This window comes from Dermacentor variabilis, chromosome 5 (genome assembly GCF_050947875.1).
Source record: "Dermacentor variabilis isolate Ectoservices chromosome 5, ASM5094787v1, whole genome shotgun sequence".
In the NCBI taxonomy this organism is placed as follows: Eukaryota; Metazoa; Arthropoda; class Arachnida; order Ixodida; family Ixodidae; genus Dermacentor; species Dermacentor variabilis.
The window spans coordinates 73,628,063-73,693,620 of NC_134572.1; the positions used below are offsets into that span (position 1 = coordinate 73,628,063).

Genomic DNA, 65,558 nt, shown 5'->3' on the forward strand with positions numbered 1-65,558 from the left:
CCGTTTGCTCCAACGCTTCACAGTGGCCAGTGAAATGCACTGTTCAACGCACACGGCAGCCGTACGGCGACTAGTTTCTTTTCGAGAAACACCTTCAGCTGTCAAAAACCTCACGACACCATGCTGTTCAACTTTAGCAGCTTCCATTAGGAAACGCAACCATATTCAACTCAGTGTATGAGAGCATTAAAGAACATTTATCCTCACACCCGCATGTCACTTTTGTATATGACAGGTACCTAGGTGCTACGCGCACTCCTCGCCTATAATGAACCGAACCATCATTTCGCGGGGTTGGTTGGCTTACTTTCATTTGACTCGCCCTCGTACATTAGAATTGCGAAGATACAATGGAATATACAAATGCCAAGATATAGCTTGATAAAGGGCAAAAAAGTGTCACTGGAAACAATGTTCACTGCACGTATACACAAAAGCTCGCAACAAGATATTTAAGTACACGTATAAGTCTCCAAAAAAATCAACCTAGCTAAGAAAAAGTCACTGTATATAATGCGTCAAGCAAGGCAAACAAATAGCTTGGACAATCACAAAATCACAGATCACAAAATCCTTAGGCCCGCCCCCCCTCCCCCCGCCCTGCACTCCCCCCAATGTATCGCGCGCAACGGAAGGCGGTGCGCTTCCTCCCCGCTTTTCTCCCTTGCGCCCACAAGACTAAGCCACCATCGTCGGCTCGCCCAAGCCCCCCCCCCCCTCCTACGCTTTCACTCGCACATGCAACATGCGGCGCACGATCATGACGTTATCGCCCTTGGACTTCGTACGGAACATGACGGCGACGGCGACTGCTGGAATGCGCCTGGAGCGTCCATATAATTGCTATCGCAATAATATATTAAGAGTATTCGGAAACTGAAGCATCATGTGGTCCTTTTCTTTCCGCAAAAGAAGTAACGAAATCAAACTTTCACCATGCGGCAATTCGCTGCGCCACAACAATGTCTTTTTTTTTTTCCTCTGGGAGGCGGGGGCACCGAAATGTAATAAGCGCAAAGGAAAGCATGTTGACCACAATAGAACGCCTACTTTGAGCACCTAATGTGGCTACCGAAGGAATATCGAGGAAAACGTGAGACGCTTGGTCCACAGAGAACCATACGCATGCTGCACGGTATCGTACACCGGCGAAACAAGACTTTTCGGCGAGGTTGCGCTCAAGCGAACGCGTTGCAATACGTCGAGTACCCACAGTGATGGCGGCGAGCCACCATTGTTTCTTTTTCTCATCTGCTAGCCAGAGAAAAACGAACGCGCACCGAAGTGCGCCACGCGGTGGTGGGCGCAACACGATAAAAACGCATGCGTTCTGGCTGGCTCTGGCAGCACGCGGGTAGTGACAACAAGAAAATTGAAGAGGTTCAATGTGTCCGTGTCCGCGCGAATAAAATTCAAAGTAGAAAAATAAATCAGAACCTAGTTATCTTTGCTTGCTTCAGTGTCTTGACATGGATGCTTTGGCGTAGGTGAAAAAAATGTTGATATTGTTTTCTGTGGCACGAAGGCACAAATGAACCACTATAACGCTTCGTCTCATCTGACCTCGCAGGGTGCTTTGTCAACTTATATGATAGTGTGTTGATTTGGCTTGCCTCGTTGTATGGTGCGATGTAGACTTTAGAAAAGTTATTGCACCTTTGGCGTCAAATGCTTTAACAACATTAAACCTAAACGTCACAATACCTGGCATCACGAAAAAAGCTGATCTATCATCACCAGCCCTTAAACAGCTCACGCTACTATATTTGTACAAAAACGACCATGACTCTAGGCATATTTACAATGATGTATCTGTCTTTCCAAACAGCTTCGCGGTGGCAATCGTCATACCAGCGAAAGTTACAACAATCCAATTTAAGACGACCCACGCGACAACATCGACGGTAGCAGAGCTCGCAGCGCTCTTTACTGCCCTTCATCACTTTGGTAATGAACCGCCACACAAATGAACGATATTCTGCGATTCGAAGGCGGCACTGCAGTCTCTACAGTCACCTTTGCGACGCGGAACCCACGAACAACTAATATTTGATATTACAGAGACGTTACACCATATAGCTGATGCAGGCCATGAAATAACCTTCCAGTGGTTTCCAAGTCACTGCGGGATTATCGGCGATGAACGGGTGGATCAAGCGGCACGCTCAGCCCATACTGAGGAGCACCACGTCCCAATTCCTGTTTCTAGAACTGACGCAGCCCGGAAGCTCCGCCTATTTGCTCGACAGTGCACCTCGTGGCAATGGAATGAGCCACATTTAAGAAATACGCGACTGTACTCACTTGATCCCACATTAAGTCTTCGAGCGCCATCACAGCTTCGCCGTCGAGACGCCACGCTTTTATATCGACTGTGGTTGGGCGTTGCCTTTACCAAAGTCTATGCATTCCGCATAAGGATGACTGACACCGCAACCTGTGACCACTGCGGCAATGAAAAATCGATTGACCATATTTTGTGCACCTGCCCACAGTACGGTCCACAGAGGAAATGCCTTCGCCAGGAACTTGACCAGCTGGACGACCAACCGTTAACGGAAGAAAAAAGAATTTTACACCATCGAAAGGACCTACCGTCACAGAAGAAGGCCGTGCAAGCACTATTGCGCTTTTTGTGATCTACCGGCCTTTGTAAACGTCTTTAACTGGACCGCCTCTTGTGTGTGTGCCTCTGTGTGTGCGCCTTTTCTCTTTAACGTATTCCTCTCTGTCCTCTTTCTAACCCCTATCTCCCATCCCCAGTGTGGGGTAGCAAACCGGAGACTGATATGTGCTTAACCTTCCTGCTTTTCCTCGTTATCTCTCTCTCTCTAAACCTAAAATGTTCCGGAATGAATAATCTAAACGACGACTTTGGAAATGTCAATGCACCTTTTACATCCATTGTTTATCAGAAATTTATGCCCATAAATTTTCAGAATTGAAATCGATGCGCTGTGTAGATTACGCGGCCTCCGCGAGATGAAGCGGCGAGCCCGCTCGCCATCAAAATTCCTTTGAAACTCTAAGCTCGGATGGGGCTCCTTACGTTATGTGACTCCCAGTGCATGGGCGTTGCTGCGAAATCCAGCCCGAGTTTGTAATGTTCGAGCTGAAATGACTTTCGAATGTGAAAAAGAAATTCTAGACAAAATCCGGAATGGTTTCCGGCACCAGGAGTTGTTTTGGTCAGCGGCGCATGACAGCACGAAAAAATTTCGGGAGGGGGGGGGGAGGGCTGAAGCCCCATACCCCCCCCCCCCTGGGCTACGCCCCTGCCCTTCAGCCATTTTGGGTCCTGGCAAAGCTGTTTCACCAGTATTGATAGCGACCACTCAACGTTGTTATATATTTTCTTTTTTGCTCTGGTTCAAGTAATGCGTCCAGGTAGGTTGCTGTCCAAATGCAGAGTCATGTGACGAGGGCGACATGTAATCCTGGAGCCTGAAAAAGCCTAATTTCTTCTTTTGCAGCCAATGAGATCTTCGTAGGTGTCGAGATCGATCTCTATGGGTCGATCTCGAAAGATCGAGCTCTCCGATCCTGCTTATTTATTATTCAGAGACGTTTTAATTTCACGAGTTCTCTACACGAGTTCACGAGTTTCTCTATAAAGAAAGGTTGCATCTATTTATATATATATATATATATATATAAATCCAAGATATTGTACCACATTGTACAGTGTGAAAACTGGGTCATTTCTTTCTACATTTACCTATAAAGCGCTTAAAAGCCATTCAATCAATGGGATTCCTTTAAACATTAAACTTATAAAAATGACCGTCATGGGACGTGGAAAAGCGATGGTCACGAGAGATGGTTTTAATAATGACAATGATGTATGAGCTCATGCTTTGTTTAATGACAGATGCGGAGCTCTAACTAATCTATCTGTTATAGGGCGAAGTTGACAAAAATCCCCCAATCAGCGTTGAACAAAATGCCCCGTTTCGATCACAACCCAATTAAGGAACAGCACTGTACTGTACACTTTAAACTTTTTCGCGTGTAAGGAGATTGCTGTGAGACATTCTCGAACGCGAATTCACGACAGTACTTAAACAAGATGTCGTCCTTGATTGAGCTTAATTATTAAAGCGTAAATTTGAGCGTTCGTTTAAGCAAACTTCAGATGGACTTTTAAAAAAAATGAAGTTGAATGTATGTATACCTGTTATCTCCACTAAGTTGCGTATACAGATATGTGGGTATATGTGCTCAAGTAATGTAATAAATAAAAGTAAGCGATGGCATCTGCATATAAATCAAATGTCTGATGCGGGCCGCTTCACATGCAGATGCTAAATGTTTCCCTCTGTTTACTTGGTTCCTTTGATTCAGCGTTTCAACGCCAGCCCACATTTCTGACAGCATCAATGAAACCACTAGGGTATTTGCTGCACATGATTGGCTGGCGCAAGATATTTTCTTTGGTCTTTAATTTTGTCATTCTTTCTTCATGCGTAGATATATCAGTGCTGCCAACTAAAGAAAGAAGCGCTCTTCTTTTTGAAGACGTATCCGAACAATTTGCAACTCGTATACGGAACGGCTGTATGCTATTTCTTTACTCATCCCCAACGACATTCTGTCTGTAGGGGAGCCACCTGCGCTGTCATTCTAAATCGAGCAATGATGTGTGCAACCGCACTGGAGATTCACGCAGGAAGATTGAAGTTTAATCGAATTTACCGGTTTCATTGTCTCTCAGGCGATGGGGGTGCATGCGAAGGCATTGCCTGCTTTTTCTTTTCCTCTTTCTTTTTTTCAGGGCATTTTCGCAAGGCGGCTCTGCACTGACTGATATCGCTGTGCGAGCTCACATTACCAAATAGTGTCCTTGCCAAATTTCCCTCGAATCCCCAGAGCGTACAGCGTACCGGTCTCGGCTGCATCGCGTATGGAGACCGTGGCGGAAACGTACATCGCGGAGACGCTGCGTGTGGAGTTCAAGCCGTCTAAAGCGATTTCTGCAATCTTACAATGACATTACTATTGTATGTGATGCAGCTTGGTGGAAATAGAGTGAAATTGAAGTATGCTTTAGCTTAAGTCGTCGAAATCAACGAATATGGTTATAGTATCATATTGCGATGTGTCTTTCCACTATGCGACCCCATTCAGCTTTCGAAATTTCAACATTCCGTTCGCATGTGCAGCCGTGCAACTTGCGAGAGGTAACTCGGCAGCGTGTGGCTCAGATACAGTCGGCGCCGCCAAGCGTAAGCTCATTACAGGGACAATAAAGAGAAACGCTAAATCAACCTAGACTGCTGAAGTATTCTTTCTGAGCATTATCTTTTTCTTTTTTTTTTCTTTTTTGAGGCGGGGGGCATTTTGATGTGAGAGGTTCATTACTGGAAGAGGAAGCGAAGGTGCACCTTCCTTTCATTCAAGTTCGCGCCAAAACGTAAGCGCCGGTATACGTAGGTGTGACGTAATTTATTTCAAGGTATTTTTCTCGTATTGGGTCATTCTGGCCGAGTAAACATTCTCGAAACTTACTATATTCAGTCTTTGGCTTAATTAATATACAGTAGAACCCATATTTAGGGATAAAAAATTAACAATACGCTTATGAAGCCGACCTCATGATCCAGCAAGTGGCGGCGAGCCAGTACGAGAAGTTCAAAGCGTCTTTGCTACACCAGCCTTGCGCTCTTACGCCTTTTCTAGCTTAACAAGCCTCCTCTGAAGTCAAGGCTGGCTCTCTTGCCATTGCAGAAGCGTAATTAACTAATAGCACAGGTCAATTCGTTTTGTTTCTCGTTAGTGTCCCCTTAAGTGCCACCGCATGAGTATGGCTGCTCTAAAAGCAGCGGCACACCCAGATTTTCTGTCAGCTCGCTATACTGAGTGCGCTTTGAATCTGTAGATAGGCCCACTATGTGTCGCCGCCCTTCTTGTGGCCCTCGTGCCATCTGTTCCTCCAGACTTGAGAGCAAAAAGGTCCATCGCATCGGGCCATGGTCACCCTGGCAGAGAAATATCTATAGGTCTCCGTCTGACCTGGAATAAAATCTCTCTCTCTCTCTCTCTCTCTCTCTCTCTGGTTAAAGCCATCATGGGCATTGACATAAAGCTACTGCACGCCTCGTAATTTTGTTCTCGTTTTCGTTTTCGCTGAGCGCCTATCGTGAGCTCGGCATGGTCGTCAAATAGAGTAGTCGTGGGTGCACCAATCTGTGCTCACCAAGCTTGGACGACAATAACTGTGCAGGAAGTGCATGCAAATTTCACACGTGCATAATCTCAGAATGACTTTTACTTTACTGCGTTGGCTCGCTGGCTCGCTCGCTTACTTGCTTAGCTTTGCTTGGCTTGCTTGGCTTCCTTGGCTTGCTTGGCTTGATTCGCTTGGTTTGCTTTGTTCGGCTTGGCTTGCATGTCGCTTGGCATTGCTTGCTTGGCTTGGCTTGACTTGCTTGGTTTGTCTTTGGTTGGCTTGCTTGTTGGGGGGAAATGTATAATTGGGGAGAAGCTGGCGACGTATTGTGCGACCCGCTGTAGAAGCTTAGTGGCTAAGGCGGGAGAGTTTGAGGTCGCGTGTTCTATCCTGGTCGCGGCGGCCACATTTCAATGGTGGCGTATTACAATAAAGGCTCTTGTAAATAGATTTCGGTGCATGTCAAAGAACCCCATGTAATCAAGACTAATCCCTAGTACCTCACTACGGCGTAGCTCAAATAACATCATGTTTCTCGTCCGTAAAACACAATAACTTTATCTATTTATTTATTTATTTATTTATTTATTTATTTATTTATTTATTTATTTGTCACATTGTGCTTGCGCCCAAAGTTTCCGATCTACAAAATAAATCAGTCGCATTAATTTGCTTACAGGTGCCCAGCCCAGAAAACACAGTCAGTTGAAAGAGAAATAGGGCCACACAATTACCCCGCTTTCGTGTAGGCACTGGTGGTAATAATTAACACCAGATCGAATCAAAACAAGAGCGGAGGTTCACACATTTGCAGCATGAAACTGTCTTCCCAATTTGAAATGTTTTCCATCATTATGTTTCCCGGAAGCTGAAGGCATTTCAAGAAATACTACGCGCAATTTGTCAGCACAACACCGTCTTGTATATAGTGTTAAGAACGGCCAGCTGCAGTGCAAGATTTGCCAACCAGCTGCGACTGTGGAAGCAACATTCCGGGAGCGTCGCCGCCAACCTCTAGCCACGGCGTGACTAAGTCGACTTTGTGTCGATAACAATACACGCATCCTCCACTCTGCGTCGCTTCAGCTAGGATGCGTTGTGACTGAAGGAGTTCGACGAATCAGGCTTTGTGCGCAACACGACAACGCGGACCTGATCTCCTACGGGCGGGGGAGCTGCCGCGGGAACGCCGACGGAGGCTCCTTCCCACGCACCGACCAAGACGCAAGACAACTCGCTACCCGGAACGGCTCTGAGTTCTACGAAATTCGTGTGGCGTCGGTTTCGGACCGTGAACACGTGTGTGTGTGTAAACCGTCCAGCGGAGAGGCGGCTAGTTTGCGACGACTAAACGAACGTTCGCGCCACCTTGTATCGCGGGAGGACCGAGTGTTTAAAAACTGCTGTTGTGCGGATGCTCGACACACTTCTCTTAAGCAGTCATGTTGGACTGAGACACTCTCTCTCAAGCAGTCATGTTAGACTGACATAAATACTGTAAATAAACCCATATTCCTCGTTCTCGATGAGAAGCAGTCCTTCCCTTCATCAACGTCCTCAGCGTGGATAAGTTGGACGACGGCATGGGCCACCTACCTTCGAATTCATGCCGGACTCCAATCTTGACAACGGATCACGAGCGATGGGATTGAGCCCCCAATCCTGACAATAGTTGCTGCTCCACTCTACGCCGATAAACTCTTTCTCTTAGGCTTAAAAATTCCCAAGGGAATTTTTGCCTACATATTTATGATAAATTCCGGCAAAATTATCCAAACACATTTATGAGATAATTTTTTTTCAGACACATCTTCTAAAGCCTAGCTTTAGCAATGTTCTACCAGGACTTCGCTTTGCATGCATCTAGTAAAAACATTTTTCTTCTTTAATACTCGTGCATGCCAGTAAATCATGAGTATCGCACTTTTTAGCATATTTTTTAAGGCGATGTACATAGTATAACTACTTTACTGCTAATTCTACCATTACTGGGCAGCCATTGTTACACGTTCCCGCGCCCCTTGGTGGTTATAGTACGCCAAAACTATGAACTCGAAGCAGCCTCGGTGAACGAATGCTGCCATCGGTGAACAGATTGCAGACTACCCTGCCGCTTCTCTGCACACAAAAAAGTTTCTAACTCTTTAGTTCACCACAACTAGTGTCTGCCCTTTGAGACTTTTACGTTTCTTTAGAAATTTGATAACATTTAAAAACAAATACGGTACGCTCACCGATAGCGAATTATTTTCTGAGTCAACAACTCTCTTTTCCTTCTTCATTTCTTTTCCCTTGTTACATACTCGTTGAAGCTTTAACAGAAACAAGAGAGTCTGCAAAACCAACAGTCTACAGGCACCGCATTCGTGGGCAAATACGTTGGAACTGATTGACATAACATTGATCCTCCGTAAGCGCCGTACCGGCGGCTCGCAGCTGCAAACAATCAACCGCTGATCTAGTTCAGATGACAGAAAAAAAAAACATTCTTCGTAGACCCACCCAGTGAAACTTCGTAGCTTTAGTTTTGAACCCTGTTCCATTAGTCTCATGGGAAACCTCGAAGAAAAGTCGTCAATCCTCCTGGGGCCCTCTGCACAGGAAAGGCCGGCAAAAGTTGATCTTGTCTAAAATAAAATCTCTCTAACTGCTTCCTCGGGCGCTTCGTAATATACTCCCTAGCCGAGCACTCTGAACATCACGAATTACAACTTTACCTCGAATGAACTGGCACGCAAAGAAACTCGTGAGGGTCCTTCTACAGCTCAATAGGCGAAAAAAAAACAACCAGAAAAGTTTCCGTCCTGCCCCATCAAAATGTCCTCAAGCAGAGTTGAAATTTCCTGCTGCATTATAGCAGTGTTTACATCCCGACCAATACACTACTATAACGTAGCGAAGACGTTGCGACTAAGGTCTGTCAATACGCCATGGTAATCAAGGCGTGTACCCTCTCGATGTTGCTAACTGAAATGTGTTGAAATTTGGGCGGCATTCTAAAAGGCCATTTTTTGAATAGGCTTCTTATGAAGTTACCCTAGTACACTACGGTGAAGTTTAACGGATACACAAAATGGAAATGTCCAAAATTCTTGGACATGAAAACGACTGGCTGACGCCAGACTTTGACACTTCCCAAAGCCAGCGCCGATGTGAAAGAGTATTAACAAAGACAGTGGCAAGAAGCAGAGGGCTCCATAGAAAAGAGGAGGCAGAAAGAGTCGTGTCTATCTGCTTATCCACCACCAGGGAATGCCACTTCCACAAAGACGACTCAGGCTAGAAGCATCAGTGGCCAGAGCTTTCTTCTTTCTTAAATGAGCTTGCTCGCGTGCACCCGGAAATGTTGACTTACGGAGTTCAGTCAAATTTGCAGTTATATTTGCATCATTTTGCTTTTATAGCGAAGCTGTTAGCCTCTCGGTGGTCGACATTTTCAGTGTCAATCCGCGAACAAAATTACCATCAGCAACAGTGGCCCATACCCCCTTAAGCAAGCAAAAATTGCAATGCTCCATCCCCCTAAGAATTCAGAGGCTACAAACACTCAGAAAAGTGAAGCGAACAGTACACACATTCACTGGAATCAGGCATACAACGTACAGAACAGCCTACGTTGCAATAAAGAACAAGCTCAGAACAAGCATCTGTCATCATCAGAAATGGCTAATACCCCCGTCAGCAAGCAAAAAATGCAATGGCTCATACCGCCTTACGGCTGAGGCTACAAGCGCTCTGCAAAGTGAAGCGAACAATGCATACATTCATTGAAATTACCGATACAACACACAGAACAGCATACGTTTCAATAAATAAGAAGCTTAAAACAAGCTAGAAACAAGCATCCGGACTATCAATAAAGCATTGCATACCCGCCTCAGTAGGTCTAATGAGGGTTTTGCAACAGCTTCGCTGGACATACACTTTCGTAGGGCCGGGATGGCGAGTCACATCTTTGTTTACTTTTCAATTCATGATTTGATTTTTTCGTTACTGCTATTATTGCTATCATTTATTATGTAATTTTACCTTTCAACAGCCTTTACACTGTAGCATGCAGTCCCAAAGGTTTGTTTCTGATTATAACTCAGAATACCCCTTCATTTCTTGACCAATTTTCCACGGTGCTTCTGAGCCACCCATTAGCTGGGCAACAACAACAATAACGAAAATAACAACGATAATGACAACTGCTGCTACCACTGTTACTACTAGTAAAACCGGTACCACGTGAAACAGTGCAAGACTTACTTCACATAACATTGCAAGAAGTAACACTGCTTTGCACTACCATCAAAACTGTAACTTCTCTTCAAATACAGGCAGCCTGACGACAGTTGTTTTGTTGCCTAAAGGACCGCCCTCTTGGCATTGGGTTAAATTGCCATAGCAATTCATATTTTTCGTCAATCATGTAATCATATTATTAAAAAAGCCTCACAAGTGCTATTTTTATTTAAATATTCTGCTTTACCTGCGAACTGACAAAAAAAGTGTCGTTTCTTGCAAGCACTTCATATTTAAGAAGAATTTCCTTTTGTACTAGCCTTACCGATTTTTTAAGAACTCTATCGACCGATATATTTTTTGTAAACACATTGACCGGCTTCCGTTTCTATATTATGTTTGTGTTTAAGAGTCTTCTTATGCAATCTGCAGCACCGACTAAAGGAATGACAAGTATCACGTAATAAATTGTCTGTACGATACTATTTTTGGTCATTTTATTTCTCTCGCTAATTCATCAACGACATTTGACAAAGGCAAAAAAAACCTGTTTCATCTAGTCTATTCTTGTTGTCATTATTCCCCGACGATGGAGTGCGCAAGCCCATAATATGTAAGAACTGAGCACAGCGTGCAGCGAAAAATAACGTGTCACCAGAATTACACAGAACTTGCAAGCATCCTTCGAAGCCGAAGAAGTCTCGTGAGCCAACATATTCAGCAGCTGTCAGGAAAACAGAAATTTAAGCTTTTTGTAACAAAAAGTTGACTGGTTTACAACTCTTTCTACCTTCAAAGGCGCTAATTCTCGTAGTTATCCTAGTAGAACATTCGAGAACCTCTGAAGGCGAACTACCAGTGCCTTTAATAGCAGTAGGCTGAGAACACGAAATGAAACGCCGACCTTCCAGTGAATACCTAATCACACCATCAATGAACTTTCAATTAATGGAGAAAGTACATTCGTCTTCCAGCAAGCATTTCCCCACATACACTTGAGCGATGAACTCATCTTGTTTAGCGCAAAGCTGCACTTCAGGTCTCCTTTACGCCCATCCCCCAATCCCCCTTCTCCGCCTGGTTATATAAAGTAACGCGGGTGTCGGAGTACGGGTTAAATTTGATACAACCACGGCGAAAATTTTCCGATTGATTATAGAAGTGACGATAGCTCGCTTCTAAATTATCTCAGCTGATAGCTGCTTAATTAAGTGCTTAACGGCATTAACGCCTCATCTTGCCTGGACAGTGCTTTATCGTTATACCAATAATGAAGGTGCGATTACGACGGATCCTGCACGCTCGATACATCGTACGCGTAAGTGATTGCGCTTTTGAATTACCGGAGAGCAGCTGCTGGTAACGAATCCAATTTTAAATGCACGTCGCGCCGAAGGCAGAACCAACACAGAGATGACAACGCCTACGTAATGGAAGGCTTAATTTAATGAAAACGTTAAGAAGAGTTCAGAAATATTTATATAGTTGCTTAGTTTCCTCACAGTGTTCCATGCAGAAAATATATTTCTCCATGACTAGGATCTTCATTAATTACAACTAATGGTCACAGAGTTGACAGCATATATCCGAACTTAAGGGAAGTGAGTGCCGAAATAGCATCCGGAAAAGCGTTAAGAAATAGATAAAGAAACAGAAAAATGCTCTTACGTAAGAAAGCTTGCATGAATAAGGGCCCCAAAGACTCCTAGGCGCAAGAAGCTCCTTAAGGTCTTTTTCTTTTGAGCAGTTGTTGGAACAAACACCACTCAGGATAACGATCGGCGTGATAACAAGTCGTTCGGAGCGGTGATCTCATTTTACGGACTACATTTATGTAGTAAACGCTGAGTGAATACGAGCCGATCTGTTATACGAATGGCCACTCAAGGACTATATTTTTTTTTTCAGCTGCTAAATTTTATTTACAGGGAACCCGGATTAGCCTCCTCCCCGTCTTTCTTAAGGCGAAAGCATTAGGTGGCCCGTTGTAATGGCTCATACCCAAAAAAGCGGCGTCTAGTCGAGTGAGGCAAAAACTATCATCATAAAAAATGCCTCATACCCCCTCAAGGCAATGGCTACAAGCTCTCAGAAAAGTGAAGCGAACAGTGCATACATTCATTGAAATCACTTGAATTCATTGAATTCGACCGCGAGTGGTGCTTTCCGCTGCTGAGAGGATGCAAGTTGAAGTCGAAGAGAGACGTCGTTGGTGCGAGTCTTACACCGCTATACGAGTGCCTGAACCCGCAGCAAGTAAACGTCTAAACTGAGCCGAAGAAGCCGAACTGCGAAAGCAGCAACGCGATGATGTGAAGCGGCAACGTATAGAGAGGAGGCCGAAGCTCGCAGACAACGGCTTGGCACACGTGTACTTCACACAGCGGCTCGTTATGTCTTGCAGTAAGCGTGAACCCTTAGATCGTATAACTTAAGGAATAACTAAATGTGAAGCAGGCTTTCGCCTTCACCTATCAGAGGAGTGTAACATGCTGCCGAACTTTTTTTGTTCGTTTATATTATAGTGATTGACAACATACGCTTATTCCTTTGGGTAGACTCATATCAGGAAACCTTCCTGACTTAAGCGGTATAGCCCACGTTCTGGGTTGCCCTTAACGTCATGCAAAAGAACTGTTAAAGAATTTCGGGTGAAGGTGTTGACGCGATGTCACACTTTATCTTCACTACGGCGCTGCCATAGCTTACTACTGGATGCTTGCTACAATCCTAGCATTCTATATCCGGCAAGCCTGACCTTTGTCGAAGTATCGCAACTATGGTCTCGTAAGTTCCATGATCACCTACTACGTTTTGCACTCGTTGTACTTAGGTAAAGCACAATTTCGCAAGAACTGTGATTTGCAAGATGTGAAGAAAAAAAAGTAATTGGAAGTGCGACAGCACTTTGCTTCCCATTACCGGGCGCAATTGACCGTCCATCGGAATTACTAATGCTAGCTCAAATTACTTCACTTTTTCGGAACTTGCAGATGTGTCTCTGAACGAAGTGACGCGTGTGCTTATCCATCTTTTTCTCGAAAGCTGCATTTCTGCCGCTAACAACTGAATGTTATCGCTCTGCGCAAGACGTGCCTGCATGACTAGAACTTACTCGAAAGTTATCATTAATTCTATCTGTTGTGTACGTTCTCAACGAACCTTGTGTAATCAGATCGTATCCACGACACGAATTGTGTAGTACATTCTGGGAGGCACGCGGTCACCAGCGATCACGCTGGAACTTTCGACGAGTCACGTTCTTATTAAAGTAGCCGCACTTGACTCGCAGATCAGGGGTCGAATTCCCAAAGCTGTTCGTTCGGAAGTGCTTTTTTTTCAGTGGCTGGTCGCCTTCGCTAATAATATGTCCTACACCGCTATTGGCTGGCACGAACTCTTTTAGCGTGAGAACGTTTCGGGACCATGGGCCCAGATTTTTTATAATCGCGGACTGTGTTCGCCACTATCGTTGCGCTTTAGGTGTAACCTGTTTTGTGGGTACAGGTTCACGCAATGAAGAGTTAGTTTCGAGATTCATGGTTTCTTTTCTCTTTTGCTGCTGTGTTTTTTCAACGTCACTTAAACGTGATGTTCTTGCCAAAAACCATGGCAGCTGGGAAGATGGTATTCCCACATTCTTGCGCGAAACCTGGGGCTTCATGTTTTGCAGGTGTCCTTAATTCACAAAGTTGTAAAAAATAAAATAAAGTACTTCGGGCTAGGGGTGTAGTGCACAGGCCAGCACGACCTCGCCCTCACCAACTGTAATTCAATTTAGTCGAGCGGCTTATGCAGAAGAACTGATAAAAGTCGCATCTGAGATCATTACACTGAATACAGATCAGAGTACGAGTCGCTCATGAAAAGGGCAGCCTGTCCCAAGATGATAACATGCCTTCTTACACTACTCGTACATTCAGCTGCAGTGTACAAACCGTTGCATACTGCAATGGCAACGTTGTCTCTATGTGTAATGATTGAAAGTATACCACTTTAAAGGCTTATTTTGACAGCGGGTGGTTTTCACGAGAATAACTTTTTCCCAGCGTAAATATTTGCCCCGCGCCTTAATTAACGGAGCGTCGTTCTTCACCGAAGGACAAATGGTAAGGGAACATGCTCATGTATCCGATAAACAAAAGTAAAGAGACAATAAAAGAACGAGCTGATCTGCTACTCGGCTATGCTACTGAAAGAAAGAAATAACTTCAGCCTTCTAAATTTTCTCACGGCACGCTGAATGTTTGTACATACCGTAAAGACGCATGTCATTAGTGTCAGTTCCCTAGCAGAAAAAGAATACACTACGCTGGAAATTAAGGTGAACTCCCAAAGAGGTTGTGTGTTCTCCAGCACAGATAAAGCCTAGAAGACTGTTATCATTTACGATGATCAATTCCAATGTCTAACTTGAATTTATAAATTATATATGCCAAATTTTAAGCGAGGCTCCTAACGAGTGCCATTAACGGACATTATCATCTTCGTAGTTTATTATATCCACCTAATGGATTATAATAAACGAAAAGCATCTAACATATGAGTACCATTTTCGTCCAATCAGGTGAATCCTTAAAGGGGTATTCTTACAACAATAGTGCGCGGTAGTACAAGAAAAAAAAAAACAGAAGAGACGGCCCAGAACGAGCTCATGGCATCCAAATAATAGTATCTTCAAATTAATGTTACATAGCTTGAACTCAAAGACGTGAAACCCATGCACAAATCTTCCAAAACGTTCGTCGCCAGTTTTATCGCTTCTTGGCGGTGGTCGCAATCTTTAGGGAGCGCATATTTCAATCACTAAGATCAAAGAACGAAAGCCTCTACCGTATACCCACAGCGTGTCGCGAAAACGCGGCTCCATAATCGTCGCGCCGAAATCTCGCACATTCCTCCTATTAAAAGTGGGTGATTTTTTTGTGGTGAGAGATAGAGAGTCGGAGAGGACGAGACTCACAAGACAGTTTGCAGGCTGCTGTATGTGGCCGCGCGGTGAAGTAGCAAAAAGGGAGGAATCTGAAGTATGGAAGAACATGCCAGTTCAGGATCGCTCATACGTCTCCTGTAAGCGCGGTGATGCTCTGAAAAGACCTGCAAAAGAAAAAGAAAAACGTACCGCGAAAAAAGACACCCACACTGTCGGTGCCAACTTGAAGTGCGAACAGAACGGTCGCTTCATTTATTACCCTCACATTGCCTTTTCTGATACAACATGAATGAAAGATGACCCTGACATCCTCACGGGCCAATTGGATGAACGGTGAAAAGCGCTCCACTGGGCGCAGATTACCTCTGTCCAAAAATGACCCCGCCTATGCTCTTTAACCATATGTTATTGCCTACATCTAAAAAATCACCGCGATAGAAATAGCTACTTTATGGGCATCAGAGGCATAAATGCTTACGGAATCGCCGAATTGTGGGAAAATAAAATACGTATATGTTAGAGCTGACAAAAAAAATACTTTTTTGTTTCCACTTTCGCTATTTTCGCAGTTCGTCTGTCATGGGCAAGATTTTGCCTTGCACGCTTTTCGGGGGGAGTTGCATCTGCTTTACAACTTGGAAAGTAGCGGTGCAAGATGTTGATCTCGTGCTACCGTAAAATTTGTTGTCCGCTATATACTGCTCCGATCGAGCTTGACTCGTACACGATAGTACACGAGATAGTGTCATAACAGTGTACACAGTGTCATAACACGGCTTCCCTTTTTCACCAGTTTCTTTCACATTCAGCGAGTGCTGTATAGATGCCTAAGAGCTTTACTGGCACTTCATCGCTCACGAAGCTGTGTGTTTCATGTGGCGCAAGACGCCATACCTTACAGTTATCGCTATGCGCGATATTTAGGCTAGAGCAATGTCCGATGCCCTGCAAGAAAAAAAAAATGTCTTCGCTTTGGTTTTCTGCGCACAACTTGGAATATTCCGAGTGAACCTTCCTAATAAATTCCCGCGGCGACAGCAGTCTTTCTGGAAGGGTGCGTCAATTCCGTGGCATTACGCAGGCATCAAAAATCCGTAGTACGCACATTGTTACAAAACTAGTTGCGCTTTTTTTTTTTTGAGCTAACGTTGAAAGGTTCAATCTCTGTGCACGTGCGCTAGTTCGCCTACGTGTCAGCACTTAAGGAGGCAATCCAAGTAACAAAGAAAAACTTATATGCAATTGCGTGAGGTAGCAAAAAATGCGACAGGGATAGCAGTTTCGTAAGGAAATGCTCGCATTACAAGCTGAAGTTGCTAGAAGACGCATATGTAGCTCTGCTCCACCGCCACAAGAATGCGTATGTGGCAACGTGGGCCTCAAGTGCCATTGCAGCTGCGTTTCCCAGCCGCGACCCCGCTCTGTCCTCGCGCGCAATTCTGGTCATTCATCTGTACTTCGGGCAAACGTGTATCTGGCAGTTGCGTAATTTTCCGCGAAATTGTAGGATGCAAAGCACTTCGTTGAGCTCCCGATATCTTTTCTTTAGAGAATGGCAAGCAGTGGAAGGAAAAGCAAGGCTTGCGTTTTTATTGTCGCTGTTGCAGAAATCTTGGAAACCGCTTCCATGGGGACCTCCTTTGGGCTAGCAGCCGCGAAGCTTTCGCGAAATTCCTTAGGAAACGGCCATTTTGCCTGATTCCATGGAAAGCTAATGTTATGCTGTGACGCGATACCTGGTGCTTGGCTTACTGAAGAAATGTAGGGGGAAGAAAATTTCTGCATCATAAATTTTATGTTTCATATACCCTCGGGTTCAATCTCCCGTCGCTTCTGCATAGGAGCTGTCAAACGAGTGAAGTATACCGAAAAGTGGCGTTTCATTGTCGTTATTTTTCTGCGTAGCCGAGATGAGCAGGCAGCCGTAGCTCCATGGTTTAAGAAGTTTCGGTGCTCACCACAACGTCGAAATTCGCATAACCCGGGCGTCGCGGTTATACTTCATTTGCAGTGATTTACTTTAACATGCTGATAGTAAGCGTTAAGAAGCTTCGTATGGTGCAACTAGCACCAGGGACCTGAAAACCGCGTGCAGCTTTGCTAGGCAAATCTTTATTTTCATTGTCAAAATAAAATTATATGTGATCAGTTTATATATAGATCGATCGCTGATTGCGCGCTCAGCGGGCAGTGTGTGCGTACTTGGGCACATTCACATCTGAGGACGTGAGTCCCGTTCTGAGGGCATCACTGTCGTTCTCTTTATTAAACTATGGTTATTATTCACATTAATGGAAGCATGATAGTAAGGAGCCCGCTGTCTATAAATTCTAGCTAAAGCAGTGTTCGCCTTTTCTGCTTGAGTGATGTGTTGTTGTAATATTCAGCTTTTCGGCCTTAAGAGGAAGCTTTAGCTCGGGTGCTGCTATCTAAATACATGTAAAAGGAGAATTCGTTTTACTCGGCAACCACTGCACCAAATTTGACAGGGTTTGCTGCATTTAAAAGAAAAACTTAAAATCTAGTGACTGCTGGTTTTGAATTTTAGATTTAGGTCATAATTTTTTTATAAAAACTTGGCAAAAATCGCAAATTTTCAGAAAACGAAACTATCAAGTTTACAACTGCGTAACTCAGCAAGAAAAAATGATGTCGCAATTCTGTGAATTGTACCTGATAGCACATCTAAAGCGGACAAAATTGATATGTTACACATGAACTTCAAAAAATGGGGTAATGTGTAATTAGAACTTTTGCAGAACCCTCGTAAACAACGTAACAACTTCACGTAAGATGTAAACTGACATATCAAATTTGTCCGCTTTGAATGGTCTAATGGATACCGTTTACGGAATCGCGATATCTGTTTTTGATGCAGAGCTATTAGTTGGTAAACTTCGTGCGTCTATTTTTTTCGAATGCCTGAATTTTTGAAAATTCTTTTAACAAAATTCAAGCCCTAAATCAATATTCCGCTTCCAACAGTCACTAGAATTTAACTTTCTCTCTGAAATGCAACAAATTTCATTAAAATCAGTCCAGGGGTTATCTCAGAAAAACGTTTTTGCGTTTTTACATGTATTTGAATAGGCCGCTTCGGAGTTGGGCCCGAGCTAAAGCTTCCTCTTAATATAATGTAGAGATGTGAGAGCATCTGGAAATGCGAGTATAATAATTCGCGTCGTTGTGCGAAAGATATTTTATTGGGGCTTGTGGCCAAATGTACCGAATATTAACGGGTATACGAAACGCAGAAGTGAACAACATCCCAAAATACGCGGCACCAAGATGAGTCCTCAAATATTGAGTTTAGAATTTGGAAACAGTAAAAACGTTAAAGCATTCGTTTTGTTAATCACAACCTAAATTTCACATCGGTAGATTGCGCGTTCCTCTATCCCTTTCTTTTCTTAGGCCCGGTAAGCGGAAGGTCACGGTAATCCTGATATGTTCGCCCTTGTCTGTAGCACAAGGAAGAGAGCCCGGTGCCTCAAATACAGTTCCAACACTTAGCCACAGTAAAATCCCCTGATCGAGACGCTGTGGCCATTGTGGGTGGAATTACGCGGACTCCTAGGGTCACTATCCAATGCATGCATGCGCCAAATTTGGTGTATAAGAACAAAGGGAAACATATCCAGATTTCGCTATCTGAGCGTTAAATTAATTACTCAGCCGCTACGCACCGCAACTGAAATGCTATTGTTGAAACTCTACTTTAAATAAAGTTTGCCGTTCCGAACACTGACCTCTCCAGCAATTACGGAAGAAAACGCTCAAATCTCTTTCAAGAAGCCGTAGCGGCTAAAGACACAGGCCCCGCCACAAAAGTGTTAAACGAAACTAAGGGTTCATTGAAAGCTTCTTGCTAAGTATGAAAGCATCACATTCGGATCCACAGATTGTGAGTAATTGTTGTTTAAAAAAAAGTATTTTTTTTTTCATATCGCTCACTGTTGATACATTTGTAGGAGAAGAAGAAAAGAAAAGGCATTGCCTGTAGCTGGCGTGCTAGAAAAAAAAAATCTGTCCCCATGCGCTTGTATTTCCTTTGACTAATGACAGAATCCGTGCTGCCAATGCGCTTTCGTTCTATATGCTAAGCGAAACAAACAAGCTCCCAGCTTACAAGGTTAAAAAGAGAATGAAAGAAAAGAGTATCGTTGATTTACATCTACACAATGGCTGAAGTTCCTAAAATCATCTGTGTCATGTGGCATTCCCTCCGGGTTAGCGGGACAAGCAGGCCATCTCGTTGAGCTGCTCGTGTTGCTCCAGAGTACCTCCTGCTTGACATGCGTCGCGCGTGGCTCCATTTGTATGGCGCTGTTCGGCAGTTGGCAAGTGCGGCGCTTGCCTGACAGGGAATGGCTCGCATAAAACAAGGCTTGCCGACGGGCGAGGCTAGAATTGGGCTCCCGTACAGCAGGCGCCCTTCGCAATAAATGTTCGTTGTTCCCACCTTCCCACCAGTCCCCAATAGAAGAAAGAAAGTGCGCATGGAAGCAAAGCTTTGCGGATGCAGTAAAGGATTCCCTGTGGACAAGTACAACCGTTCGTCCCTCCCTGAAAACATTGCCAAGCCAACAAAACGGTTTGTTTATTACTACAACACTCTCAAACAACGCTAAGTGCCTCGCCAAATAGAATCAGCAAGCTAATGCCTTCAAATGCAAAACGCTTGAGGAAGTTGTAAACGTTACAGTGAGCGACCATGCGCGAGAGAACTTTGAACTTTTCACTCCCCTGTCTCCTGGGCCTTGTTGCGAAATATCCACACACAAAAAAGAAGCAACACCGGTACGGTCTCTCTGTCTGTGTGTGCGTGTGTGTGCGCGTGTGTGTGTGCGTGTGCGTGTGGGGGGCATGCGGGCGTGCGTGCTTTCAGTCTTTGACATGTGCGTGCGTTCTTGGCGAGGCTGCTATCCTTTAATGTTTAGTGCTGCATTCGTAGAAAGCTGCTCAACTCCCCTTGCACATTGAACTTCATTGACCAAAAAGCCAAAATCTTAACAAGCTAAACTCTGTTGAAATAGCAATAGTGGAAATTCCTTATTAAGCGTGTACGGGTACAGGATCTACTTAATATAGGGCAGTTTACCGTGCCCTCTGCAGTCACTTTTCTTGGCCGGTGCTTCAACGCGCCCCGACCCGCCAGTCGAACGGCAATTCTGCGTGTATTCGCGGTCTTCTTACACGTTCGGAAAAACAGTCTTATGTAGCATGTAGCAGAAAGCCGTATCGGAAGCTGTATCGAGGACCCCAGGGAAACCTACTAAGAACTTCGTATAACGCAGAAAAGAAACGACAGAAATAGGAGGGTTCAGTAATTATTTGCAGCGTTTCTAATCAGGCCGAGAAATCTAAAGTTTCGTCACCCACTACACTTGACATTATTCCCATTTCTAGAAAACATAAATTTAGTCTAAAACAGAGTTACCTCGGGTTATTGGGAAGCATAGCCAATAACGGACACATGACACTATTCAACACTCAAATTTTTTGGAATGAAAATATTTATTCCACACGCATTTAACTATACACATGGGTTTGCCTCAGCCTGCCATTTATTTTCGATAAATTAAATCTTGGTTGCATTTATGGTTCTGTTAATGAAACTTACTAAATTCTGCACGCTCGTAAACTCTCATAACGCTCTGAAGCGCTTGCATCCGTAATTTATTGAAAAAGCTCCGGCAAAGCCACCCACTTGGAACTTTTCTTAAACATCACCCATCACCGGACCCCAACTTTGACGATACAAAACCAGGTGCCTCGTTTCGTTCGCACAGGACACCGGCGAACGTCGTATAACGCATAGATATACGTAAAAAATAGGATTCCTATATTATTTGTAGCGCTCCTAATTATGCCAATGAAGTTAAAATTTTGGAACAGGTCTAAACATCAACTATTTCTGTTGAACATAAAATTTGTGTTCCGCAAGCGGGTTAGTCGAAAGTGGACGTGGAGGAGCCCGAATGGTGAGACTAGAAATGAAATCGACTTCATACTCTGCGCGAACCCTGGCATCATACAAGATGTAGACGTGCTCGGCAAGGTGCGCTGCAGTGACCATAGGATGGTAAGAACTCGAATTAGCCTAGACTTGAGGAGGGAACGGAAGAAACTGGTACACAAGAAGCCAATCAATGAGTTAGCGGTAAGAGGGAAACTAGAGGAATTCTGGATCAAGCTACAGAACAGGTATTCGGCTTTAACTCAGGAAGAGGACCTTAGTGTTGAAGCAATGAACGACTATCTCATGGGCATAATTAAGGAGTGCGCAATAGAAGTCGGTGGTAACGCCGTTAGACAGGAAACCAGTAAGCTATCGCAGGAGACGAAAGATCTGATCAAGAAACGCCAATGTATGAAAGCCTCTAACCCTACAGCTAGAATAGAACTGGCAGAACTTTCTAAGTTAATCAACAACCGTAAGACAGCGGACATCAGGAACTATAATATGGATAGAATTGAACAGGCTCTCAGGAACGGAGGAAGCCTAAAAACAGTGAAGAAGAAACTAGGAATAGGCAAGAATCAGATGTGTACGTTAGGAGACAAAGCCGGCAATATCGTTACTAATATGGATGAGATAGTTCAAGTGGCTGAGGAGTTCTATAGAGATTTATACAGTACCAGTGGCACCCACGACGATAGTGGAAGAGAGAATAGCCTAGAGGAATTCGAAATCCCACAGGTAACGCCAGAAGAAGTAAAGAAAGCCTTAGGAGCTATGCAAAGGGGGACGGCAGCTGGGGAGTATCAGGTAACAGCAGATTTGTCGAAGGATGGTGGTCAGATTGTTCTAGAGAAACTGGCCACCCTGTATACGCAATGCCTCATAACCTCGAGCGTACCGGAATCTTGGAAGAACGCTAACATAATCCTAATCCATAAGAAAGGGGACGCCAAAGACTTGAAAAATTATAGACCGATCGGCTTACTGTCCGTTGCCTACAAAGTATTTACTAAGGTAATCGCAAATAGAATCAGGAACACCTTAGACTTCTGTCAACCAAAGGACCAGGCAGGATTCCGTAAAGGCTACTCAACAATAGACCATATTCACACTATCAATCAAGTGATAGAGAAATGTGCAGAATATAACCAACCCTTATATATAGCTTTCATTGATTACGAGAAAGCGTTTGATTCAGTCGAAACCTCAGCAGTCATGGAGGCATTACGGAATCAGGGTGTAGATGAGCCATATGTAAAGATACTGGAAGATATCTATAGCGGCTCCACAGCCACCGTAGTCCTCCACAAAGAAAGCAACAAAATCCCTATAAAGAAAGGCGTCAGACAGGGAGATACGATATCTCCAATGCTATTCACAGCATGTTTACAGGAGGTATTCAGAGGCCTGGAGTGGGAAGAATTGGGGATAAAAATTGATGGAGAATACCTTAGCAACTTGCCATTCGCTGATGATATTGCCTTTCTTAGTAACTCAGGAGACCAATTGCAATGCATGCTCACTGACCTGGAGAGGCAAAGCAGAAGGGCGGGTCTGAAAATTAATCTGCAGAAAACTAAAGTATTGTTTAACAGTCTCGGAAGAGAACAGCAGTTTACGATAGGTAGCGAAGCACTGGAAGTGGTAAGGGAATACATCTACTTAGGGCAGGTAGTGACCACGGATCCGGATCATGAGACTGAAATAACCAGAAGAATAAGAATGGGCTGGGGTGCGTTTGGCAGGCATTCTCAAATCATGAACAGCAGGTTGCCACTATCCCTCAAAAGGAAAGTGTATAACAGCTGTGTGTTACCAGCACTCACATATGGGGCAGAAACCTGGAGGCTTACGAAAAGGGTCCTGCTGAAATTGAGGACGACGCAACGAGCTATGGAAAGAAGAATGATGGGTGTGACGTTAAGGGATAAGAAAAGAGCAGATTGGGTGAGGCAACAAACGCGGGTAAACGACATCTTAGTTGAAATCAAGAAAAAGAAATGGACATGGGCCGGACATGTAATGAGGAGGGAAGATAACCGATGGTCACTAAGGGTTACGGACTGGATTCCAAGGGAAGGGATGAGTAGCAGGGGGCGGCAGAAAGTTAGGTGGGCGGATGACATTACGACGTTTGCAGGGACAACATGGCCACAATTAGTACATGACCGGGGTAGTTGGAGAAGTATGGGAGAGGCCTTTGCCCTGGTGTGGGCGTAACTAGGCTGATGATGATGATGAAAATTTGGGTAACACATAGTTTTTACGGACAAGGGAAAACATAGCAAATAACGGCAGCGTTGAGATTTCTGAACACTTCGTCGTCGTCGTCGTCGTCGTTGTCGTCGTTGTCGTTGTCGTTGTCGTTGTCGTTGTCGTTGTTGTTGTTGTTGTTGTTGTTGTTGTTGTTGTTGTTGTTGTTGTTGTTGTTGTTGTTGTTGTTGTTGTTGTTGTTGTTGTATTCGCGGTTTTTTTTCACGTTCGGAAAAACACTTGTGCTTTCTACGAATGCAGCACTGAAAATAAGAGCTGTATTTGATCCACACTCATTTGTCTTCTAACAGAAATTTGCGATACAGGTCCGCCCATCTTTTGCCACGTTTGATTTTGGTGATATATGCACTATGTCAGGGCAGTGAGCTAAATTTCACTCCATTCGTAAAACGCCTTAACGCTCTGGAGCACATGAATGTGTAATTTAATTAAAATGCCGTTAGTGTCACAGGTGTAGAGAACCTTTCCTACACATTAGCCATAAACTGCTCCGTATTTTCATGAACTGTAAACCATGTGGCTTGTCTAGTTTATCGAAGACAGCAAAGAAATCAGCTACGAGCCTCGCATGACACATAAATAGAAGGAAGAAATGGGATTTCAGTAATTTTTTTCCATCGCTTCTATTTAAACCAGTAGCACGAAGTTTCGCCACACACTAAAGTTAATATTCTCACAGTTTTCATAGAACTTGAAATTGCTGTCTTGCGTAGTTGATTTACGACTTAGGGAAATATTTCAAATAGCAGCAGCATGACACTGTGGAACAAATGACTAAGTAACCTTCTACAAAAGCTACAATGAAGCTACATTAATTAATCATTTAACACTCGGTACCGATAGCATGCTTCCCATTTCAATGAAATATAAACATCGTGCCTCACACAGTTCATCGAGGAGACCGGTGAAAGGCAATTACATGCCTTGTACAACGTAGAAAAATTGGGAGAAGGCGAGTATTAAGTAATCATGGTAACAGCACACAATTAACTTGGACAGTTCAAACTTTCGGTGCACGTAGCCTATAGAATGACCTCGTCTTGCTTTAAATATGAGATCTGTGAGACCGTAAACTCTTCAAGTGTTCTTATACCGCCTTACGGGGCGAAAACGAGCGTTTAGCAGTTTTCATTTAACCCAGTCGACACAGACATTTCAAAATTCGCCCGCTTATAGCCCATAACATCGCGCACACTTTCAAAAATATAGACTTCATGAATAATTTAGTTGTTGAATAAAACCGTGAAAACTGGCGTTTAGCGTTTTTTGAGCACTTCTAGTTGACCGCCCCCCCCCCCCCCCCGGATAGCAGCTTCGCTGCAGCAAAAAAAAAAAAGGACTCTTGCACTATAACATAGTCAGAAGTCATGATGGTGCTCTATGACTTACAGGCTTTATTAAAGGCAGCAATAAACCAGATGCATACCTTTCTTCCAGAGACAAACGTCAGCCGTGGGCATTACAACGAGGGAACGAAAAGCGAGCGCAGCTAAGCTTATTCCACGGCCTTGGCGGGAGCTCAACGTCCCGAGAGCACCGAGGAAACGCAGACCCACCGGATGACACGTGACGGGCTCAGAGGTAATTATTGGCGCGACGGCGCTGGGTCGGAGTGACGTCTCGTCTTTTCTCCTACCCCAAACTCAACAAGCTCTCTCCTTAATGACCTTCCGCTCCTGCACGCGCATTCCTTGTTGCTAATCCTTCGGCGCTGGCATATTGGCTCAATCCAACGGCACGAGTGAAAAAAAAAAAACACACTCAAGTCCTGTTAAAAAAAACCGGAAACACAGCCAAATCGACATTAAGAAAGGTGAGCCGAAATCCCATGTGGTCGAACACGCTAGGCTCCTTAAGGCAGCTGCTAAAAGAGCAGCAATGGCCCTAAATCGGCTTTCTGTCTCATTAGCTGTCACGTCACAAGTGTTGACAAGGAGCGCTGCGGCCTAATACTCGGCGGGGATCAACAAATTAGCCATGCGCTCAGGTGGAAGGCGTAGCACACGAATGCCTTTTTTATCCTGTTTGAAACCGAATCAACTGGTTGAGATAGATCCGAGCCGGTTCGAACCATTACTACCGAAAAGTACATTACCGAAAAGTGTGAACCCGAAAAAGATTTCGGATCGACACCCTCATCCTAAGTGCTCTCCAAAGTAACTTATTATCTTGTATATATTTAGACAACACGGTGTTTTGCTGCAAATTGAACATTTTTCATGATATACTGTACTTAGTATTTAAAATGAGCCCTTCGTCACTGTCAGGTTCGGTATCGACGTGCAACGAGCTCGTCACGGAAGATGCGCCGTGCGCAAAATGGCCGACCCCCACCCATTTCGTCGGCCTCACAACCATTCAGAGTTATAGATCTCATGATGTAGATCTCGTTGTTGACCCCGTGATGGAGGAAATGACGAACATGACGGAAATTCCCACTGTATTCCACCAAAGAGCAGTGCTCAAAATCTGAACACCATGACTTTTTCTTTCACTTTGAAGGAGTATCAGGCCGTAGGAGGAGAAACGAGTGCCGCATTCTTTGTGCATCGTATTTACAGGGTGAATTCAGGGAGGTCATTACTGTGCACGAACTCTCTGCGGTTCAAGAACTCTTCCTGCGACACAACGTCGCCGTACCATCAAGCACGTCTGTGGAGCGCCTCTTCAACGTCAAGGAAACTTGTTTAAGGCAAACAGGGGCAAGTTAGAAACATCGAACAGTAGTTCCTCCTGCGAGCCAAAAAAGCTTTCCGATAAAAATTCGGTTTCTTTCTACTTCGTCTACACTTTGGAACAAAAGTTATCTTGCAAGTATCTCTGAATTAACGAAATACTTTTTTTGTATTTATTACTCTAGCTCAAACATAACTCTGAATTCGGTAGGTAATACTCGACTCGAATACCTTTTCGCGTGGTATTTAGCAACCTATCCTGAGTACATTTTCCGAGCATTTTGTACACGGCTGCTTGTGGCAGAATTTTCTTAAGTTGTGGGACCACCGGGGCACACTGACAGCAGTGTGCGATGAGCAGTCGATAGCGGTAAGAAACGCGCGTAAAAATAAGGGAAAGAGGATAAGAAAGCATCGCTTTAAAAAGTCAGTAGCGGGTGAACAGCTTGAACTTAGTCGGAAGACGCTAATCGTACCATGCACCCAACGCAACATCGCGGTTAGCTGCATATTCCGCGGTGCAACTTCAACCATTGCCCTGTGCTATACGCCGCAGCTGCAAGGTGCCTATGGGCCTCCGAGTGTTTCCCACAGCGCCACCTCTACAATTAAGCTTTAGTTTGGCTAATTGCATTAAGCTAAGGAAGCAAAGAGAGCAGGAGCGAAGACCGAATACAGAGAACGAAGTAGAAAAAGTATGTCTGACGCGTGCCTTCCGGCCAGTCCTCCAGACGGATCCACGTGTACGACTAAATCCGACGTACTACATCTACGTTTTCTTCGTGTCTTTTCACTTAGCCTCGTCAATAGTCATTGTCAGAGGTTTGTCGCCATGCGCGCACCTACGCGCACCCAGCACCTATAGAAGCAAAAGTGTGGCCTGCTATTTCTCTGCACGCTGTAGTCAGCCAACAAAGCTTTACGTGCTATAGACAGTCACGACAGCGACGAAGGTATAACCTAGCATGTAGGGTAGCACACAGTGCACTCGAAGGCCAATCGATAGCCCATTATCCACCAGTGCAAGCTACTCGAATGAGCCCAGCGACGCACTTGCATTTCAGCCGTGAACTGAGCAGAGGAAAAACTCAGAGAGAGCCTACAAAGCACAGCGGGTATAATCGAACCCGAATAAGGCAATTATTGCTTCAATCTCGTCTGCGCAGGAAGCGATCGGTAGGCTTTATTTTCGACCAGCGAGATGGCGTAAAAAGGACTGCCATGTTTAACTTTAACTTCAGGTTAGAGAAAGGCTGCAGGGAAAGGTGGCGTAAGCCTGTTAACAAATCATTAACAGCTCAGGTCAAATGTTTCAGTATTGCCGAAGGCATTGTGCCAAGTGTGCGACTTCCGAAACTAACGCTGAAGAAAGTGAAGTTATAGTGTAGGCGCCTAATTCCCGCTGGCGCACCTGAATTCCACGTGTTGCAACGTTAACTTGAAGCACGGCAACTCGCACGCTAGCATGATGAGTGAAAATGAAGATTCATTCGACGTTTCCGCACAAATTGTCAGTCTTTCGCCATAATTGCAAAGCTCTTCGTGCTCAAGAATTGTTTTTATTATGTCTTTCAGGCAGTTAGGAACTGCCTACGCTAGATGGGATTCGCTTTCCCGCTTTATGACACAAGCGACCGCGTTTTTCTTACTAAGCACTGACATACTGAAAAAAGGTATTCCCCATAACTCCCACATTCGATATCGTACGACGTATGGGAAAAGCTAGTTTTTATATGGGATCCCATATACAGGGTGTTCCTGCTAACTTTAGCCAGAGTTTAAAAATATGCCGATGCACTCTAAGACAGCGCGGTCAACTGCATGTTGCTTACTTTTGTATTTATGTAGCGTGCCACGCAATTCTTTCTATTTTGCTTAGTTAGATAATTATTCAATATTAATTAACAGACTTCTGAAGCAACGAAGCTTGCAAAAAATCCAATTAGAAATGCAATTAGAAAGTTGCAGAACGTCCCGATCAACAGCGTCTGTCTTTCTAATAATTAAGTATTAGTGTTTTTGAGCTTAATGCAGATGCCTGCGAAATATAAGAAAAGAAATACCACGTGATATGCTCGCTTGCGCGTTGTGATTGCACTGCTCCCAAGCGTTCCTTGCGCAAACAGCCATAGGTGCGCTGCCCCTTAGAAAGCGACAGGGGAGTAACGCAAGCGTTGGCTGTTCGACTAAAGCTATAGTCCATTCCATACATAGCAGTCAACGCTGTGGAGGCTAGAAAGACTTCTTGCAGCGGTTTCGTTTGCATTTGGATATAGTTCTGTTTTATTTCCATGCAATTATATGGAGACTCCAGGGCGATTTCTGCCACTGCCGCCGACGTCGCCTTGAGGTTCCGATGAGTGGAAGCGTGTGAAAGTGAGCCGGCGAACGCGGTTCAATCTCGCGTGTGCGAGCCAGAAACGCGGCCAGGATGCGTGCCCTCTCCTGCGGTGGTAGTGGCGGTACAAACTTTATTTAGTGAAGGCTCAAAAATGAAAAGAAAAATTACGATGTCGCCGTTCCGTGGGTGCCTTGAGGCTGCCGGTCGTAGCTGCCATATTATACCTGGCGGCGACTTCCGCTGCCCAGATCGCTAGCCGTAGCTGGACATCCGGCTCCGAGCTGGCCAAAGCAGCCTCCCACAGCTGCGGACTAGATACACGCCAAGAGGCAGGGGGATAGTGTTTCGGGCATGAATAGAGAATATGAGCATAGTCTGCTCGTGGGTGCCTGCAGAGGGCGCATTCGAGTGAGAAGGCACCGTGGTAAATAAGGGCAAGTAGGGCAGGAGAGAGGAAAGTGTGGACCTGTAAATGGCGCCACGTGCTCTGTTGGAGCTTAGACAGGGATTTGTGAGGGGGAGGGAGGGATAGGCGAGAGTTGCGGTAATGAATCGTGATGTCATGGAAGGTGAGGAGGGAGTCACGCGTGTCCATCCCGGAGTGCCAGCTCGGTCTGTCATCTCGCGAGCGATGGAATTTGCCGCCTCGTTTCCAGGGTTCCTTGCGTGAGCCGGAACCAGAGGAGTTGGATACGACGAGAAGGGGGAGGGTAGTGCTCAAGGATGATGAGCGTAGAGGAGGAGATGTGACCCTTTGCAAAATTGTGCACTGAATCTTTGGAGCCGCTGAATATGAAACGGGCCGGGGTACTGACAATGGCGAGCGCAATAGCTGCTTCCTCTGCGGCAGTGGAGGTGGGTGCAGGTATAGTGGCAACGGTCAGAGGAGAAAGTGTATCTGAAGTGGTGGCAAGGGCGTAGGCAGGGTGGGAATTGTATGGCGCCGCATCGATATGCACAGCGTTAGACTGCGTGCCTTGCTGGCGCCAGAGGGTGGAGGCGCGGGCAGAGCGGCGGGCGGCGTGATGCTCAGGGTGCATGTTCTTGGGAAGAGGGTTGACAGTGAGCGTGGATGATACAGAGGAGGGTAAGGGATGGGTTACACAGGCAGGATACACAGGGGTCAAGCGGAGTAAAGAGAGAATGGCTCTACTAGAGGAGGTGCGAGAAAGGCGGTCGAGTTGTGTCGTTCGATGGGCCTCCACAAGCTCTGAAAGAGTATTGTGGACGCACATCACCCGCAGACGACTAGTGTGTGTGTAGGTGGGGAGCGCAAGGGTCGACTTGTAGGCTTGGTGGATGAGACAGTTCACCTTGTCTTCCTCGGCGTGAGAGAGAAAGAGATAGGGGAGGGAGTAGACAAAGCGGCTGAGAACGAAGGCATGGACAAGACGACGGAGGTCGTGGTCGCGCATGCCGTGGTGCCGGTTAGCAACACGCCGAATAAGTCGGACGGTCTGGTGGACAGTGGAAGTTAGGCGGGAAAGGACGGCAGTGTGTTTGCCATTGGATTGGAGAAGGAGACCCAGAATGCGGAGGCAGGAGAAAGAAGGGACGGGGTGCGCATTAATAATGACGCTGAGGGTGGGGGACGAGGTGGGGGCCGTGCGTCGAGCCGCAAGGAGCAGTAGTTCCGACTTTGACGGAGAGCAGGCCAGCCCGACTGCGCGAGCATGACCGGCAACCACGTCCGCGCCCGCCAGGAGGACGGCCTCCATCTCTCCAATATTTCCGGTCACCCAGAGGGTGATAGGCGTGCGAGGCAGGGGGTCAGGCGAGGGAGGAGGGGCGTTCTTCTCCGGCGGCTGCTACGGTACGGATGTCCTGGATGTCCGCTGCCATGGAGCGATGTGTGTTCATGTTTGCCTGTGCGCACGTGACAACCTACTGGTTAATTTAGTTAACACGTTGACGGACTAGTTCATTTGAATCCATGATAGAATGTGTAAACACTACTGAACAAGGACGTAGAAAGAAGCAGACACATAGACAGCGCTGTCTCCGTGTGTCTGTTTCTTTCTACGTCTTCGCTGAGTCACGCTTACTCATTCTATTATTGCTTATTCATTTAGTAAGTGAACATTTACAAGTTTAGACGGCCGAAAAAAGTACTATCCTTACTTCGTACAGCTATCTACTAATTTGCTATCGCAATAGTTAGTTGTTCCGCATTTCCGGCGGAACTACAAATTTTTTTTTCACCGCAATTGTGCGCAACTGATCTTTATATTGGCTCAATATTGAGTGAAACAAGTTTTAATCATTAGAAACAAACACACTGTAGTATGCGGCTGCTAATTCATTGTTTTAGATAATTTTTCTTTTGGTCGATGTTTTCGCGTTCTTCTTTTATTCCCATGCTCGCGCGAGCGAACGCTATTGGCGTGCAGCGAATCATGGACGGAACCCCACTGCAGTAAAGCAGAGACGGAACGCGCGGAGTAATACCTTTTCTTGACCCAAATTATTTCGTAGCTTCCACAGCATTGGCTGCTATGTATGGAACGGAGTATAGCAATCGTTATCGCTTGCGCCGCGTAAAGCGACTGACGGACGAGGTTGTGGCAGTTCCAGACAGCGATGAACAGACAATCGGGTGCCGGCTGCTAAAGCGCGAGTAATTTCGTGATGCCTTTTTCCAACGGGAAAAAGTAAACATGACCTTTGCCCTATAGAAGCTGCAGGCGGACAGAGACGACAGGCTGCAAAAATATTTCGAAGTTGGCACCCGTGTACGCGACGGAGCCCGATGACAATATTCAACACCTACGAGTCGCTGCAGCATACCGGCAGCTTCGAAAGAAAGAGGCAGAGAGCTTTAGTCATAAATAATGAGGTTAGCTCCAATGTTTTGTCTTTTGTGGTGGCTAATCCACGTGCTAGCAAGTGTATCGTGAGCGGACAGCTCGGTGTGTCCAACTCAACTGCCTGGATGATTTTGAAAACAGCTGGTCTGCACCCCTTATCATCTGCAGTTGGATCAATGCCTGGAGTCAAGTGACCTCCAAAAGAGACTCGAATTTGCGAATTGGATTTTGATTCAGGAGGAGCAGGATTCTGACTTTCTCTTCAAGGTACTCTGGACGTCGGACGAGGCAAACGTTTCCCGACATTGCCACGTAAATATCCACAGCTCACACTATTGGTGTGAGCAAAATCCTCACTGGCTAGGAAGATCCCGCCATCAATATCAGTGTTCTTTTAACGTTTGGTGCGGAATATATGACAGCACAGTCATTGGCCCAATGTTTTTTAACGACACTCTGACCGGCAATAGGTATGTGAGTTCCTCAAAGGGCCGGTTGAAGACTTCTGCTGCAACATGACACTAGCCCGGCTTGACGCAATGTGGTATCAGCGTGACGGGGCCCCAGCCCACACCTGCAGTCAAGCACGAGCACGGCTTGATGTTACCTTCCAAGGGCAATGGATAGGGAGAAACTGGCTTGTCATGTGGCCGGCTAGGTCACCCGAGCTCAACCCTCTTGACTTTTTTTTGATGGAGCTATATTAAATATCACGTATACACGATGGAAACGACAACTCCAGAAGCCTTACAGGAGAAGATAACTGAAATGTGCCGCCGCATTTCACCGGCGGTACACAAGGCAGTGACTGCAAGCCTTGTCAGAAGATCCCAGTGTTATATCGCTGCAGAAGGTGACCTCTTCAAGCACGTGCATGAAAAATAAACGTAAATTCAGTGAAAGACTGCGTCCGGTCAATTAATATACCCTTATTCTAACATGTACAGCTTTCTGAAAAGAGAGTTTTTTTTTTTTTTTTTTACTTAGCGAGGTTCAATTTGCTTATAGCTATCGCGAAATGACGGACCTGTTGCTTCCGGCAGCACAAGCGATAACCGCTGCCTCTGCTTATCGTTATAACGACCTGTCGCCTTTTAAGTGACAGCGCTGCTATGGCTGTTTGAGCGCGGAACTTTTGGAGCAGTGCACTTCCGACGAGCAAGCGGGCATGTCACGTGGTGTTTTTTTTTTTATTTCGCTGGCATCCGAAGTAAGCTTAAAAACACTTATACTTAATAGATAGAAAGACAGAAACAGTTTGTTCGGACGTTTTACAAATGGCTCTGCAACTTTCTAAATGGAATTTTTTGCATAACTTCGTTGCTTCAGAAATTGGTTAATTAATCCTGACTTATCTACTTAAGCACAATCTAACAAATAGCGTTGCACACTACATACAAAAAGTGAGTACCATGCATATGGTCGCGTCGTCTAAGAGCGCATCGGTATATTTTTAAACTCTGGCTAAAGTTTGCTGAAACACCCTGTATATGATTCATATCGGATTATTGGACATGACAGCAATGAGGCATATGTACGTTGTATTCCCTTTTGTTTCCTTTGCGTAAGATTCAATGGAAAGAAGATGCAACTTGACGCTTGGTACCAGGCTACTTCCCTCAGGGGTGTTATGCAACCTGACTAAAACACACTAACAGACCAGCACACTCCAGCCATTATAGAAACACTTCAGCTTCCTACACAGGCTTCCTACGGTAGTTTGTGGCACCGTGAAATTAAAACTGCCAATAGTGGAATCGCCTTTCCGCATAAGTCGCCGACTAATCCGCATCACCGACTCTAAAAATTTTAAGACCGCTGTACAGAATGCCTTTCGTTAACTTTTTTTTATTCTTACTGGATCTCTTATTGTTCTTTTTTGACTCCACTACTTACTGGAGTGAAATCGCAGAACACACCTTCGAGCGTTGAAAGCATGGGAAATAAATAAATAAATAAATAAATAAATAAATAAATAAATAAATAAATTAGCACTCCAATAACGCATTGCTTTCCTTTTTTTTTTTGCTTTGCTGCTCGCACACAATAATTGAATTGTGTGCACGCCGAACCGTGGGCGAGGATACTTCCACAGAATGGGTCACAAGACTATGTCGAATGTGAAGCACTGGTCCAATTTGTTTCCCGAATAAATTATCTGTTTCGCTTTATTTCCGTGACAACCCGTGCTTGCTATAGCGTCTGTCATGCGGCTCGTCTTAGTCCCTGGAGTTCGCGCTCTCATGATGTTCCCTGCGGCCACCATCGCCCTCCTCACTTCAAGTCACCGCCGTCGCCGTCATGACCGCGGTCGCCGTCATTGCCGCGGTCACCGTCATTACCGCGGTCACCGTCATTACCGCCGTCGTCCTCATAACCGCGGTCACCCTTGGCGAGGCCGTCCGGAGAGCCAGTTCGCTCCTTGTCGGCCCCTTGCTCGCCTTCCGCTTCTGTCACTCCAGCCGTCGCGGTATCCTGCTGGCGAAGTGTGTCGGCGTGTTGAAACAATCAACGCGCTGGTTTTGACTATGGCAACTTGACGTGAAAAACGGCGGAAAGACACGAACACAGAAATGCCGCTTTTCGACATGTGCAACCTTTATGTCATTTTTTGCACACTGACGCGATTATGTGATGGGGCGCATGCGTTACAAATACCGCATATATCGGTTGGGGTTCTCTTGATAATAGACATTCGGTAGTATAGCGCTCCTCTTTGTCGGTCCGCAAATTACGCTTTGTTAACATACTCAGCATACAAAAGGAGCTAGCCCAATTACAGTCCAATGACCGAACTCATTGGATGTCAGAGCATTACGCGCATGCAAATGCTAAACAGAATGGAGGTGAGGTGCGATGCAAGTGACAATACGTGACTGACAATTTCCAGGAAACAAAGCCGCCTGGACATGTCCGGCATGGCAACGCTGCCAGTACAGCACGGAGAAACAAGTTGCGCAATGCGTTGTATGTGACTTGTTCAGTTTTTCAAGCTTCCGCGACCGTTGTAGCACGTCCTCCTATAGAGCACGTGTCGAGATCGGTGACTCTGTTCACTGCGGTAACGTCAAAAAGTCCGTTTCCTGGTTGCAAAGAGCGATCCTCTGGATTAAATGCATGCTAGCGTCACACGGGTTGCAAACGTGTGTTACACGTTAATAACAAAGGTATTCCATGCGTTTTTCGTGCACGGAGTTTCTCAGCGTTAGCTCGACCAATTCACGCCTCAATATAATCGTGATGATGTCATTGCCAAAGAGAAAGCCCTTTAAGAGATTCGTCTGCATGTGCGTTTGTCACGAAAATCCAGTTTCATTTAAGTCTTTCTTAAAGAAGAAAACACTTGACAGCTTTGCATGCTTTAAAACCAGTTGCAGTTATAACAGGCGGCAGTAGTCTTTCTGGCCGAAAATATTCTTCTGTACAATGAAATGAAATGAGTGTAACCACCTGCGGCGTATTTTTCTCTTTTTCATTATTTTTGTACACTTTATCATTCCCCTTAGCACTGCTACATATTTCAATTTTCCGTGCGAAATCATACACATGTCATCACAGCGGCCATTTAAATCGCAGGAAAAATAAAGGCATTTCCGGGAACGGTGCAGTAGTGACACTGAATACTTGACTAATTTATCGGGGGGATTGTCACCACGCGTGCTCGCCCGCAGTTGAGAAGTAGACGCTGCGCATGCCTCTGACTTGGTGCTCAGCGATGCGCAGAAGAAGAACATAATGGAGGCCGACTTGACGACGATCATGACGCGGAACAGGTTGACGCCCATCGCGCTGTTTTCGTAGATGGCGCAGGCGCCCCTGCCACCGGTGCACGTCAATTGCCACAAGATGCAGCTGCGGTCGATCAAGTAGCCAAATACTATGGGACCGGGAATGGTACCTGCGAAACGACGAGCCAATACCACGCACCTTCTCAGGTACCTTCAGGAACCACGCTCTCGACAATACTAACATTATAAAACACTAATCTTTATCTGAGGTTGCGTTACAAAAAGGAAAAGCTCGTATGATATTGCGAATTACGTGTCGAGACTGCGAACTGCTAACGAGGCACGCTGTAGTGGTGAACTCCGGGTTAATTTTGCCCACCTGGGTTTGTTTACCGTGCATCTAAATCTGGAGTACACGAACGTGCTTTCAATTGAACGCGGCCTCTAGCATGGACAACGATGCAGCGGAGGCGAGCGCCACCTGGAAGTGTTTCAAGGAAGCGGGCACGTCGCTCCGTGGACTCTGAGATATGTACGCGCCGGCGTGTGCAAATGGCGGATACCGTCTCCGGTCTGCGCATTGTAGAAATGCTTGAAAAGGGATTTGTTTGAGTTTTCGCGTAGCAGAATTATGTTTTCTGGTATATTCAAATTACAATCCGAGAGATATCATGTCTCTAGATTGTGTGTAAGTCACTGTTTACCATTTCTCTACGTATTTTAGCTTCAGAAATTCAATTATTTCAGTGAATTTCTTGCAGCACATGAACGGTCTGGCTATGTGTGGTTCGGTTTTTTTTTGTTTGTACTACGCCGGACGGCGACACCGTATTCTCTGCGACACGGGCTCCTTGACGCTATCGCGTTAACATTATGCACACTAATTCTTAAGCTATGAGCCCTTCCGTTCTTGCCCACTGTACTTAGCCAGCAAAAATGACAATAGCGAGTAGCAGGAGTGCATTAAAACAGAAGCCATAAAAACCATAGAACACAAATATTAGTCTTAAGGCGTTAGGCGCCTTTCTTTTATCCGGTAACGTAAGAAAAGTCACTTTCCAAACACCTAAACAAAGTTACCAGCAAGCTTTTTGTTCTGACGTAGCAGTCTTGTAAAGCATGTGACCGTAAGATTTTTGCAGCAGCAGACTCGCTGCTGTTATCGCAAGGTTATGTTATGGCTGCTTCAAATGTAGTCGATTTTCGTTATTCAAAGAAATCGCAGTATTTTGCCTGCGATAAGATGGATCTGAGAACTACCTCTGGCTACGTCTATCTGCCCTTTTTTCTTTCCTTCGCTGATTCCTTCTTAACTTACTTTCGTTCTAATCTTCTTGCCTTCTCTGTATATGGTCACATTTACATCCCTCAGACATTAGGGTTACAAATACCAAAAGATTGAGTTGATCCCTTCCTCACAATGCATGAATACTTTGCAGAGTACTGCCCATTCTCGGGTGTAACAGATATTTCTGTACCTAACCCAACGTGAAAACCAAACCAATGTCACCTAAACCTTTTTCTTTAATGAAATATAAAAGTAGGCCGCATGACACTCTATGCAGACGTCAATTGGTTATACATTTGCGTTAAGATATCTCGATATCTGTGCAATGCTTAATAAAATTTGATTTAATTTAATTTGGAAGTGCCTATGTAAACACATGTGAACAGTCGAATCATTTTCCTCAGTATCCGCAGCACTGATATTGATTAGGCTGATTGCATTTAAAAGAAAAAAGCCTTTAAAATCTAGCCACTGTACCAATTTTTTACAAGAATCCTTGAAAAATGCGAAATTGAGGAAACGTATATACCAAGATTTCAACTCTACCTCCTTAACCAATAATATCGCAATGCTTTATACCACACCTATTACGATATCTAAATGGACAAAATGGATGTATTAGACACAGCTTTCGAGCGTACTAGTAATTCATAAATTGCTTTTCTAATACCATTCTGAAAATTGTATTGATGTCAAGCAATCCCTAAACTCACACTGACACATGTACTGTTTCCCTTTTTCGGATGACCTCTTTTCCCCACTTAACAAATGTTATCGCTCAGCGCAGGACGTGCCCGCAGGTCTCGGAAGTTTCTCGAATGTTATCGATGATTCTTTCTGCTGTCTGTTGTGACCGAAGTTTGCGTAATCTGATTACATGTGCGACGCGAATTGTGTAAAACTTTCTGGCAGACACGCGGGCACCAGCGGTTACTCTGGAACCTCCTATGGCTCATGTATAAAAGCCGATGCGATTGATAGGCAGATCAGACTTCGACGATCGCCGAACGTGTTCGCTGCTATCGCTGTGCTTTGAGTGTAGCTTGCTTTTGTGGGCACAAGTTCGCCCAATAAAAGTTAGTTTCGTCATTCGCAGATTTGCCGCTGTATTATTCAGAGTCACCACTACGTGACAACACATCAGATTTGTCTATCTTATATTGTCTAACATGCAGTTTACAAAACTGCGACAGCCGGTTTTGGTACAGAGTTACAGATCTGGAAAGTTTGTGCTTCATTTTTTTTTCGATACGTATACATTTTCAGCAACCTTACGTACAACGTATGAGGCCCAATATCAAAATTCTACTCCCTAGAGTTCAATTTACCTCTCTCGCGGATACGAATTTCATTCCAATCGATCCAGTGGTTGTCAGATGAGGGATTTTCCGCTTTTTACATGTTTTTGAATACAGGAAGAGGACCGCAGAAAATTAGGTGGGGTAACGAAATTAGAAACTTTGTAGGCGCAAGTAGGAATCAACTAGGGAAATTCATGAGTAATCGGAGATCGCTGGGAGGCGCCTTCGTCTTGCAGTGGACATAAAGAAGGGATGATGATGATGATGATGATGATGATGATGATGATGATGATGATGATGATGATGATGATGATGAATAAGAAAATTGGAGTTTGGCCCGAGCTAAAGCTTCCTCTCAACTTGATTCATCTTACAAACCCTGGGATGCGACCTTTGATTCAAGCACTAATAACATGTCTCCTTCCACCCCATACTCAAAAATGGGGTTCGGCTACAGTTCATCCAAACTCCTCAATGTATAACGGTGCAGTTCCTCCGTTCAAGAACTCACAGCTCTCTAATATGGCACTTGAATGATTCCTAACTTGGAAACTGCAATCAGGCATGCTTTCGGCGTCTATTCTGAGGCACTCACATGAAAGCGCATTGAGCTGTAGGGATTACCTGTCCAGAATCATTTCCGTCGGTTCTCTGATTCGATGTTCGTTCATTAATGCGGCGTCTATCGCATGTCTTACTGTTTCAGATTGTGTACCCTCAGCGTCAACACCTTATTAGCATACAATCATATTAACATCGAAACTTCAGTTACTCCCTGGATCTATAGAGACGCCCGAGTCATACTGATCTTGATGGAAGGTCATTGTGCAGGCCTTTGCTCCAAATGAAAGCTGCAATGAGCTTGAGCATAGTAACTAGTTGGGCTTGTCGTTTAAACATAGTAGAAAGATACAGCCCGGGAACCGGCAGAGACAAAGTAGGCACACAAAGTCGGCACACAGCCTCCTTTGTCTCCGTCAATTCCTGTGCCGTAGCCTTCTACTATGCAATGAGCTCTTGAACGCTGATGAGCTGCTGCCTTAAAGACGCCCCGGTACTGCGCTTCTGCCGTCTGCGCTCGTCGGGAGCTCACCTAGCAATCTTATGAGGACGTAATTGACGCCTATGCCTGTGGACTTGATGTCCTCGTCGAGGGACCGTAGCAGGGCCGTCAGAGCGGGCACAATGAGAAGGAAGGTGAAGAAGAGGGCGATGAATATGGCGATCGCGTAGACGAAGACGAGGCCGCAGTCGGCGTCGCACGGGTCTCGCTTGGCCATGTAGTCGTATCCAGTGCCATTGTTGAACTCACCGGCCATCTGCAGCGTTGGCCCGTTGACGCAGGTGCACTGCGTGTAGAGCTGGGAGGACAACGAGCGTTTACGACGGCATCGTCAGAAAAGGTGCGGACTTCTTGGAAGCGTTCCGCGATTAACGAAGGCGGCGTTCGTGAATTCGGGGCACGACTCGGCAGTGGAGAGTTAGACACGGCGAGAAGAACTAAGGCGCCGCTATGGCTGTTTTTGTCTGCCTTGCGCTTCAATTGCAACGCCGAACAGCAGGTTTGTCAAGGAAACTGAAGAGAAAAGACAGAAAGCTTACATTCTGAAAGCAATGCACTGCCGGCATTATTTTTTTTTTTGAAGGCTGTGTTCACGAAATGTGTAACTCAAATTTCGATAGCTTTTACACTCCTCGGCGGAGTACGTGCGCTTAGCTGGTGCCTCATCACAGGGAGCGTTTTTTACTGGTAGCTATATGAAAATGGAACAAATTAGAATATTGGAGAAGCGCTTACTCGTAGAAGAGGAGTTACCAAAACTCCCTTCTTATTGAAGTGCAAAAGCGCCTTATTTGCGTCCTCTAAATAATACACGCTATACTCTGCGCTTCAGAGAGATAAATCCCGATAATTATTTGCTCTAAAGCGAGGCTTTTCTTTCTCATTCCTTTTTGTGTGTGTGCGTTTCTGCAGCATGTATCGTTTGCAATTCTGTGACAAAACAGAACAAACGTTGCACATAAATTTCCACTCTCTAAGTAACTTTTTTAACGGCGCTTATCCTTTTCTTAACATATCCGGCTTGACTTGTTTCCACGTCTTATTGTACTAGTGGATTGTGTGAAACTCGACATGTTTCCACGCTCCCGCTATTTTCCCTTAAAAGCCACGTCAGCAATGGGTCCGAATAATACTTTTATTATTTTTGTACTGCAATAAACGTCAGTGCAATTTATTTTAGTACGATTTAAAGATTGCTTTGGGTGCCATCGTGGTGACTCAACAAACCACGAGTAGGATTACGCCGGTTCTTGGCATCCCGCAACACAGATTCCTAACCTTTATCGCTCAATAGCTTACTTGGCACGCAATTTTTTTTTACGCAAGCCAATATGCTTCCACATGAGCATTTCACACCAAATCGAAACTATACTCCCTGCACTCTTGCAGCTTAGTCCGCCGTCACTATTCCCTATGAGCTCGGAACGATGGGCTGTTGAAGCGCGTTAAGCAATACTTCACTCCTCACGCATTATTTTGAACATTTGGTTCATGGATGCTTTCAAGTTAATTAAAACTATGTTTGATAAGAAATACTTAGTTTGATCATAATCCGCAACACCTTTTAAGGTGCGAAATGAACGACAGAAAACAAAACAGAAAACTTATGCACACAGCATACATAGCTAGTTATTAACGCAAGACAAGAAGACCGATATAGTCAAATGAATGGAATTTCACTGCACTATTTAAACATTTGGCGATCTTGTATAGGTGATCTTGCTTGTTTGCTCCACCATGTCCATGTCCATATTAGTGTCGTTATTTGAGCAGAATGTCCTTCCACGTTTTCACAAAGAAATGTGCGCAACAAACGTGTGCCGTAGAAAGAGAGCTTACTGCATTTTGTTGCAACTTCACACAATTATTCCTATTTCGTCGCTGCTGCCCCGAGGTATGGAGAACCTAGTTGTGTCTACTTGTACGTTTTTACATGTTCTCTGGGATTGTATTCTTTGGAGACGAAACATTCTTTTTTTCGATGAAGCTGTGTTAAAGCAACCTGCAGAAAGGCCTCCTGCTCACCTTGGTTTTCTTAACTCGCCTCACGTCCGCACAGCCGGCCAGACAGGGCGAGTAGTAAGTGAAGTTGTCCGTACCGCACACAGGGTCGTACACGGCACCCGAGCAGTTGCAGCGAACATTGCAGGCACGCTCCAGGTCGCGGAATGTGAGCTTCTGGCTGCACGCAACACCCGGCATTGCAGCAGCGACGACTTCACGTTGCCTAATCGACCAGCTCAATATACAACTGATAGGTGTGGGATTAAGCGATCGATTTATTTATTTATTTATTTAGTCATCTCTTATTTATTTATTTATTTATTTATTTACATAACTGGGCTGTGACAAGCGCCCTAGCGGGGGGCTTTGGTTTAACTTGGACTACGTGCGAGATTGCACGATTTCAGGGAAACGCAAAAATGCTGGTGATGCCCCCAGTCTAGTCTAAAAGATTTCAATATTTTGCAATGAGTGTTAAAGTTTTGGTTTCGTAGTTCCGAGTCTCAACCGTGCCCAATTAGTATACGCGAGTTGACTGGAGTTCTTTAGATTACTGCTTTTTTTTCTTTTTTTTTTGCTGGACCACATTTGCCCACGGGGCACTGGTGTATGCTACATATGTTACTTTATGAACAAATTCGGTACGTGTACAAGCAACCAAACAATAAACGGCCGGCAAAAAGCATAAATTCGAATTTGAAACACTCCTTTGCTCGTATACAACGCTTCATGGAAGCACGAAACAAAGCCTACAGTCACGACTAAATTTGAAAGAGGTGCAGGCGATTGCTTAGCGCTGAGTTGTATTTGTAAGAACATACCACGGCTTCGGGCATATTATTCCATCTAGAAATGATGAATGAACAGAAAAAAAAGACAATGTGCGGCAGAAAAACTCGCGAACTTGTGCTATGCTTTTGTCGAGTAACATACATGGGGGGTTTTAGGTAAGTATGCCGGTCGATGGTTCTACCTCTCCAGAGTTACTTTGATTCTCAGCCAAACTAACGCAGTGTTTGTGAACATCGCACCACAATATTCCAGGATTGTAAGAGGACAAGTTGCAGTTGATTATTGGGTACACAGTTTTGATACCGCTGAAGAGTTCGCCGATTTCATTCCCGGAACCGGTGACCGCGTACATTAATCGGGGTTCCATAAAGCAGTGCCCGAAAAGATGCGGGCTGAAGAAGCTCGGATCGGCAAACATAGTTCCCGAGTCTTTCCTTATAGCCCGGTGTGAAGCTTTCTGACTAAAAAGTTCATGAATTATTTACAGTAGAGTAAGGTAACCTTATTACACGGCAGACTGCTGTATTGCAATTAGGACGTGCGAATTGAGTGCTTAGAAGCAATGCTTGTATTCGTGAAGATCTCTCTTACGCTACTTATGCAAGACAGAGCAATCACGAGAACATGGAGAGGAATTGATTAACGGAAGACGAAAAAAAAATGAGTCTTATCGCCGGGTATTTTCCGCCCAAATTTAAGAATTGTTTTACGTATACGAGCGCTTCCTCAGTGGCTGACATTCGTGTGACCTTCATTTGTAACAGCGATCCACGTGATCGACACTCAATGCCCCGAACATAGGTAGCAGAAATTTCGTGACCACTGGCTCAGTTCTAGATGACGTATTCTGGGGAGTGCACCAGATGAACTTCGATAACAAATATGTCTACTCGGTAAACAAGTTGTACAGGCGTCATTACTTATTAAACATGCACATTGTAACGTGCTTCAGCATTACGACACTCATAGAAATATGCTAGTCAGACTGCAGTACCTCTTTTTTTTTTTACTCCCTCGAGCTTTTTTTTTTCATTTATTTATTTCACGCTGCTGACTTTTCCGTTAGCTGACGTCACCAACCCAGGAGATGCAGCAAGCTGTAGCCTCGACAGTGAGCTCTTCTCGTCCTTGCCCGTTAGGCCTATCACTTCTAACGCCCCAGAAATCACGTGCTATTTGCCGACATGTTGTTACCCAATATTTACTTTACGGTAAGAATGACCAATGATGTCTGCCAAAATTAAAGTACACGAGCAGCTACATTCCGCCGCCTTCAGAATGCGGCCGCGGCGGCTACAGAGTGAAGCGGTTAGGGAGTGAATAAGTAACATCATTGCAAAACTTTGCACCATTAAAAGTGAAAATTTCTACAGTATTCACCAATAAACATTATGTGGAACGCATTGTTCGTTCGACGAAGATTCTATATTGTATAGATTCTTTCCACTTGACGTAGTGGAAGCAACCTGTTCTCTCCGCACTTGCATCAAAACGTATGTCTGCCACTATTACATCAATATACCGTTATTATTACGCTTACATTCTTGCACTTCTATCATTTTTTGATGGTAACCGTTTTTCACCGCGTTATCACTGTTATAGATTTGTCGCGCGGCGCAAGACGCGCATGTCATGCTGTCACGTTCCTCCTTTACGTAGCGCCTCGACGCCCTGGTATCCAAAAGATGGCGACCACGACGCCGTCAACGGAAACCATCTATTAGATGAATCAAGTTCTGTGCGCGCTAATTTGACTCGGGAGTTACCACAGAAGAGCGTGACGAGATATGCACTGTTTTGTGAGCTTATACTGCGCTATGGAGACGACACCGAAGTAGGTGAAGACGGTACGAACGCAGATTACCTATACCGTAGAAATCTACCTCGATGTCTCGTCCCTAGAGCAGTTAAAGTTCACAAAAAAAAATGTCTTACTAACTAGCCTCCCGACATACTCTCGTCGACAATACATTCTTTTTTTTTCCTTTCTTTTTTTCTTTAGACTTTACTGCGAAAAATAGAAGTGCTCGGCCGGGGTGGATGGCGCGCCAGCCAAGCCATCGCGATAAGCGGCGCATCTCGCCCGGGCGAACTTACGTGTCGCCCGAGGTGGAGAGATTGACGAGCGCGCTGTACTTGCTGGGACAGGTCTGCAGGAAGACGAACAGCGTGAACCAGGGGACGAACGCAAGGATGGCGCAGTACCGCACGATGGTCGCCGACGACACGTTCAGCTTGGTGATGACGTAACCGCCCAGCAGGGTTCCACCGCACGCGCTCGGCACCGCCACCATGCCTGCGGTAAAACCATACGCGATGCCCCCGTTTTCACAGCGATATATATATATATATATATATATATATATATATATATATATATATATATATATATATATATATATATATATATATATATATATGCGGAAGTTCCGCGACTGGTTTAGCGTGGCAGTGAAGGCAGATGTGGTGAAGGCAGCGCGTGGTCGACATCAAACGCAAGGCAACAACGCGTGTCCGGGCTCCGAATTTGGCTTTTATTGTTACGTCCGCATTTATTATAACGCACACAATAATACGTATACATCGGACACAATTGGCATTAATATACAGTGATGCGCATTAGATGAATAATCTGTGAGTAGGCCTTTTGCAAGACCCTTTCTAAAATTGTAACAAATACACCTAAGCTGTAAATTGCACGAAATTTGTCCGTTTTAGATGCTCTAACGGATGAACTTTACAGAACTACTATTTTGTTTTGTTTTGTGCTTTTATTTTGTGCAGAGAGACGTATTTGCAAATTATATGCTTCTGTATTTTTCGATCTTACCAATTTCCGGCACTACTCGTATTTGCAAACAAATACAGGCTTAAATCAAAACACCGTTTCAGCAGTCACTATGATTCGTATGTCTCTCTAAAATGCAACGAATTTCATCTCATAAAAGCATTTCAGCATTTTGCATGCACTTGGATAGGTGGCATTGGACCAGGCGGCATAGGAGTGCTTTGCAAAAGTCCTATTCGCAGGATAGAGATGTATTTCATAGCTACGTATCCCACAATAATTTTGTCGCTATACATGCATTATTAGGTACCGTTTACGGAATTGCTACATCTTCTTTTATTGCCGAGTTATAGAGTTGGAAAAGGGATAGCTCTGTCTTTCGAAATTTAGCAATCTTCAGCAATATTTCTTAAAACATTGACGGCCTAAAGTAGACTTTTCTCTACGTCATTCGCGGAACATTTTTTAGCTTCGTCCGTTATATACAACAAACTTCATCAAATGTGGTGTAGTGGTTGTCGGGAAAAACAATTTCTTCAGTGTCATTTGTTTAAATAGAATCTCCTGAGCTAAAGCTTCCTCTTAAACCGCCGCGCGAACTGCAAGCGCCTTGCCAAAGACGCCTGTTTCAATGGTGTTCCATATTGAGAATAGAAAAATTTAACGCCAGTGCTTAGGCTGTAACGACAGGGATATGCAGTGAATGAATTGTCCGTAACTTCTTTTATTATCTTTAAAGAAGCATATTTTCACCGGAACTTTGCTGAGTCGTAATATTACACCCACTTATGCTTTAATTTTTACCTTGCTTTTGTTTTCGGAACTCTGCAGACAATAGGTTTTTTTAGAATATACAAATTCAATAATTATACACATGACGATTGTTACATAGCAAGCATCGTCTAGATTTTGGGACACGCCTGCTCTAAATGGTCGATATTTGTATAGTGAAAATCTTCTTATTCCTTTATTAGTTGGCGAAAAAAAAAACGAAAAAGAAAGCTCCATGGTCCGAGTAGGCGTTTCGTGAGTACTGCAATAATGAAACCCCAGAGCGATTTTGCAGCACTATTGTGCCAAATTGTATTTCACTCTAGTAAGTTTGTTTTATGGATCTCCACGCTTATTTACATACGCATTGAATAAAAACTGCTTGTTAGGCCACATCCTGGCGCCAATCAAGTCCTCCCAAGTACGCCGGGACACTTCTTTAGATATTTATCAAACGTAGGTGAGCGACATGGTGTGCAGTCGTTAGGTCACTTATTGGAACCGCACGTGGCCAAATCAAGGTACAGATACATAAATACGCAAATACGTCAGTACATAAATGCACGTATAAATTACAATTTCCCTGAAATAATCCAAGGACTGAGGCTACTTCCCCTCGAGCAGCTTGCTGGGAAAGCCACCCGGCGATTGCCAGCATGAGTGCGCACGAGGAAATTCGGAATGTGCTCACAAGATTTGCAGCAGGTGCAACATAATGGAGATATGCAACATCTCGCGCACTGTGGAAATCGCTGTTACGCAAAGCACCTTGCAGGTAGGTAGCTGCATGGCTATCCACCACCGCGTGGCAATCTGCGAAGCGTGTTCAGAAAAACCGACACGTTTGTATAAAGAAAGCTAACATATGTGTGCGTAACGCGAGCGTGTGTCTCTTACGTCAGCAGTAGGGCGACAACGATGACTGCTGAGGCCGCCGCGACCATGGAATTTTCGTCCCCCGGCAAAGAAACGTTGCAACCTCTTCCACTAATACTTCGGGCGATCCCGAAGGCGGTACAACGTGGGAGAAATTGTGCCGGTATCGCTCTTGTAAATGTTGCGTTGCTATGGGGCGTTACGCAGACGCCAGTTGTCTCAAAGCGCTAGTCGGCCTTGGGACAGGAGGAATATGCGCGCCTCTGTGGCCTAACTGGCTTTGGTGTTGGCGCGCCATGAGGCCATATCGACTAATTAACGACCCATTTCATTGAGCCTTCTTATTTATTTCTCGAGTTTACTTACTGTCCCGGATGCTGTTATTGCTGATATTTACCACTCGGCACGTAGCGTCCAAGCAATGACAGCGCCAATGAGGAAACACAAGAGGAATGAGCTACTGGCTCAATCTCACCTACGAGACGAGACAGGAACCTACCTACCTACCGGTAAGTGCTTGGTACTAGACAGATAATGCTTAACCTCAAAACACTTGGTGTAGGTACAAAAGAGCCTTGTACTGAAAATACTATAGATAACCGTAGAGTACTACACGTGACCGTCATTTCAGTGTCACTGCTACGCAATAGCAGCCGAACCTTTAAAGATACCGTGCACAATCAGCGGTAGAAGTAGGGACATACCATCTCGGGTTATTAAGCTATTAGTTGCATATCTGCTTTTGTTCGTTAGTTACAATCACTATACGTGCTGAAAACGTTTTAGAGTTCAAATATTTCCTTTATTCTCCCCTTAACCCGTGTAAACGCTCCGTGTACACACATAGTGTCACTTGGTCTCTACACAATACGTGAAATATCTACGATGACGCCAGTACGCACCTAAAAGACTTGAGGCCCGGGTAGAAGAGATGCCGAACATGGCAATGAAGATCTTTGTCGCAAATCCTGTAAGTCCTGACGCGATCATGGCTGAAATAAGGTGGGAGAATTGTGTAAAGGCTGACAGTGAGATACCGTTCAGATTGAATTATCGCGGGACCATAATTTGATCTACACTATCTATGCAACTAGCATTAAGACAAACCAGGTGAAATACGTTTCCAAAGCGTTTCCGGACATAACACCACTGAACATCACCACGACCTGTTTACAACGTGCGAAATTTATGTAGCTCTGTTGGTCGAAATTCTTACTAAATTTGTCAGCCGCTGTCATCGTGCAAAACAAAGCTGACGGCCTGGCGACGTCAGATGCGACATGCATGAAAAAAGTAAAAAAATACGCCCGTTCAGCATCTGCGTTACTCCCACGAAATGTAGTGCGAAGAACTACGTATGCATGAGCCAAATGAGCTTGTTTGTAATGAACACAAGCGATACGAATGGCAAATCGAGCAAATAAAAATTTCCTTCTTTATTATTTTTTTTTCATTTTTATTCACACTTTGTTCTCAATCACAAACATCTCCCGCTGCATACGCACAGCTCTAAGCTTTTGTAGGGGGCAAAAGCTTCGCAGCTTAATTCGCTTAAGGCACGCAACCATGCCAGGACTCCGCATTACACACGCGCCCTTTCGCTTCATTGCTTTTGACAGAGGCTGTATATTGAGCTCGCCGTGTCCAGATAAATGGAAAGTCAAGAGGCTAATTGAAGTCGCTCTGCGAAAGCCATGTTCTCCATTGCTATATCTTCGCGCTCTATTAGGGCGTCCTTTTATAGCTGCACCAAAATTTTACAAATTGCCTAAGGTAGATAGCGAAATTCTAACCACCGATTTGGCGGCTATTACTAATACGAGAAATTGAGATGCTTATTTTAATAACTAAGATAATTATGCTAATTAAATTTCCGATTAATTATTTTGCGGCACATATTTGAATCTACAAAATGCCACCAGTGAGTTCGCAAGGCACATCCACTTGGAACGAATCCTCTGAACTGCACCTGTTTTTAGAAAACGCTGTTTTATGCATTTAAGCACAAAAGTAACTGGGACAGCAATGCATTTCGTCTGACATTTCGAAAATTCACAGCTCTAAACTGGTGCAGCGAAGATAATTTTTTTCAAGTAGATACACCTCGCGAACTCACTAGATCCAATTCGTAGATTAAATATGCGCCGCAAAATAATTAAAAGCTTAATTAGCGTAAATATGGTAATTATTCTATGACGCATTTTTATTTCTCGTTCAAGTAATGGGCGCCTCAACGAATAGGTTACATCAAGGGTTAGAATTGCACTATCTGCCACAGGCAACATTTAAAAATTTGTTTCAGGTAAAAAAAAAAGCAAAGTGTACCCTGAACTACGAGACATACACTGTCATCCGGAACATCGATGTAGCATTCCTCCGAATTCAAATTTCGGTAAACCGCTTCAATAAAAACAAGCTAAAATAGTATGCAGTGATAGGCGACTGTTATTTATTTATCCTGCCACATTTTATAGCTCTTTATCGTGCCTTATCTGCTTATCTATTATTTTTTGTCGTATTTTCTCTAGGTAAAGCAAGCACGGAAACTTACTCTCTGCCGCCGCAGCCATCGTCAAGAACACGAAGGTGGGGTTGAACATGAGCCTCTTGACGTGTTTTAAGAGGCTCCGTTCCGACTGGTCCGGAGACAGAGCGCCTGCGGTCTGCGAACCAGGCGTCACTTGTCCTTCTGGCAAGGCCTTGTGTTCTGATGAACGCCGAGATCCCTTTCCAGAACGAGCTCCGGACGCAGGCTCAGCGTCGGGATTTGGATAAACCTGGCCATCCGGCGCAGGCAGGGCTGGTTCTGCATTCTTGGGAGCTTCTACAGCGTGGGTGGGCGTCGTCTTCTTTTTCTGTAACTCGGACAGGTCCCTCGCCCTCTGCTGGGCAGCTGGGCAACGGGTGCGGACACAAAATTAAAGCGGGGAAAAGCGAAGCCCTCGTTTTAAGCGACAAGCGAAGTCCTCGCGTTTGCGAAATGACGTCACTAGCTGGGTTCCCGTAGAATTCTTGTATGCGTTCCGCCTAGACGGAGTAGTGTTGCAGCACCTGTTTTTGTTTTTTTGTCTGTTTGTTTGTTTGTTTGTTTTTTCGCCGCTCGAGCCCCTGTTTGACAATACGCGCTCACGTGCGTTGAAAGCACCGACTGCTGCCGGGAATCCAGTTTCATGGCTGCATTACCGCTCGCCGTGCAGCCTTCCCGCAAGTTAACAGTCAGTTGTGCGTCGCGTTGGTGCGCATCGCGTCGGTTGGCAAAGTTTACCTGATTATTTTCTGTTCGAACTCGCATTTTTATCATTACTGATTTCGATTCTCAGTGCCGTGGAGTTCCGGATATGACTGGGGCGCTCCGCATCAAGTGCCCAAACCGGGTGATAAAACAGAAAGCGTACTTTTAGATACCCTGTGCCTTTCTTTCACTTGTACTACAGGTACCTTTTTTGTGAAGCATCACGGCAGGCCTGAGACCTGAGCAGTTTCCCAACTGTGAACACTGCTTGGATACAAAGCATCTCATGTACGTTTAGCCATCTGCCTTCCTGCGTATGGGCGCATTGTAGGCACGCCGTGCACTGTAATTAAACACGTATTTGAGTGTTACATATATGCCTCGTTCAATGACATTTGAAGATTCGCCCAACACCTCTCGTAAGGTAGCATACTATAGTTAGATAAAATAATCTAACATAGTTAGATAAAAGTAATAAGTACACGAGAGAATAAGTAATCAATTATTTTATCAGAAATCACCATCTCTTTCAGCTAGTTTTTCTTTTATCGGTAAACGTCTACAAGTGTAGCTACCGACGGTGACGCGGAATGAACGAGCCCGCACTGCCATAGCCGGCGTCGCTGTGATGAGCGCGCCTCCTGGAAGTACGAAGAGTTGCTCTTCTGCATAACTTTAGATCCTCCGTAAAGCAAGATGGCAGACTCACGAGCGACTGTTCTCTGTAGAGGGTAGCATATACAGACACACTAGTTAAGGAGGGCGCGCTTAGTGGTGCCATCTCAAGGCCGTTTGCAACGTGACATTGCGTAAATATAATCAGAATTCCGCAGAAAAGACCACCAATACACTGCCCTCGTGCCTTTATGGACTCGTGGTATATTTATGCCAAATATTCGTCTAGACGAATACGTAAAGTGATTCTGAGGGGCGCCCTGACATTTCCCGTGGAACTTGTGACCCTACAAATCCCACTGCTCCTGCTTGTAATTTCATGCGTGCTGGCGCCCTTGTAAGACGTAAAAAGTTTTCCTAACGATTTTCTACAGTTCAATGTCTTGGCTTCAGAATGATTAAGAATCGCAGTCCTTGAGAAAAATTTCGCTGGTTATCGTACTGAACATCTCCTGCTTATAAAAATGTAAACAAATGGACATCGCCAGCACTGAGCTTCCACTCCGAATAGCAGGGAAAGAAAGCTAGAGAGAAATAAGGAGCGCATCTTCACGTATAAGGCGTCATGACGGTGAGTTGGAAGTTGAGGCCTCCCATGTGCTGAACGCAGTAGACCTCAGAGAGGCGATGACAATTGTCCACAAGGTTCTTGAAGTTGGTCGCAGTACGCGATTCGGAATCCTAGTCTCGTCTCTAAGAATGCGTAACCCTGTAACGCAGTTAGTAAGCCGAGACGAACATTCCCGAAAGGCAGAGACTATTTCTTGATTGCCTATATACACAGCGATGCTTAAGGGTGCTTTCATACATTCACGCACAAGATGTGTTCCCGTACTCTTTTTCTCGCATTTTTCATGCTATTGCTACATCATTTTTCTACGACAAAACGGCGTGGAATATCCTTGCGTTGTTAATTCTCAACAAACTTTTCAAATTCTTGTATTAGGGCCGAGAACGTATTTGATGCAGATTAAGTGTAACAGGACGCTGCAACCACTGCAGTGATCTTGCCTGGGCGGCACAACATGTAGAACTGAACCATTTTTTTTTTTTCAAGTCTCCACTGAATTTGTGGCATATGTCAGACAAGCGAAAGCATTAGCTCATTAGTGTAGCTCAACATGCATCCAATATTGAATTATGATGGTCAGACCATAACTTCCGAAATCCTGTTGTGAAAAAAGAAGTCTAGACCGCTACAAACAATATACTGGTCCCATGTGTAATACATGTAGCCATTTCGAAACAAAAACGCTAACCTTTTTATCTGTAGAAGATCATCGCTGCGTCCCACCTACCGAAGGCCAACTACAGCGAAATTTCAGTTTGGCCAGTATGGCACAGCAGTCTCGGCAAAGTTGCAGGGCTGGTAATTGTCTTTTCTTATTTTACAGCATGTAAATAGCCCAAGCAGATGACGTGTGCACTTGATAGTTAGCAGATATGACCTAAGTTCCAGCTCATCACTTCCGAGATTGTTCAATGCACCATAGTCAGCCGTGGGGTGCGCATTATCTTCTAGGCCGTGCTAGTAGGAACGACGCGTTCCGAGTACCAACTCATGCGTCACTTCCGCCTAAACGGTCATTTCCTTCCGGCGTCGTTTCTCGTTTTTGTTTTTTCAGTTTCTATATAAAAAAGCGACTTCCTTTGCGAATTTTTTCTGACGCATCCACTCGTATTTCAAACGTGAAAATTTGCACAGAGGGTACTACTTTACATTTGTCGTCTATGAAACAACGCCTTTTACGCCGCCCAAAATTTTGTTAATGTTAGCATTTGACACAGCTAGCGCGCTGTGTCAAGAGAAGCTTGCGACGAGCAAGAGACACTGCATTATGTTATGTCGTGCGTACTTGGCAGGAACCTGGGAAAGCTGGCCATAGGAAAGGCGGTGAGGAATGCGGTGATGGAGGCTCCCAAGAATCCAAGCCACCAGGCGCCAACCCAGGTGTTGCTTGTAGAGGATATGCCTAGCCTGAAAATAAAGGTTGGCTTTACGCTGTCTGCTAGCATAACGCTGCAATTCATTTCTCTAAAGCTGAAGTTTGCTCATGAAATGGCGGTCTACTTCAGCGATAATCTTCTGGACCAACTTGCGGCGATGTGTACCCAGCAGCTTCTTAACCAACGTACGAATTCAAGACATTCGCAAATATATCTAGAGGTGAGCAGCAGTGTCGTAATTGAATTGAATTTACGTGGTGAACGAAGAGCCGCTTATGACTTAATTTGGACGTCCGGAATTGGTTACAACGTCACATGACTTTCTACATCGGCGTATTCACTTTGGTGGTATTCACAGCGCACATATACTTGCGGTCTCCTCATTTCCTTAAATTGGTGTGCGCCGAGAAACAACATTAAAATGAACAACGAACAACTCGCCCAATATTCGAGAATTCCGGCATATTTTTCAGCCATTATTACTATTTAAACGCGTTCTGCGAGCACCACGACAACTCGAAAATGTCAGAGCCACTCATGATACTAGATATCAAACAGGGCAGTCAATTTATGGTATATGAAGTGAAATAAAAAGGCATATTATAATAATACATCCTGTATATATGCCCATGTATCTGTTTATCGTAAACTCTCGAAATTAACGCTCGAAGCATAGTCTATGACGTAAGTTACCACTGAACGCTAGAAGTGGAGGCACTTATGCCCTTAAGTATAAGTTTCCTGCGCCAGCGACCAAATGCCTCTGACGCCTTCTTCTTATGTGTGCCATACCTTATACGATTCTTGCCGTGTCGATACTGCGAGAATGCCTTTAAACCCAATGTTCGCAGTAGAATTTCAATCCTTATGCTACGCGCGAAACGCTGCTCAGATAACATCAGATGAATTCATCAAATAACTTATTTCTGCGTGCAAATATAATCCGGTGCTCTCTTGTCCCTGTGCCACGGTATATAACCCGCAAATGCAGGAATTACGCAGCATTTGTAATATTTTAGGTTGCTAATTTGCGAGTTGCCATCGGTGGCACATGTCCATTTACAGGTGGCCTCATTCATGCTTATCATGAGTCGCTGGGCACATGCACATTTAACAAGTTTAGCAATCGTCTACGTCAGCACTTGAGAACAACATGCGAAAACACTTGGTGCACTTACTGTGAAGAGTCGAGCGTTATGTCCGTGTATTTTGAAAGGAAGAATGCTCCAAGCAGAAAGCCCATAGCGGGTCCCAGGACGGATGTAGCGTAAAATATACCTGCGACAGCACACAGCACAATTCTGTTTTTCTTTTTCATCGCCCAGCTTCATAAATCTTAATACTCGCAATATTATCGCGAATTAAATAGCGAGGTACCACCGATCAACATATAAAACGCGAAATGTGGGGTCCGTGCAGATCATATAATGGCTACAGCATCAAACACACCATTTGTTTTGTGTAAATTAAACCAAACTCTAAATATAGAGGGGTAATGCTTAGACTCATGTGAGAAACGGTATAGTGTTTGCAGTCGTTTCCAGTTATTCGGTGCATTTTCTAGAGCTAATCTTAATCATGCAAAATTTTATATATTCGTTTAATAGCATCATTTGTATCTGAAAAGTCCTAGAGAGTGCTAAGAAACACCTAATGAAGTTCTTTCTATTACGATGTATTTTGCGTGGTTCTTTTTTCTGGGATCCGAAGAAAGCACGCGAGTATTAAAAAAAATTACTTAAAGGCGCTCTTGCCCGTGAGAAAGGTAGGGATCTAAATCGTGCTTTCAATCGTAAAAAAAAATCCGACGAGTGCGCTTTCGTCTTTTTTTTTTTTTCATACCTCGTGAGTTCTGTTTGGAGCCCGCAAAAAGAACGTAATAAAAACTTCATTGGGTGCTTCGGAGCGTGCTCTATATCAAATGCGGCTTATGCACTAAAACTAATATTTAATGGTTTGCATAAATGAACCTAACTGATTAGGTTACTAAATGTCCTTCAACATATAGCATCAGTAATTCGAGACGACCAGCAGTAATGCATCATTGGTTTCATTTGTCATGGTGTACCAATCTATTTTTAATGTTTGATACTACATACATAAGTCACCAGGTAGATGTGTTAGCTTCTACGAGCGACTCCTACACATCAGAACAAGCCAACAAATCAGTCTTTATATAACGTACAACGTCGTCAATGAAACAATTGGCTCGAACACGTAAACACTCCCGTTTCCCAATTCTTTCCCCTCAGTGAAGTGGGGGCTGCTACCACGCGACTGCTGCGTTACGAGTAAACTGCGAGCTGGTGTCAGCAATTGAGTGCAGGTGTTTCTGTGGTCACTAAAATCTTGAATACGTTAGCTATATAATTTATAGATGAACCACGGCGTTTGTTTCCAGAGTAGTGACGTCACGTGTTAAATTTGAACAACCCACGGACTCAAAGGCAGACGCCGGCCACAGGTAATGTTTCCCGCGTGATCGTGCGGGTCCCAGCCTGTATTAATTACCCATGTAGAGAGATGCCTTGTCAGTCGGTGTATTCTGGTCCAGGTAGGCCACGCCCAGGGTGAAGAACGGCGACGAACCCACGCCGTGCAGTGCGTGCCCAACCTAAGCAAGAGAAAAAAAAAGGACGAGTAATGCTTCGTATTGCGCTATCATTAACGCCTTGTAAGTTTGTTATTGGGGGACGAACTCAAAAAGCTTTTGTTTCGTGGGATGTCTCTGGCATAGGTTGGTCACCTTCGGTAACGTGAAGCCCACTATATCAGGACTGGTAGACGCCTCTATTTACGAACAGTTCTGGTGCGCAAAGTCTGTCTAGATCAGGTACCAAAGAGTGTTATGTAACTGATTACCAGAAATTTTGCATCCTTAGTAGCAACGCATGCAAACTAACGCACCTTAACAAGTGTGTTTCATGTAACTCGTGCCAAAGATTTTTTTAAAAAGGTCGTTAAGCGCGAGTGAATGCAACCAACGGCATATAGCTGGCCGTCATGTGGCGCTCTCTAGAGTATTTATTTTATTCCGCTTAATTAGTACATTACCCAAGATGAATTGCACAAAATTTCTGATATTCACTTTAGGCCCGACTGCGCTGCGTTGCGTTGTAAAGGAGGTTCAAAAACGACCGATCCAATTTTTCGTAGCAACTTACACGCTGCGTGGCGATATTTTTTTTCGGCATTTAAAGAAAGCCCGAGAAATATGAAATAAAAACACGTGACGGCGCTCATGCGCTATCATATTGCAGCGCTCTCAATCGCGGTTCGTGCGAAAGAACCGTGTGCGCGGGCTGTGGCGAACTGAGCGGCCGCGGCAATAGGCATTAGAGAGTTTTAGTTTAGGGGACGCAAGCGGGATTGCGTACGCAAGAAGTAGGGGCCACGGTACTGCACATGCGCAGAACCGTCTGCGCATGCGCAGTACCGTCGCCCCTAGTTCTTGCGTACGCAAGCCGATTGCGTCCCCTAAACTAAATCTCTCTATTGGCTTCACTGTGCGTCGGCATCTTTGGCGGTGGCACACGGAAAGGAAGCGCCGTCGTCACTGATAAGCAATAGGCTCGAAGCACTGTTAAGAGCGCTGCAATACGATAGGGCACGATCGCAGTCGCATGGTTCTATTGCATATTTCGCTGGCTTTCTTTGACGCCGAAAAAGAAAATCGCCAGGCCAGCGTGTGCCTTGCCATAAAAAAATGGGATCGGTCGTTTCTGAACCCATTCCACGACACAGCGAAACGCACTTTTTATTTATTTATTTATTTATTTATTTATTTATTTATTTATTTATTTATTTATTTATACATACTGCAGCCCGTTAGGGCTATGGCAGGAGTGGGTTTACATGCGAAGAAAAGTGATTATGATATGGAGAAACAAGAACATAGAAATATAAAGATGTGAAGGAACTATACATCAGCAATAGCATTTGCAAAATTGAGAAATGGGTAACAAACGACATATAAAAATCTGAAGGAACTATACATCCGCAATAGCATTTAAAAATTGAGAAATCGGTAACAAACGAACTTCGGCAGGTAACAAATTCCACTGTTCAATCATGCGGGGAAAAAAACTGTATTTGAAAGTGTTAGTGCGTGGATGGAGTGGTCTGATATTAGAGGCGTGATAAGCTCTAGTTGAAGTCGGGCAAGCAGGCATTAAAAGGGAGGGATCTGATAGGTGACAAAGAGAGTTCTTATAAGAATAGAAAATCTTCAGAGATTCTATGTGCCGCCGCCTAGAAAGAAACTGGAGGCTTAATTCCGTAAGACTTAAGATTAAAAATTTTACATGTCCCCTTAGTTAATGAGCTTATTAAACGGAAGATAAAAATTCTCCAAGAAGCGCCACATGACGGCAAACCACATGCCGCTGGTCTCATTGAGCAGTGGCTAAACACCTTTATTTAAATCCTTGAAATTTTTTTTGAAATTTGAGATTTATTGCATATATGAAGCAGGCACATTTAGGCATGAAATACATACAGAAAGAGGTCTCATAGTCAAAGACTGTAAGGGCGAGACCCCATGTTACTACTTACAACAGGAAAATAAGATATGTTATTACAGCAAACGGGAAATTGCTGCATACATGATTAAACTAGGAGAAAAATGCGTAATAAAGAATGAAACATAGTTATGAAAGAAAATAAAGAGAAAGAAAAACAAAGATAAATAAAATATATAAAAAGTCAATACAGAAATTTCAATAACGCGTGCAACTCGAATATATATGAACTAATGGCAGACTATTCTTTAAGCTTAGTGGGTAAGGCATTCCCTAGTGAAGCTGAGGCAAAATTAGCGGTGAATTTTTCGTACTTAGTTCTTGGTTTAGGCAATAAGAAGTTGTTCCGCGAAGCGAATCTCGCAGAAACGACATAGGAGAAGTTGGCACACGTTGTGTGAAACACTCTGTATACGTGACCGTTAAGTTATATCTAAGCTAACAAGCCACAAACACGTCCGTAAAATTTGCGAGGAAGCCACACAAAAGGCCGAACTACATAAAGTGCACAGTAAAAGGCACATCTCACCAAATAAAATGCCCGGAAAACGCGAACCACCATCCTATTAAGCGTTTGTACCGTTTGAATGCAGTATCGACTTGTTTTGTCTATTCTTTGTTTTTGTTTTTCTCTCAAACTAGAAAATTGTGGAACAGCCTTGCTAGCATGCGTGAAAGATCTAGCTAGCCTTTTCTTTCTCTTTCTTCTAAATGTTGCTGTCATTTTAACGCTACCGCGCTAAGGGTCCCATGTTGCAGAAAATGTGGCGTCGGTGTTGGCGTCGGCGCTGGCGCGGGAGGCGATGTCCGTATCAGACAAGTCATATCGAACCATGTATTTCAGTCCACGCAGGCCCTCCCCGAGGCGTATAGGAGTTACTTAACGAATTGAATTTCTCAAAGTAAAATGTATAAAAAATTCGTAAAGTACGACTTACACGCAATCTACACGCATGATAGCTTCGGACTGTAATTTTAATGTACGTGAAAAAGCATTTTAGTTACGTGGAAACTCAAACACAAACCCCTTTTCCAGCTACCACTTGGCGTCTATCTCAATAGGAGTGAAGCGCCCCATTCAGTTCCTTGCAACACCATCCACATGGCGCTCGCTTCTGCACGTTTGCTGCAGTGGCGGCGGCCGCCATGAGGGAAACAAAAAAAGGAACCAGAAAGCTCGCCTTCGTACATAGCGTTCCCCGCCAGTGTTTCCAGGAAAACATTACAGACACATAAGCTGCATTCACCTGCGAGCGTGAGAAGCAGTCAGGGATCTTTAAACGCTATCGCGTTCCACTCTTAAAAGCTACACTTAAGCGTCCTCCAAATCTATTTTTTCGCTTAGTTCTCCAACCCTGTACTTCATCCTTATGTTACAGCTCCTCCTGCTACATGTTGATATGCTAACATATTGGTGTGCTACAAATGCCAGTCATACTTATAAATGAATCCCCCCCCCCCCGCCGCCCCAAAAGAAAAGCTCCCACAAAGACGCACCATAAAGAAGTACTTGTAGTTGCTGATGCTGTGGGACGCCGAGGCACCGGCACACTTTCCGGGCCCCTGCTCGGGACAGACCTCGGAGCCGCCCGCGTCGAACAATATGTACTGCGGCGCGAGAAAGTGCGGCGAGCAGAACACCATCGAGCCGGCTGACATGACGAGCGCCCCGATGCCCATTATGACCGGCTTGTGACCCACGCCGCCGTGGTAGCTCACCGGCGTCACCATGATGCATGACGCCACGTTGAACATGCTCTGTATCAACTGCAACGCAATGGCACTACCTGGTGAAGGCGCGCGTTTCTGTTTTTCTTTCTTGCTGCACGTCACAATTATTCTGAGCTATCCACTGCTATGTTCTTGCTCCAATTTCGCGTCAAGATTGCATTTCTATAGCAAGGATTGTTAGCAGTTAATGATGACACCACAAGCGGTGCACTAGGAGGGAAAAATCCATTTTTTTTTCCTTGCGAAACAGAACGGAGCAACGAAACTCTGAACAGAGCAACGATAAGGGTAAAACTTGTTTTCTTTGTGATGTTCGGGGAAAGACGCAACTCTCTGTGCTGCAAGTTTTTCCACGTGTTCTTTTCAACATATCGCTGTTCTAGGTGCCTCTTCTTTATTTTAAGTATGTTTTCTGGCACTCATAAGGAACGATTCTCAACAAAAGCACTTTCTTTAGATGCTTTTCTAAGCGTGTTTTAAGAGCCATTAAAACAAGATGTCCAATCACAGCGCATGCTTCCTCCTTTCGTATATTTATATCATTCCCTGTACCCGCCGCAGCAGTAGCTTAGTGGTTATAGCGCTGTGCGGCCAAGGTTTTGTTCGATGAACGCAAAATGAAAAAAAAAATGTTAATAAAGAAACGTCCGTGTATTTAGAGGTGTATACGTTAAACAACACCGAGTAGTCAAAACAATTATGGAACCCCCGCTACGGCGTGCCTCATAAATTGACCGTGGTTATGGCACATAAAACCTCGGAGTTTCAATTAATAGCTTTTTCCAGTCTATCGCATTTTTAACCAATAAACTGAATACGAGACCATAGGACACAAAACAGTATAGCATGTCTAAAGCGAATCAGTTCCATGGAAGCCCACAAAGCGTAGGAAGATACATAAACAAGAAAGTGACACCGACCCGAATGTAGCACACAACTACTAAGCATACCCACACGAGTTTCCGAGAAAGAAAGCATCACATTTAAAGCGAAATGCGTCCCAGTCTGCGGATCGAACCCGGTACCAACGCTTTTTCGGGGTGATCGGTCTGCCATTAGAGCTAAACGGGAGCCTAACCAATCACAGAAGCGAGGCCGAATTAATCGCGAGAAAAAACTACAGGGACAATATGGCAAATCAGATCCGCGGTAGTTTTCGACGAAAATTTTTTTTTTCTTTTTGTGCATGCTTAATTTTTCTACGATTTGCAGCAGCGCGTCGCTTACGCCGGCTTCGACGCCGAGCAGCTGAAATCGTTTCTCGATAGTCGGGGTCACAACGGACACCAGGCCGTTGACGACGAAGCCTTGCGTCATGCCCAGGACGCAGAGGAAAACGAGGTAGCACCTCGGCGTGCGCCAGCTCTGGAGGAAGCCCGGGTACATGCCCAACAGGCCACAGTACACATCGTGGTCGGGGACCGACGCGCCAACCGCAGGTTCGCCAGGCACCTCATCGGGCTTGGGCGGCGTGGTCTTGACCCCCTGCGGCTCCCACGCGCCGAGCGACGAGACGGACAACTCCGAAGACTTCTGGTCATTCTCGAAGGATGGCATTGTCTCCGGACAGCCCTGCGTGGGTAACACGCCTATGCGGGTCAGTGGCTTCGGCGTTGTACCGCTGAGGACGCAGGTTGGAACCCGGCCGCGGCGGCCGTGTTTTCGTGGAGGCGAAACGCTAAAACGCTTGCGCACTTAGTGCACGTCCGTGAATTGCGGGAGGTCAGATATAATCAGGAATCCCGCACTATTCGCGTGCCTCATAATTAAATCGTTGTTTTGGTATGTATCACCCCACAATTTTTTTTAGACCTCCGTGGGATGACAGCTGGAGTCACAAGTGTGCCCGTTCTTATAAGCGACATATCTTCAAATGTGGTTGAATAGTACAATGTCACTGTGGCACGATACACTTCAGACGCTAAGCGCTAAATTGTACCCACCAGATTAACCCCTCTAAATTATGAGCAGTAGAAAATAAATTCACGCTTGAATATCTTCGTTAGCATGCTAACGAACTAGTCCTTGAATCACTTGTCCTGCAGAATTATTGTGCGCGAGAAACTGCAGGAAATAAGTGAGAGAAAGTTGGTGGCGCGACGCTGGACGTCGTCGCGACCGCGAGTTCACGCACCGGGTTCTCTGCTCTTGCAGTTGCCGAGCACGCAACGTATTAAAGCTATCTTTTCTCCCACAAACAATGCACAGCTTTATTCGCGGTAAAAGTGGTAGTCTTATAAATGGCCATCAGTTTAGCGTCTGTACACGGCCTGGAACGTGGCTTGAGAGAAGTCAAGCCGTAGAAAATCAGGATGCGTAGTGGCAAGCAGCAGATTCTTATTACTACTGCCAGAAGAGAGCTTGTCAAAACTCGCTTTTAAGGAAACAGAATATTGGCTCTTTACTGCATCGTGATTAACTGACATTGCGCGGCAGTCATGAGCACCGCTCTACAAAGGGTGACGACCTGTACTTCTTTGATGGATTTACAAGACAGTACAACGACTACACAGGCAGAATTCGACGCTTGGATTTACTTACGTGCGCGTAGAATACCGTGAGAGCACCGTCGAAGGATGGTTATGGCGTTCGTGAGAAAGCGCACGTGAGCCTTCACGTGCCTTTCCGAGTTCTTCTTCGTCGGTTTTTTTTCTATTACTCTGTAAGCCAGGTAAAAAAACTCGTAATACGTCATCTCAAACAGAGACTGTTTTGAGCTGAGACTGCGATCTGGCTCGAAAGAATGTCTCGCCACAAACCTCCAGTATTATCTTATCTTGACCTCCCACGGACCTGTCTGCGTAGGTTGGAAAGCAGCGCTGCAATCAATCATTCTCGTCTACTTCGTTCAACTGTGCGTCTTCTGATGGGACCGCTGCCTTTTGAGCATTGTTCTCCCCTTCGCTCACTCTCCATCTTTGAAGACTGCAGGTGGTTTAATCAATATGATAGTAGAGCGTGGTCACCCTAAAAAAAGGTCACCGGATATTTAACCGTAGTATCCTGCATCCCACAGGCCACTTTCTGGTGCATCAGTGAATTAGGGAAGGGGGAACATTCGAAAATTTTGACTATTATCGAATATTAATTTTTAATATTCGTATTCGATTCGAAGACTAGAAACTAGAAATTTTCGAATATTTGACTGGACATGAATATTCGAAACAAATCGAATATTTTTCTGGCTGTGCGGAAGCAAACATGGTTCTTATCGCGTATTTTTATCTAATCTAAGAAAGTGTGTCTGTTTTCGAGCTGAATTTTGAGATAATGTCATGATGCTGGCGAAATTTCGTCTGTAAAACAAGCTCAGTCACTGGACGATCAAGCGTTGCAGAAAAGCCAGCCTCTCAATAGCAAGGGGCACGGGTTTACGAAAAGCGAAGATGGACTCTTTTGCAGGCTCCACCCCGAGTCCTGAGCTTATTGCTTGACAGTAAACGCGAAGAGTGACCGCTAGTGCTGCGTAAACGGGCTCCGAATTTACGGGAAACTGATGCGGTATATTAAAGCACTGGTTGGCCAGAAGCAGGCAACTAGCGGAAATTACTCAATTTTCCAAAGCTAAGATGAGTCAAATAAACAATCTCATAGTAAAGCGGCTTACTAGTTCAATTTATCTACCAATAACAATGTATTTACAATGTTCCAACATTTTAAAACAAACCGACTTGCTAATAAATGCGTGTGTATATCATTACCCGATGCTAAGTATTCGAATTCGATTCGTATTCGAAAATTTTGATATTCGCACACCCCTACAGTAAATGTGTGATTGCGATTGATGATGATGATGTATGGGGTTTTTTTGGCGCAAGGGCCAGGTATGGCCAAAGAGCGCCATGTCTGTGCTAATGGGTTTGCAATGTACTTATGATTACTATGAGGTTGGTGTGACGTGGCTGTAAAGGGGCCTTAAAATATACGCAATAAAGTGCGTAAAATCTGTATAATAAAATTATGGCGATGACGTATGACTTGTACTATGAATATTTAGATGCATTTAAAAAGAATGGTACGATAGGTAAAATATAGCAGATTATAAGACATGCTAGAGCACTACTGCCTCCATATGGCCCTTGAAAACACAAGGGCATGGAGGCATGTGCTATTCAGAACAATTATCGCAGCAGCATCCTCTGGAGCGAGGATGCTCTACGAATTTATTGGGCTTATAACATGTAGAACTACATCCTTTAAGAAGTCGAGGACTGCCTTGGTGTTAAAAAGCGGTTCCTTACCAAGAAACATAGCTGGGTGAAGAGGTATGCAATGACGATATGCAAGAGGAAAATGCTTCTTTCTTTCACGTTCGGCTTCGCGACACTCCAAGAGGACGTGGAGGACGGTCAGCCTCTCACCACATCGACCACAGGTTGGCGGTTCGTTTCCAGTAAGAAGAAAATTGTGTGTACCAAATGTGTGCCCTATTCTGAGGCGGCAAAATAGGACATCTGTTCGCCGTGATTTTGATGGGAAGGGCCAAAAACCTAGCTGTGGCTTTATAACGTGCAGTTTATTGTTTATTTCTGCGTTCCACATGCGTTGCCAGTGTTGTCGCAGTTTCTTACGCAAGAAAGGCTTCAGATCTGTGACCGGGACAGCAACTGCAGAAGAAGTGTTTAGTGATGTGAGTGATGTGGCCATTTGATCAGCCAGTACATTGCCCTCGATACCTCTGTGGCCAGGTACCCAGCATATTATAATGTTCTGGTTAGATGTATACGCTTTGCACAATACCGAATACAGTTCATTGAATACGGGATTTTTATGTTTGTAGAGTGACATTAGGGCCTTCACGACGCTTAGAGAGTCTGTATAGATCGCTGCTTTTGGAAGTTTTGATCTTCTAATATGCTTCACAGCAGCGAGTAATGCGTAGGCCTCGGCCGTAAAAATGCTCGTTTCCGGATGCAGTACATCGGATTCCGAGAAGGATGGGCCGACGGCTGCATAGGATACCCCGGCATTTGACTTCGAAGCGTCTGTGTAGTACTCTGCGCAGGAGTGTTTGTACTGCAGCTCTAGGAAATGCATTCTGATTTCAGCCTCAGGAGCGTGCTTTGTAATTTTTATAAAGGATATGTCACATTGTATAACCTGCCACTCCCAAGGAGGTAAGAGATTTGTTAGCTGCATTAAGCGGTGCTCGAGGAGTGGGACATGGATTTCATCGCTAAGCTCCTTCACACGCAGCGAGAAAGGCTGTCTTATGGAGGGGCGATTGCTGAAAAGTGTAGCGCACCTCATATCGGTAACGGTATCAAAACATGGATGTTCAGGATTAGAGCGTACTTTAAGGAGATATGTAAAGCTGATGTATGACCTCTGTAGGTAGAGAGACCATTCATTGGATTCGGCATATAGGCTTTCAATCGGGCTTGTTCTGAAAGCGCCTGTGGCTAAACGGATACCTAGATGGTGAACAGGGTCTAGCATCTTTAGCGTGCTTGGGGCGGCAGAGTTATATATCACGGCACCATAATCTAATCGTGACCGGATTAGGCTCTTATAGAGATTTATTAGGCACTTCCTGTCACTACCCCACGTAGTCTGGGATAGAAGTTTTATTATGTTCATTGTTTTTAGACATTTTTCTTTCAGATGTTTAATGTGTGGGACGAAAGTGAGTCTATTGTCAAGTATAACACCTAGAAATTTGTGCTCTTTGTTTACAGGTATCTGTTGTCCACACAGTTCTAAGGAAGGGTCCGGAACCAGGCCTCTCTTTCTTGTAAACAACACACAAGAACTTTTGTGAGGATTGATTTTAAATCCATTTTTCTCTGCCCACCCTGACACCTTGTTCAAACCATGCTGTACCTGTCTCTCACAGACTGCGAGGTTACAGGACTTGAAACCTATTTGAATGTCGTCCACATAGACAGAATACAGAATGGCCGGTGGTAAGAAAGCACGAAGTGTTGTCATCTTAACAATAAAGAGTGTGCAACTCAGCACGCCACCCTGGGGTACACCAGTTTCTTGTGTAAAAGGACGTGAGAGGACATTGCCAACTTTTACCCGGAAGGTGCGATTGGACAAGTAGCTTTTTATTACGTTTAGCATATTACCATGAATGCCCATTTCTGACAAGTCTCTCAAGATTCCGTAGCGCCAGGTCGTATCGTACGCCTTCTCCATATCAAGGAATATCGATAAGAAGAACTGTTTGTGTATAAACGCGTCACGAATATGTCCTTCAATACGTACAAGATGGTCGGTTGTGCAGCGCCCTTCTCGGAAGCCACACTGATAGGGATCAAGCATATTGTTTTGTTCAAGGAAGTGGATGAGGCGCCGATTTATCATTTTTTCAAATACCTTGCACATGCAGCTTGTGAGGGCTATCGGGCGGTAACTTGCCACAGAAGAAGGGTCTTTCCCTTGTTTCAAAACAGGGACCACAATGGCTTCTTTCCATGCCGTTGGAAGGTACCCTGCGTCCCAGATGGTGTTGAAAAGTGTAAGTAGTGTTACTTGCGTGTCATTGTGCGTGTTTTTGAGCATTTCGTACATGATTCTATCAGAGCCCGGTGCAGAGCTTTTGCATGCGCTCAAGGCAGCTCTCAACTCGGCAATGCTAAAAGGACAGTTGTATGGTTGATTCTGTTGACATTTTCTCATGAGTGGCTTACATTCTTCTATTTGTTTATATTTCAGAAAGGATTGAGAGTAATGGGTGGCACTTGACACGCTCTCAAAGTGCTCCCCAAGCGAGTCCGCCTGATCTTGTAGGGTATCGCCTTCTGTGTTTACCAAAGGGAGTCCATGTGCTTGTCGGCCTCTTATCCTGTTGACCCTGTTCCAGGCTTTCGCCTCATCTCTGAACGAGTTAATACTCGATAGAAACTTCTGCCAACTTTCTCGTCTGGCCTGTCGGCGGGTTCGCCTACCTTCGGATTTTACTTTTTTAAAGTTGGCTAGATTCTCTGCAGTGGGAGAAGCGCGTAGCAACCCCCACGCCCTGTTCTGTTTTTTACGAGCGATCCTACAATCGTCGTTCCACCATGGGACACGCCGTTTGCAGGCCAAGCCTTTTACTTCTGATATGCATTTAAATGCGACATCTATTATGAATGCTGTAAAAACCTCGACTGCAGCGTCAATTCCTAATGAAGACAGGTCAGCCCATGGGATACTAGTTAGAGATCGAAATTTCTCCCAATCAGCTGTCTCAATCTTCCACCTAGGAGCGTGTGGTGGATATTCGTTTTCTTTATGTGATCTTAGCAGTATAGGGAAGTGGTCGCTACCGTAAGGGTTGTCGGTAACTTCCCATTCAAGTTCAGGCAGTACGGACGGGGAGACTATAGTAAGATCTATTGACGAAAAGGATCGGTTTGCAAGAGAGTAATATGTGGGTTCTTTCTTATTGAGAAGGCACGCTCCGGAAGAAAAAAGGAACTGTTCAACAAGACGACCTCGCGCATCTGTACGAGAGTCGCCCC

At 44.8% G+C, this 65,558-nt stretch overlaps 1 protein-coding gene across 1 annotated transcript; it reads right to left on the reverse strand.

Annotated features, from left to right (window-relative positions):
• Positions 1 to 33,540: 33,540 nt before the first annotated feature.
• Positions 33,541 to 60,729, reverse strand: LOC142583569 (solute carrier organic anion transporter family member 4A1-like). Its single transcript, XM_075694056.1, has 13 exons — positions 60,649 to 60,729; positions 59,335 to 59,679; positions 57,874 to 58,143; positions 54,368 to 54,470; positions 53,035 to 53,134; positions 51,766 to 51,887; positions 48,554 to 48,895; positions 46,905 to 46,994; positions 43,665 to 43,863; positions 40,797 to 40,953; positions 38,802 to 39,069; positions 35,087 to 35,289; positions 33,541 to 33,866 (listed from the first exon to the last, which is right to left on the reverse strand). The coding sequence occupies exons 2-13, from the start codon at positions 59,662 to 59,664 to the stop codon at positions 33,666 to 33,668; spliced, it is 2,385 nt and encodes a 794-aa protein (XP_075550171.1). The 5' UTR covers positions 59,665 to 59,679; positions 60,649 to 60,729; the 3' UTR covers positions 33,541 to 33,665.
• Between the last annotated feature and the right edge of the window lie 4,829 nt (positions 60,730 to 65,558).

Excerpts from the sequence above, each read along its gene's own strand:
- LOC142583569 (XM_075694056.1), bottom strand. The coding sequence starts at position 59,664 with ATGCCATCCTTCGAGAATGACCAGAAGTCTTCGGAGTTGTCCGTCTCG. Across the intron at positions 43,864-46,904 it reads CCGGGCCTCAAGTCTTTTAG|GCATGGTGGCGGTGCCGAGC; the intron begins GTGCGTACTGGC and ends GTTTTACCGCAG. Across the intron at positions 33,867-35,086 it reads CGCTGAGCACCAAGTCAGAG|GATACCGCGACGGCTGGAGT; the intron begins GCATGCGCAGCG and ends CTTCGCCAGCAG.